Source organism: Toxotes jaculatrix, chromosome 22 (assembly GCF_017976425.1).
Source record: "Toxotes jaculatrix isolate fToxJac2 chromosome 22, fToxJac2.pri, whole genome shotgun sequence".
Taxonomy (NCBI): Eukaryota; Metazoa; Chordata; class Actinopteri; family Toxotidae; genus Toxotes; species Toxotes jaculatrix.
This window is the reverse complement of record NC_054415.1, coordinates 3,676,723-3,738,431: the sequence shown is the minus strand read 5'-3', so window position 1 is coordinate 3,738,431 and position 61,709 is coordinate 3,676,723. Positions and strand designations below refer to the sequence as shown.

The following is a 61,709-nucleotide window of genomic DNA, read 5'->3' as shown; positions in this document are numbered from 1 at the left end:
GTGTGTGTGTGTGTGTGTGTGTGTGTGTGTGTGTGTGTGTGTGTGTGTGTGTGTAATTTGAATTTGTTTCTGTTATAAGCTATAAACCAGTTTTATGTCTCTGACTCTTCTGTTTTCCTTATAAGGTGGACTGACCTGAGCATCAGGACCTGCCGTTGCTACGCTCCATCAGACCAGTAGATGGCACACAGCTTTGCAGAGTGCAGCATCATTTTACTGTGTTAAATACAACAATAATACCTGAAAATGAAATGTACAGAAAGAGGAGGGATGTAGAGATGCTGTAAGAGTCTTTATTGATCTGTTTATCAGTTGTAAAACACAAAGCTGAATATTTTGCTTTTACAACCTTAAACCAGCAGACCCTCTGAACCATTCTGCTTCTCCACCAACGACAGAAACTGTCTCTTGTCATGAAGACTGAGGTTCTACATCAGTATCAAACAGACGACTGTCCTCCCTTTCCAGCTCGTCAGGCTCCTGAATCTGCACTGCTTCACTTTTATCATGATTCCAGATGGCAACAAATAAAGTGCAGCCAAGAGTTAGATAACATGTACACACAATCGTAAAGTGACGGGGTATGAGAGCATTTGCTACAACTTCCACCCCCGAGTGAGACAGATTCCTCTTTATGTGATTTATGTGACAGCGATAGTTGAACTAACTTGACTGTGTGCTCTTGTTTTTGCCTGTACTGTCAGTATTAGCCTGCTGGGTGTGCCTTGCTTTCTCGGTCTAAGGTGAAGAGCTCCAAACTTGAGATAAAGCTTTCGGGATAAGCGGTGGTATCTGCTGTAATTGCCCAGAGACATGCAAAAGTGTCTGGCTTCTCCGTTTTCCATTGCCTCAGCGTGTGGTTAAGAAGCCTGGTTTGTGTCTTTACTGTGACATGGACATGCTCCCTCATCCGTCTCAAGCAGAATGTCTTCATCAGGACTATGACAGAGGATAATCGCTTTTAGACAGATTCCTGGCCTCAAGAAGTGACCCCATGTAATTATAGTGACAAATGGTTTGAATTAATGCTGCCTGGCTCAAAGGCTGCGAGGACAACATCAGGCTGTTAGCCTCTGTCATTACATCCAGCTTTTCCTCAGTGTCCACAGTCTGGTGTGTAACCTGCATTTTTACTTCACATCTGCTGCAGATGATGAATGTTCCTCCGAAGGTTTTTGTCTGGACTTCACTTTGAACCAGATTAATTTACTGTGGCTTCGCTGACCCGAGATGTCTGAGGAATAAACTTAATAACTTGCAGGATTGCTTTTTTTTTTTTTTTTTTTAATGCATGTCATAACCACAGCTGTGGATGAATCCTGCTCAGTATAAGACTGGAGACAAAAAGTCTGCAGCCATGCTAGCAGCTGTATGAGCCTGTGTTTCAGTACAGTGCTGGTGCTTTTGCCTAAATGCTAACAACGGCATGCATTAGCTGGCATGTTAACGTTAATAAATAAATAAATAAATAAGGGCATCATGGGAATCCATCCAGCGTCTGCTGGCCAGGGATGGATTACCTATAAATGGTCAGCAGTAAGTGGAATAAAATATTTCAAAATAAAAACACCTGTGTGGGCCTCTACCTGTCATGGTCAGAGCTTTGTTTGTTCGTATCTATCTGAGGCAGTAGAAATGTGGCAGTAAGTCTCAGCAGGAGCTTCAGAGATCTAAAAAAAAAAAAATCTTTTTATTCTCATGATTGCTGGCTGGTCCCTTTGATTCCTGACAGCAGCCTCGCCAGTGGATGACGTGCTGTGCTTTTCTAGGTTGGAAATCATCCATAAAGAAGGAATTAGATCTTGGCAACTGCTGTCACACACAGAGACACTCACACTCATCCTCTCTACTCATTTTATTTCCACCATGGCCTAATCTCCCTCTCCTCTCTACCGTAAAGTGCAGCAGCCCAAACAAACCTCCTCCCAATTGCAATTTTAAACCCCCAACACACACTGGACTTAGACACACTGGATGAGCAAAACCCCCTCAGCGCCGAGGACAAACAGCAGCGGGGTTTCTCTCCGATGACAAACAATGACAAATCGAGGTCTCCTGATGAAGTGACAGCTCGGCTCTGTCACTGAAACAAAGACAAACACACTCACTTGGAGGAAAGCGATTCAGAGCAGCGTGGATTGCTGTGGATGCATCTAGAAGAGGGGATATAGACGCGTCTCTCCCTCTTTGTCTGTGGTGTCACCAGCTGCATTTTTAGGACACTGCATTCAAACGTCCTGCTTGTTAAAACTGAACTGTTAGCTGCTCAGAAACAAGCAATTTGAAAACATTAACAAGGGCTCTGGGAACCTACAAGGGGTCTTTTTCATTAGGTTTTGTAATTTAATAGAGCAGTCAATCAGAGGTTCAGTAATGAAAATAATAACATTAGGAGAAGACCCTCCGATGAGGAGGTAATGGCTTGATATTGTTTGGGAGAATTTCTCAGTGGAAAGTACCAAGTACTACCTGCGCTTTGAGAGTCAAAGGAAGCTGTTTTTAAAAACTGATAAAAACTGGAAATGAATTTAAAGTCGATGCACCAAACAAGCAACCTAATTTATCTGACTGATTAATATAAAGCCGTGAATATAAGAGAACATAACAAACCATGTCTGATTGCTCTGATGACTGATGAACTATTGTCTGACTAATTACCCCTTTGTTCTGTGCTTTTTTTTATCCTGTGTTTTTTAAACTAAAACGTGATTTAAAAAAAAAAAAAAAAAAAAGTGAAACAAGGTAATGAGGTGCGTGGGAAGAGCCCAGGACATAAACATCATTTACAACATGTATTAACTGAACCAAACCCGCCTGCACTCAGAGGACTGAGCTGCAAAAAAAACCATATCTGTCCGGACAAGTCATGAATCCTGGGTTGAGTCTTAAAGGTACAGGTCATGATCTAAATGTAAACAAGTGTCAGGTTTTTATTTGTAATACATTTACAAACAGGAGTCAACAACTAAATCGAACTTTTCCTGCTGTTTAAGGTTTGTTTATGTAAATGTGTCTGTCTAACACAGAGGAGTTAAACAGCCTCATCTTCTGTATTTACACATTTAGCTTAAATGTATCAGGCCTGAAAAATAAGGAAACAGAACAGAACAAAATAAAACAAGTGGGAAAAATCTTCCATCAAGCTGCTTCCACTGCAGCTTCATGAAGAAAAGCATGTTCCTCTACTTAGAAGGAAAGGAAAGATTTCAGGATTCAGTCTGAATTTAGACGATGTGAAGATTTCTTTCGCAGCTTGTACAGCCGACTCAGCAACACAGCAAATGGGGAGAGGAGGCCGGCACTTTGACCCACCCAGTCACCCCACCATCACCCCATCATCAGCAACAGATGGCACGCTGCAGATGGCACTGGGAGCCATTGGTGGGGCACACAGGGGGACACACGTGAGCACCAATGGGAACATGAGGGCTGTTAGTTGGGCTTTTTGTGCAGGAAAGTACCACGTTCATCTTTCATCAAACCCAGAGAATTTTCTCTGTATTTTATCATCTACATGTGCCCTGTGTTTTATAGGAAGTGTGTCACCTAAAACTCTCTGTTGTCCCTCTGTTTCACTTCCTTCCTCCTGCTGAACACGTAGCAAAGCTCCACAAAGTGGTTTACACAGAGGAGGGTTACACCACAGCTGCCATGTGACAGGAAGTTCAAATCCAGGATCACAAGAGAAAATCAGGGCAGGGGAAGCGAACAAAACACTGCATGTGCTCTCCGTCCTCCACATCAAGCTCTTGAGCAAGGCTCTTAACCCCTGCAGTCCCAAACATGGCCGTGTCAAACTGAGCTGCTCCCAGAAAGTGATGGAGGCAAACGTATGAATGCACAGGTTTATTGACACAAATCACACGACTCAAGCAGAAGTCTGCTGACATGAAAACAGTGTTCTTTACATTAACAATTACTCAGGGGGAAGGGATGCACAAACATGACTTTAAATCACAGCATTCTAAAAGTTAAATGTCATAACCAGCTCAGACACCTGAGTTCTGCCTCTGTTCCTCCGAGCGACAGACGATAATCCTGTTATTTAGCTTCATACCCACCACATTCTGACTGACTGACTGACATGGTTGAAAACAGGATCCTCCGGCCTCTCTCTGCAGCAGAACTGCTGGCTTCACCTGACGTCTGTGCGCAGACCCAACATCTGGGAGGCCTGGGAGAAACATTTCTTGAATACTTACTTACTCTTGGATAAACAATTTCATGGGGGAGTGAGCTCGGTGGAGTCTTCTCGCCACAAAATTACCCATCTAATAGCTTCTGACTGAAACATTACTGTCAAATAAATGAAAATGTGTTAACGCAGGAGCGGCCATTACACAGTGTTATGTTTAATATACAATAAATTTCAGGTTACTGGCGATGCTCAGTTTGCAGCCTGGCTTTTCACTCTCTGCCACAATCGTGTCATGGGTTACAAAAACGCCTGATACAGCCATTCATTAAAAAGAAATACTACAGAGCTTTCACTGGGCTTTTCCAAACATTCATCATGGAGTCCACGCACACTCGCTTTAGGAACAGGTCGCTCAGATGTTTAATGGGATTTATTCAAAAGCAACACAGCAGCATTTGTGTTGGCATGGAAGGAAACACTCAGTGACAACCTTCATGCCCCCTCAGTCTTTTTTTTTTCCTACTCAAGAGGAGACGGAAATATGCTAAATATGCAGCACTGTGACCTGAGTCCATAGATCAGGGTTTATTTTTAGAGAGGCGCCTCACTCCCTTGCTCCACCCAAATTTTCTCATTATCTGTAACAGGACTGGCACATGGAGAGATAATGACTGAGCGCCTGGTCTCACGTTCAACAGTGTGATGTGGATGAGTGTCACATTTTTAGCCTTTTATGGGAAATAGCACGAGTCCACAAACGCACAGAACTGCCTCTTTTCAGATGCACATTTTGAAATTATCATATCAGTGATAAACTTCCCTGAAAGTCCCAGGGAGCGAGAAGGAATCTAACATACGGCTCATACCCTTCAGCGCAGTTAAGTCACAGTGCTATTATCCCAGCATGAAATTAGGTGTCTGACAGTAAAGCACCTATAGCAAGTTTAGGTAATGGCACAACGCACAGGGACTGAACATCGCTGGAATGCTGTGCAGCGTTAATACAATGGAGCTTTGCATGAACACGCAGCAGTGACTTGCCATATGTTAGATTAATTATATTTCCTCTAAGCTGGGATCACTGCACAGGAGAGCTCCGGAAGGGGGATGAAATCTTGATGCTGACTGTGTGACTGTGACTGTGTGTGTGATAATGTTCCTCAGTAGAAGGGTTTTGTACAGTTGTTGTTGGGATTGTAGACGTTAAAATTTCCTCTTTTTTTCTGTACACTTCCAAACTTCTCGTCATAAAATGTTGTCCAGGTCCTGACCAACCTTAATGGCTAAAATTATAATTAAATAAAAAATAATGCAATACTATGATACTATACATGACAGTATAACTCTCATTAGGTCCATTCATAGAGCAAGGTAAACCAAAGACATTAAACTGCACCAAATTTCAAATAAGCCATAAAATAAAGCCAGTTACAGCAATGAGCTGAGAAATTTCGTCTTTTCGCCTGAAGTTGCAAATGTTTCACAAAGAATTTGATGTGGACATAAAGGAAACACTCATCTGTCCTTTGTGACCTGGAGTATTAAGGTGTGCAGCAGATTGCAACATGCAGTCACTATGCACATTTCTCATTAACCACAGCGTTTTCGTGTGAAAAAAAAACGAAACTTGTTAGTCTTCCTAAATTGCCGTGGACCTGCCCTTTAGCTGGAACCAAGTGCATACATCAGCACTAAGACTCCAACCAGGAGGTTCTCCTCTGATCAGGGATGGTTGGATGAGTCATCCAGCGCCTAAGGGAGTCAGTCTGAGGGATCTGCGTGGGAGAGCTCAGTCGTCAGCGAACGCTCCTCTGCAGAAATGTTGCACTCACACTGTGCAATTATCAAAAGGCCTATTGAAGTCTAGGAACCAGTGGCGTTGCACTGTCTGTGTGAGACGGAGTCTTGGAGGTGGACAGAGGCGTTTATAAGCACACACCTGTGGCCGAGGGAATAAATTTACCACTGAACTCACTGCAGAAATTCTCTTCAACTTCTACCAAACTCCCCAAAAAAAGTTTCTTTGAGGAGGTAAAAAAAAATCAATTTCCAAAATATTTCTCTCTGACTTGGTGTGGATTAGAAATAAGAAGCAGGATAAATAAAAACTGTCAAGTGAAAGTACATCAAAACTTTTGTGAACTGCAGTACTTGTACTGTAAGAGTACTGAGTAACTGTAGTCTGTTACATTCCACCACTGATATCACTAAACAATATTCTAATCCTATAACTTTCTATTAGAGTAATACAGGAAAATAAAAATGAAATACAATTATACATTTTCGATGAACTCATTTTAAAGGACTATTACAGAGACTTTACATTCGGACTCAGATCCGTCTTTGTCTCGGCTTCAGTCGGAAGTGTTCGTGCGTTGTCGGACTCAGCCGGCGTGCCAGAGGGCAGTGCGAGCGCAGCGGCTCTCAGCGCCTGAGACGAGCACCATTCATCTGACCGAGGGCACACCTGGTCGGACCGAGGAGAGCAGTTTAGCCACCGAAGCAGCTCCACACAGGTGAGTTTCTACCTGGATTTCTACCTCCGCTCTTCTCTCGTCAACTTTTGCACACGTTGATCCTCTTTTTTTTTAGGAGAAAAAAAAAATCCTCAGAGACCAGAAAGTTGCAACTTTTACGCATTTAAGCCGCAAACATTTTAAACCTGGCAACTTTTGTTTATTTGACGTTTTGCGCGTAAATAACTTAAAGAAAAGTCTCTGGGTTTTGAAAAAGATCGAGAAAAGACAGTTTGAAGTTTTGTGTGTCGGGAGGCTGACTTTTATTTTCCGTCTACCTGTCAGCAGCACCCGGGTTAATCACTTGAGGAATGTGGTGCCATTAGGACGGGAGCCGAGAGCTGAAAGTTCATATCAACTTCAACTTTTAAGTTCATTTTCACCAGCTTGGCGTGTGAGGAGGGACTTATCAAGAAGGGATCATGGCCACAGGCGGATTTAAGTCAAACGCTACCACAGACTTTTTGGAGGAATGGAAGGCAAAACGGGAGAAAATGAGAGCCAAAATGCTGGGGGACATTGCCGCAGCGACCGGTGCTCCCCTGGGCTCCGGTAACACAAACAGCACCAGCAACAACAGCCGCCACAGTGCTCCGCCGGGCACCGACCTCACCAACAACGGAAACCCGGACCGAAGCGCCTCCTCTGGGAACTGCCTCCCCTCCTCCTACTCGGTGACTCGGTCCTCCTCCGGCTCTGCTCTGAAGAGACCCGAGGAGGAAACGCACCACCCTGCTCACCCTCCTGCGCCCGCGGCCACCCCGGTGAGCAACCTGAAGAAGGCCCCGCCTCAGACGGAGAAGGCTCAGTGCGCTTCCACGGACTCCAGCCCCATGGCTTTCAATGACAGCGACAAGGAAACTCCATCACCCAGCAAGGGCAAGGAGAAGAAGAGCAGTGGTCCCAGCGCCAGGAAGGGGAAAGGACAGATAGAGAAGAGGAAGCTGAGGGAAAAGAGGAGATCAACAGGTGTTGTCAGCATACCATCCAATGAGGTGAGTCAGCCCAGCTCCTGTTTAATGTGATGTGATGGCATTTTAAGCGAATCCCCTGCAGGGAGAGCGCATCTTCTCTTGGCTTTCGCCTCCACAGGAAAGTCAGAGGTCAGTTTCAGTACAGAGCAGATTCACCTAATGCTGTTCAGGGTTTTGAGTCAGGGCTCATTCACCCTGCTGCCACACTGTGGGACAATATGGAGGCCCATGCTGGGATGGAGAAGCCTGTCAGAACTAATGCAAAGAGCCGGTGAGGAGTTTTCTACCTCTGCTGCATGTAAAGTCTGAACACAGAGTCAAGAGTTATGACCAGGGTATGTGCTGAGAGGGGGCAAAGTGCAGTTAAAAAAATAATGTTACCACTGCAAAGAAACAGATATATATATATACATTTTTTTATTATTATTGATTAAATTTTCAATCATTTTTGATTAATGAATAAGATGTTTAGTCTTTATATTGTCACAAAAACAGGACAAAAGAACATCATAAATGTCCAGAGCCCATTGTGACGTCTTCAGGTTGCTTGTTTTGTCCAAACAGTGGTCTACAATCCAAATATTTTTATTTTATAACAAAGAAACCGAGAAAACAGAGAAAAACAGCAAATCCTCACACCTAGGAGGCTAAAACGAGTAAATCTTTGACTTTTTTCCTAATTACCAATCAAATATCAATATGTTCTGATGTAGAGCAGAATTAGCAGGCATGCACCTGAATAGATGTGGTCACAGATAACTGTGGTCTGTGATCAGCATGGCTGCAACACCACCACCAGTGTGCATTCGTTTAAAGTTAAGTAAACTGAGCAACCAAAGACTGGTCCTTTTGTCCGGTTCCTCTGCAGTGGGCCAACTTTCTATTAAATACCAAACTGTGTAAACGCAGAAGGAGCTGAAGAGGTCAGGTCAGTGGTTATCGCACAGAGTGGCAGGTTGTTTGTGAAGGGCTTCCTTTAGTTTGTTATTGTTGTGTTTCAGTGTCGTAGTTGATACGGATGTCTGTTTCTCCATTGTAACTTTATACCTTACATGTTCTCTGGCTGTTTTTCTTTCTAACATCTCGGACCCGTGTTGGAAGAGTGCTCTCACACACGTATTACCCCTCGTAGCTCTGAGTGTGTGTGTGTTGCAGATCCATAAATAATTCAAATCAAACAACGGCACTTGTTTTCCCCAAAGTGTCCAAATTCCTCCCATACATGTGTCTGGTTTAATCGACCCTGTGTGGCAATAGAAATGAAAGCAGCTCTTAGATGTTGGGGAGAAAAGGAGAGGGAGGGGGGCTAGAGGCTGGCGGTGGAGGGGGATGTGTGTGTGTGTGTGCGTGTGTGTGTGTGTGCGCGCGCGCTGGAAGGCGTTGTTGGGGCGTTCATTGTTATTGAATTTAAATCATGTCAGGCTCTTGCCTAATTCCTGTGGTTCAGACACATGCAGGAACTCTGATACGAAGCCGTGCCAGCCAAGTGCTGTGATTATGTGCACCCGCACTCACTTTCAAAAGCACTCAAATTATACAAAAAATGTGGGAATACGTTGTTTTTTTCCCATTAATGTGATGGTAGTGTGATGCCTTCAGAAGTGGTCCATAACCACCCTGTTTCCCGTATCCCCCGCTCTTATTTGATAGCCACCCGGAGCTCGGTGGCCTCGGGGCAGCACAACTTGGAGTTTGACCAGTTCGTCGGTTGGCGCTCCACATCCTGTTATTAGGTGCTCAGCAGTGCTAAGCAAAGCTGTTTGAAAACTGGTCACAAGCCAGGCTGTAATGCGGGGCTTCAGCACTCCGGGCTGTGCCAGATACGTTAGATCGGGCCCATAGGCCGCTGATTATGTAGTAAAGTGGGCGAATGCACTATTACACGGGGGGGAGGAGAGGTGGGAGGGAATCTGATGAAGTGGTGAGCTGGTTTGTGTGAGCGAGGCACAGAGAAGGAACTGGAAGTCTCTGCTCAGTACAGTTTGTAGAAATGCCCCCACACTCAGGGCATTATCTGTGACAAACACGTTAGCATACCTGTTTGTATCCTGGGTGTGATCAGGAGCCTGTGGACATTTCTACAACTGGGATCAGCCCTCGGAATGGTTTTAAGAAACCTGAATCTGCCAGAACACAATCATGTGTATCATGATATTATTAACCAGGTTTCTTTATTTTTCAAATGATCAAATCCAGGATAAGACTCATAATTAGGTGCATGTGAACACAGATTTCTGTCCATAAATAAGTTGGTTGTTGCAGCACTTTGATGCTTTGATTGTCCTCTGGGTGTCACGCTCCCAGAGGTCAGCGAGGTCATGTAGTTAGTAGCTGCTGTGATCTTTCATAACCTCGGTTTGGCAGCTTCGCCTCAATGCTGCAAATGCCTCAACGGGAAAGTGAAAGTCTCAGTGTTTTCGTATTTTGGCTGTGAATTCTGTTGGAGGACTACGTGGTATCTAACATCACTCAGTCACTCTCCTCTGCAAGCTGTTTATTTTTAATGATAGTTCTGTTTGTTTATTTTTTTCCCTCTCTTTTGTTTTTGAAATTCAGAGCTAAGAAAAGCTGATTCACACTCTATCAGTTAATTTGACGATTGATGGCTTCTTGTGATATTTTCAAAATAAAGGTGTTTTTCTGAAGGACTTTGACATTTACCCTTTGACAACAAGTAAAGTTTATCATTCTGTCACACAGAGGCTCTGGCTTCGGGGCCACTTGACCCCTTTGACCTCTGGGCCTGTGCCCACTTGGCCCCTGCAGTAGTAACTACATATATTTCATTTACAATGCTATAAATCTGAAAAAAAAAAAAAAACAGGAAGTACTCACATTTCAAAAAGCTGAAACCAGCAGATGTTTGGTATTAAATGATAAATATGTTAAAATGGTTCCGACCCTTGAGACAGAAGCTGGTGCTGTGAAAAACAGCTTCGTGCTTTTATTGAATGAATGTGATGTTTATTCTTCCTCCCGTTGCCGACGTGTGATCTGTGACCGATGACTCGTCGAGCCCCGAGATACTTCACTGTTTTGACAACACCTCACACTTTATCATTTTAAACTAGCCGACAGTAGCCGCTAACACTAATCCCACTTTTATAATGGAAGCTTTATTTCTCGGATCTCATGGCCTGAGATCCTGCGAGCCTCGGAAATCGTAGGAAAACGTAAAACATTCCGAAGCTGGCAGTGCAGCAGAAATGCTGTATATTCCTTTTGTCAGATTTTTCTCTTTCTCCTCCTGTTGCATACATAAAGGATCAAACTATGCAAATGAAGACTCCCTCACACAAGCTCCCTTTGTGACTTGAATATGAGTGGACAGGTGTGAATAGAGATTATCTCCCTGCTCGTTCTGTGCAGAATAATAGCCGTTGAGTGGGATTTCAGAGCATCTGGGGAACCCAATCTTCTGCCTGTTGAGGCTTATAATGGCCTGATAAAAGCTCCGTGCTTTACTGGAGAAAAGACACTTTTGCCCTGCATCAATCAATACAGCCTCCAGCGTTCCAGGAAGGTGTCTCCTTTCTCTCGCCCCGCTCGCTGCTTCAGACTGGAGGGCATTGTTGTTGATGCTGACCTTTGACCTGCTCACAACATGCTTATGCAACACAGGAATGTGGAAGTGAGGTTCAGATTCTGTCATCTGAAAATGTTTTGGGTTGTGATGTTAGCGTGTTCCCCGTTGGTCACGCCGTACGCGGCCTGCTGGTGATTCATGTCGCTCATTGTGCCGCGCTTTACGACCTTGGTGAGTTACGAGGCTGCAGGTCAGACACTCCGGCCCGGGCAGTGTGAACTCTGCCTCACGCGGATGGTTGGATCTGCCCCGCAGAGGCTTCTGCTGCTGGGGAGTGTGGAGCCCGCTCACCCCCTCCCCAAACACAGCTATTTGTCTGCAGCGTCACTGAAGAGGTCAACGGGTTGAACATGCGATACTGTGCCGAGCGCTCAGGCAGTTCACACTCTGTTGATAGGAGAACATGGCAGACAGGAGGGTCCTTGTTTAAACTGATCCTTTGCGACTCCAGGTGGTTGTTAATTATGTTTTATGTTTTAGAATATATCTTAACCTCTTCGACACCACTGTCCAAAAGACAGTTACACTGAAAACTGATATCTAACAATAGCATTGTAAATAAATATTCTAATATATATCTGCTAGATTAAAGCTTAATTTTGATTTGGAAATTTTACATACACGTTGCCCTGTTTCAGGCCAAAGTATCTAAATGTGTGTGTACAGCAATCTGTCTCATATCAAACAAGTCTCTATGCATCATTGAGTTTTGGCGTCGACTCTTCCATCTGCCCTTTTAAAAACTGACTGCAGTGACATTAATCAGCAAATGCCTTAAATTCAGACGCCCCTGCCTTGTTTATGCCCACAATTGTTTCTGCTCCATTTTGTTCTGTGGTGAAGTTTAGTGAAGGGTGAAGTTGTATGTTTGGATGCTGAGAGCAGAGTTTGGGGGACATTAAATCCACTTCTACCCCAAAGCAGTTTGAAATTTGAAGCAACAAAGTGAAAGTAGAAATTAAAGTCACATTTTCAGGTTCTCCTAAAATAAAGCTGGAAATCTGTCTCATAGCAACTCATGAGCTTTATGAATCACTGTGCTCCGAAATCCTGCAGACGTTTGTTAATCACAGGCTCTTAATTCATGGCCGTGCAAAAGAATGCAAGAATGTTAATTTACATGGGGTGGAGTGTGTTTCACTTGCTGTTGAAACCTTCTCCAAACAAGGTCACATCATCATCACAGTAAATACCACAGGGATTTTATCATGGACTTAGGTAAGCAAGGAGCTATTTAGGCAGGGTTTTTTGTTTCCTTCTTTTCACTTGTTGGTTGAACAACAGGAATGCTAAACTCTTTAATTAAAACATGTGTTTCTCAAAGTGAAGTTTCCCAAGCCAGAAGCACCAGCAGCGTTCCCAAGAACATTGTGTTTGGTTCACTCATTGGAATGAACTCGGGATTGTTTACGACGGCCGCTGTCACTGGAAATTTTTCAGAGGGGTGACTAATAGAAATAAAGTCCCAGAAGAGCTGTTCTGAGAAATTTGAGGGAATTCCAAAGGAGGAGGAAAGAGGGGAAGAAAGAGGAAGTGCTGCTCGTCTGCTTCTGCGATGAAGTCGTTACCAGCCTGGCCTCTTTCCATCGGGACACCTGGGGGTCTCTCAGCACCTCATAAAACACACAGCACCCTCGTAATGGGCCACGGCACGTGGTTCTGTTCAGTTTGTAGGGTTGTTACGTAAACTTCAGTTCCCATTAAAGTGACCCCTGACTAGGAGTCGTTACGCTGTCAGACGGCATCAGATCACCTGATTAGAGCTAAAGAGGCTGTGAGAAGCAAATATCAGCATCTAGAAAGTTGGCATGCAGGCCCTGTCAGATCTGAGGTCTCATTTGCTTATTATTTGGTTGTGTATTTTCTTATTTACCTAACAACTTTGCAAATTTTGGACAGTTTGATTTGTTGTTAGGCAAAATTTTACATTACATTACATCGTGATCTGAATCTAAATCTGCATAACCGCTGGCAGAATACACCGGGTTGTCTTGGTGTCAGTGGTATTGAATGAGCTTCTGTGTTGCAGCACCACTGGTCCTTTCAGTTTGATATTTACTGTTCGAGTTCTGTTATTTGCCCACAAAGATCAAAGTCTTTTTTTTTTATCTAGGTCACTGCTCTTTAGTTATGTCTGTTCAGGAACTTTGTGGAGCAGACTGTAGATTATTACTGAGGAACAGTGTGTGTGTCCCCCTCACACACACCCCGACCCCCCACGGCACAGCATGCACAGGAACGCACAATCATGCAAAACCTGCACAGTCCCCGAGCACCAGCGTCGAATGAACCCATCTCAAGAATAAGTGAGCCTGAGCCTGCGTGTTCGCCTGCAGCCTGACTTTCTCTCTCCTGCTCTCTGATCTCAGGGAGTTCTGTCCCAAAACTCTGGTCAACTGAGGGTAATACAGTCAACTTCAGGCTGGATGATCATGGAAACTCAGCTGCTTGTTAAGGCCGTTTCCTGACAGAGAAGCATCTGTGCTCTGACGTTACTCACTTCCCCGCCACTGCCTGAATGACACAATTGCTGCGTTTCTGGCTAATCTTTAACTCCCGAGTGTGTGTATACCCACGACACACACACACACGTTTGGCACCAGTGAAACTGTTATTGTATGGGTGACAACTTAAAATTCAGAAAAAAGGTCCTAAGTGGAGCAGAAATGATTGATCCTGTGGAATTTGCAGCCGTCGGCCTCGCTGAATAAACTGGTCAAACCCAGTGTGCAGCGTCACCCATGTAAATATTTAACCAAATCCACTTTGACTGTTTTCTCCGCAGGCGCAAAACATTGTCAGAGTGAATCGCCTCGTCCTTGTCTGACCCTGAATTCAGGCAAAGTCAAACCACCTTCGCTCTGTAATTTTACACCTTTTTATTTAAGTTCATTTGCACATTTTTCAGAGGCTCTGTCATAATTCTCCCTCTTGTTATTTCCCTCCTCATTAACAGCATTCACGCTGAGAACATTAACGCGATCTGGTGTGTGTTGCGGTAACTGACGGGCAGTTTATACAAATTTACTGTCTGGGATTTTTAATCCTAATAGTTTGTGGAGGCCTGCAGAGATAAGCGATAATCGGTTTCATGCTTCCGCTTTTTGGAAATAAGTCTCCTCCTGTTGTGCGGTTGTTGGGGAACTTTCTGTCCTTAGCTGCCGGGCGTCTTGCTGGTTTGACAGCACACAGACACACACACACAAACACACTCAGCAGGGAGGCGGTTAAGTAAGAGAGTCGTGGATTAGAGGAGTGGGTGAGAGTATGTTGAGATATTGTGTGCGTAGCCTCTTTGTTGGACATTCCTGTGTGTTTGCTGACGACTGTGGGGAATTTGTGAGTCAGCTCTAATCAGGCCACTCTGCATGATTAGGCATTTGGGAGCTTGTCTATTTGTATCCATTAAAGTAGAGTCACTTACAGACCCCAGTGTCCCTTTTCCCACTCTCCTCTATTTTAGATTCTGGTACAGATCTGGGGACACCTGTCTCCCGTCCCTTCTGAATGCTGCATTATAGATTATTTTGAGCTTACCATATGTTTAAGATTTTCTTTGGTTTTATTTTGTTTTGAAGTCACTGCATCTGCTACATCTGCAGACTATTGAAATTAATCATCAGTGTCACATCAGGAATTCAGTTACAAGATCTATCACTCCTCAATAAAAGAAAACAAAGAACTGCTGCTGTTGCTTTATGGCATTTAAAATTTTGAAAATATGATCTTTGACTATTGTGTCCCAGCTAAACCGGTCAGTGTATTTTATTTCAATGTTGATTTTTTCCAGCTGGGAATTTAGATGCAACCACACTCACCTCTACTGGATTTAAGACCAGTTAGAGTCATTGTCCCAGTAGGTTTAGTCCCAGTCTGAACCATCTGTCTCAAACATTTTGACTATTAAGCATCGTTCGATAAAAACCAGACCGGTTCTGTCTGAGCTCCGACCTGAGATTTCCTGTTTGATGCAGTCGCAGCTCTGCTCACTCTGCCGTTTTCTTGCATGAGGGACAATAAGCCTCAGTTATATTTGTATGAGTGAATGCACATTAACAGACTGATTCTGTCTGCAGTCCATCAGGTTTCACGCACTGCTTCTGTGTGTTATGTCACCATGGATTTAACTCAAACTGTGTCCTGATAAGCATCCCTGTTATCAGACAAGCTGGTTTTACACATGTAACCCAACCTGCGCTTTGAGGAGCGATGAACAAACACAATTTCCTCCCGTTTCAGCTCAGAGGGAAAGTGAGGGACTCAGACGGAGGAATGTTGGCTTCGCGGGATGATGTTTTTGAGTCTCGCCACTGTTTTGTTTGGCGATTTTACCTCTCATTTCTTACCACGGGCTTAATTTTCACAAACACAAAGTGAGCTGCAAAAAAAACAAAACAAAAGAAAAAACACCACACGTTTCAATGCCGAGCTTCAGTGGTGCTCTTGGCACATGTGTTACCCTTTAATGAAAACAAATAGGATTTATTAGAACAAGATATATGAGGATTTATGTGGTAATTTAGGCCGAAGTGAAAATATTTTCAACACCAGCGGATTGATTTAATTTTCCACTTTAGACAGACTTGCCTGAATATTTCATAGATATGGAGGATTTTTTCCCCCCATGGCTGTTTGAAAAATTGCACATAGGCCACAGAAAGTCGTACATCAAAAGGACACAGTATTGAAAACACAGCTCAGTGAGGCAGCCCAGGAATGCAGCTGAACCCCTGAAATCGAATAAATATGTGGCTCTAAACTGCCAAACGCACGAAGCCTTGATCTTTAAGCCTTTCTTCCCAACAAAGGAGCCTGAAACCTGCTGCAGTCGTGAGAAGGGCCTACCTGTTGTCGAGCTCATTCCTTGAAGCTCGAGTGTCTCTCTGTTTGTGCATGTACTCACACAAATGTGTGTGTGTGTGTCTGTGTGTTGTGTTGTGTTGCACACAATGCTGGAGGGAGCGATCTTACGCTGTGCCACCCACAAAGTGCCTCCCTTGTTTTCTCATTCTGGCTCTGTCTTGCTGGACTGGGGAAATTACTTGTGGCACTCTGTTTTGAGGCTCTGTTGTGCAGAACATGTGCATTCATTTCCTTCTGTGATACCACCTGTGCAGTTTTCACCATGTGGACAACACACAACGAACAAGGGAACAAAACAAAAGACATTTAAAGTGTGTATCTGGGCCATAAATGGTATTTAAGAGGCGAAGCTCCTGTTCATCTAGTTCATTAACTGATCTCAAAATGAAATGCCATTCTAATCTGTTGTACTCAGCAAGATGGAAGTAATCACATCCTACCTTTGCTTTGCTGTAATTAATCAAAACAGCAAATGATAATGTCAGGAAAAACAGAGAAGCACATTAGTTAGAATAAGTAATTTCTGTCATTTAGAAACATTTTTTTTTTTAAAGCATCGGAAACTGAAAAATCAAAGCTGTGGAAGCGTTGAGCAGACAGAGGGGATGCTGGACATAAACTCTAGGAAGTTCTGAAAGCACCTGTGTTTTCATATGCATTTTATAGCATTACATCATTTATATGGAGCAAAACCTGACAACCGTTAAATTCATGGGGAAGTCTGGGGGTAATAGATCCTGTTAAAGTATTTCCATTGCCAGCACCTGTGCTGGAACCTGCTGTTCGAGCTCCGTCCAGTTCAGTCCAGTTCCCTACATTTATGACGTAGGGACCAGTGTATAAGTGAACGTGATTTCAGACTCATCTTATCACTGAACTATATAAACAGTGTCATCATGACGCCATGAGACTGACCTCTCACATCGAGATATGAACACGCAGAGCAAACGCTGTTCTTTAGCAACATGCAGACAAATACAACAACAACAACCAGTTGCCAAGTTGTCAGTCTTGACATTGCTGGAAGGCACACCCTGTTGGTGGACGCTCACACACGTACAGTGCAAACACTGTCAGGACAATGGTGTGTTTTTCATCGCTGTGACTCTGTACGTCGGCACGCTGTAATTCAAATGAAACAATGACAGAGAGATAATATAGAGACTGGAGGACGTGTGACGTGCGTTCACATCCATGACAACGACCTTAAACACACACACAGATCGATCAAGTTTTCAATTGAAAGCCAGCTGAATGTATCTGCCCAGGTCTGACCTAAAACCAGCTGATTACAAGCAGAGCATCAGGAGGGAAGATGCAGAGTGTCTGCTCATGTTTGTGGGTTAGATGTTGTTCAGACTATTGTCGGCCAATTTTTAGAACTTTTCTTTTGAAGTTGTGAAAACTTTGTCAGATGTTCTGACACAGCAAACTCGTCCCGCCGTGTCAGGGTGACGGGTGTTAGACCTGTCCGGCAACAAACAAACGAGATCCGTGTCCCTTCTCGGCCTCTCCGCCTTCTTCGGATCACAGAGCACGGATCATTAGAGGTTCACTGTGTTTTTGAGAAAGCCTCGTCTGACTCGTTAACCTTTCCTGTGTTTGCTTTTCGCACTGCTTCAGATGTTGTTGTTGTTGTAGGTTGACACCACCTGATCTGTGGGTGTTAGCCTACAACAACAACACATCACCTTCATAATCAGGTCATCAGTGGTTATTGTCCCAGAAAGACATGGCGGCTGACAAACAGACTGATAATAAATAATATATCTTGTTTGTCTGCTTTTCTTTTTCAGAGTAAAACGTGTTGTCACTGTCAGATAGCTCTCTGTTATACAAGCTTTCTCTCTGCTGTTACACTAATGGCTCCTGACTCCAATAAATTATTTTAAGATGCTTGTCATGATCAGAAAGAAAGATCAAGAGAGCAGAAACTGGACACTTGGAGTTGTGTTTCTTCTGATCTCTGACCTGCACACATCGACCCCACCATCACCACTTCTTCGTCTGATTAGTTGTCGTGATGATTTGAAGACTCATAGATACTGAAGTGTTTGAAAAAGGAGAAAAATTCCAGCTTTTACCTTTTAAGGATCTGTATTTAAACTGCTTTACAAACTATCAGCAAATCTGCCTTGGCTTCCCGGTGCATTCTCAGTAATTGAAAAGAGGTGACACAAACACGAGGAGCTCGCAGGTTTGCAGCGTATCAGACGGGAACAACTTTTTTTTTTTTCGTTCAGTGATGTGCAGACAGAGCATGTAATTTTCTCCATGTTTGTCTCCTCGGGGGTCTGATCACTCAGCCCTTTTAATTTTGCATGTTCCACTGTCTGCACTGTGAACCGCCCACTGAGCTGATCACAGCAATGGAATATTCCAGACCCCAGGGCGACGTTTTGGGGATTTTTATACACTTTTTATTTGTTCTCTGAGTCTGTGTGCGTGTGCCGTTTTTCTAATTTCTCTTATCACTTCATACAAAAATGTTGCATAATTGATGTTTCCACTAATTGCTTTATTTTTTTTTTTTTTAAACTTGTTGCTGTGTGGCCATAAAAGCTGTGTCCAAATCTGCGAGTGAAAGTTGAATGGACAGATGTGGAGGCGTTTCAGTCACGCCTTCGTGTTTTTAGCGTAGCAGTGTCTCGTAGCCCTCTCTCCTCAGTGGGTATTAACCTTTGCCTGTGGCGCTGACGGCCTCTTAAAAGATTCATAGCCAATGAAACTTCTCAGTTCAGCGTGACAGATTGGATTTTCATCACAAGCCACCCTCAGTTGATTGTATGCTTTGCTTTTTACCGTACGTCATGAATCCCTCAGCTCTGTGTTTGTATTTTCGTCGTGTTCCTCTTTCTCTGTATTTCATCTCTCCTCTGGTTCAAGGCCTGTGGACACATATAGTTTTATTTTCCTTTTTGCATTTGCTCTCCGCTTCTCCAGCTCTAATAAAAATCCTGGCGTCCTCAGCTATCTCCTCAAACAGCTCATTAGTGAATCGGTCCTCGAGCCTGCATGCATCCAGTCATTTGTTTGCATCCAAAGATTTCAGGCTGAAAGCTCATAAGTAAACATGAGGTATAGCTACATGTGTGGCCTGTGTGCCTTCTCCTCTCTCTTTCTCCTCATCTTTTTTTCCTCCGTCCTCTCCTTTTTCGCCGTCGGTCGGTCCAGTAGGCAAATGCGGAGCTGTCCAGGGCACAATGAATGGGCCAGTGTCACCACCTGTGTCTGTCCACAGCACTGGATTTATCTTCCTCACGTCAGCCTGAAAGGTCACACAATCACGTGCAAACTGTCGTCGGGCCGCCATTATCTAGAGGACGGAGAGAGAGTGTCGCGTGTCCTCCTGGGAATTCTTTTGAGATGTTACCATAAGCGTAAACAGGTTTCTTCTGGAGAGCGACAATTTCATGACCGTCACAATGGACAACATATAATAGACACAGTGAGTGTTCACATCCAAATTCACCTTCTTTATCATTAGGTGGAGCTAAAGAACGAAGCATCACATGGAGGAGGCAGCACAGGCTGGGCCTTTACAGTCTCTGTGTGATTATTTTGACTCAGAGTGACTGAATTTTTAGTGACTTTTTCAACAAAACTCTGTTGGACACTGTGAAGACGTGACCAGTTTGTGGGTAAAGTAAAAGAGGTATTAGGTTTTGGTAGCCTGAAAAGGAAAGGCGACCTGTGAAGAAAAGTTATAGGGAAACAAAGCCGCTACCTCCTTAGTTACAAGGAAGTTTGTCTGTGGAGAGAGAGCGTACAGCTCAGTGCAGCATTAAATAATGCCTTTTTGCGGATAACTATTATATGACTAACACACTAGATCCTTATCCGTGACTCTAAAAGGACAAACAGTGGTTTTACCGTAAGAAGTAAACAGCCTCAAAATTCAGTGAATCGGTTCCTGTTGACTGGGACAAAGCACACGTCTCATGTGAAATTGAATTTCTTATTCGCGGTGCTGTTTGTCTCACAGTTGCATGGTCTTGGCAGGAGCACTATTTACATACTCCATGCTTTTGTACTGTGAACCAGTTTTTCATTTCCCAACTCATGTACTTGTGTCATATCTCGTGCTCGTCTTGGGTCGTGGCAGTCGGGTGTAGAGGCGAAGCGGGTTTGAATTTTGGGCTGATTCAAAGTCTGCGTGGTGAACAGGCTGTAATGTTTCCCAGCCTGTGCTGTGAGCTGCTGGTGCTGCTGGTGCTGCTGCTGCTGCTGGTGGGGAGTTCAGGCTGCGCTTAGCCTGACTCACGGTCTGGTTTGGTGTCTGCCAGCGGACCAACACAATGGCCTCTGTACACAATGGTCCTGCTTCTCTCTCAGTGGAATGCAAAACATGCTTTAACAGTTTCCGATACTGTATATCTGAGTATTGTGTTACACGGCAAGGTGCACTCAGCCACACAACCCCAACGTCCAAACAAACAGAACAGCTATGATCCACTGTTCTATCGTTATTAAGAATAATGGCACAGAGTTGAATATTATAGTGGTTTATTTGGAAACTATTGGAATAACCAGTCAGCTGGTATTAAAGTTGTAAAGTTTAGTTGCTTTTGCACATTTTCATATAATTAAATAGGCATCACTTCCTGATAAAGCACCCATTAGAGATTATAAGTTGTAGCTAATGACTTTATTAGTGGTTAATAAATCCTTTCAGACTGTCAACACTGTTTGCCCGGATCAGCTCTGAGGCTGGTGTTTATCATCCTCGTCACAGGACACTTCATTTGTCTTTTTAGCTCTTTAGTTTATCAGGCTGCTTCAATAGACCGTTTGACCTCTGACCCTCTGGAAAATGCCTTCAACCATCTTGAGTTATGGCTCACGACTGAACAAGGAAAGAAAAGTGTCCTGAATTTTTTTTTTGCCATTATCAAAACTAAAATGTCACAACTTCCTGTGTAACAGATCTTATTAAAATATCATTCATTTGAAGTTTCTTCAAACAGGAAGTGTAAACGTGAGCGAGCAGAGCTTCAGAACTCGGTGCCTGGAAGTCGAGCTCCTCTGGGACCTGTGGCACATTCAGGACCATTAGCGTCATTATTGTGGCGGCACAGTCTGGAGAAACAACGGAGGCTTATCCTCCTGTTCTCTCCATCTCTGTCAGGGATGCTGCTGCCTGCTGCAAAAAAATTCTGAGAAAATCACGACGGCCTCGGCGGAGAATGATTTACGATCGGGATCGATTTGCCCGTGGACATCAGTTACGTAATGTTACAGTACATGTGCCGTTATGCAACTTGCACAGGAGCCATGCTGATGCACCTCTGCCAGTCACTTTCATCAGAGAGATGATTTTGGATTTTCAAATGTGAGTCACTAGCTGTGTTATTTAAAGTCTGGATTATTATTTCCAGCAGGAATCGGAGACGTTGATGGACGCGTGAGCTTGGTGCCTGAGCGTTGGTCCAGGACCTGCTGCGTGCCGTTCTGGAGCGAGGTGCTTTCCATTAATCTGGCTGTGTTTTCCAGCCGGTGTCCTCATTTGCATGCAAAGCTCTTCCTCTCTCTCTCTTTCTCTCTCTCTCTCTCTCTCTCTCGCTTCAGGCTTACAATTCTCTCCTCGAGTGACGCTTCAGAGAACAGATAAAGAGCTTTAGTCTTGAAAAATTAAGAGGGTACAATCAGCTGTCTGTGGTTGTATATTATGTGGCAGGCGTCGTAACCGAATATCTGTGTTGTGTCACTAAGGAGGCATTGGCTTTCACTTTTTCAAACCAGAGTGTGAAAGTTCTTTGCGCCGGGTAACAAGGCATAACGATGCAGCAGCTTTATAACATCGAAAGTAAGCGTCCAGGATAGATAAAAGGAAATTTGGCTCTTTCACAATCTGTTTTTGCAATTAAGTTTAGGCTCAACGAGCTCGGGTTTGGCCTCAAGACATGCCTGAGTGCACATTCTTTTGCTTTGCACTCTTTGTCTTCATCCCTTTCTCTTCCTCCCTGCATATTTTCCCCCCCATGCCCTGATGAGTGGTTGGGCTTCTTCCAAGGATATCCATTATCGAAATACTGAACTAATTCCCCCCCCCACTCAATCTCCTGCTTTCCTTCTTTTCCCTCTACCTCCTCCTCCTCTCACATGCTCACCAAATCCAGCCCTGTTCCTTTTTTTTTTCCCCTCTTTATTCTGCTAAGCAAGATAAGCCTCAGCAGGGCGCAGGGTCGTGGAAGACTGTGGATTGATGGCAGCCATTTCTGTCCAGTGCCGGAGAGAAGCAGTTCATTTGTCCAGACCCGCGGTATAATTTTCCCAGAGTCTCACGAGGAGAGCCGGCGTTCTCATGAATAACAAACAGAGCTTTGCTCAGGGGAGGGAGTTCACACTGGCTCTCTCCCTCTCTGCTTCCTCACCTTAGACCTTCAGGCTGCTTCTGAAAGCCCCACAGAGTTTATTGCAAATTTCTGGGTGATCCTCTGCGGGCCGGACTTAAGCAAAGGCAGCGGCGTGGTGAGCATGCAGTAAATCTGCCTGCTACAGCAGAGCAACAAACACAACAGAGATGATTCTTGCTAGGGGGCAGTGTAGATGAGTCCTGATTTATGATTCTCACAGGAGTGACATGATAAGCGGATGTTGCATACACAAACCTTTATTTAAAAGACGATTATCCCCCTGCCGCTGTCATCACACACCTGTATGCTCCAAAGCAGAGCGCTGCTGGCTGCTGTCCGAAGTCCACGGTTACATTTGTCATTCATATCATCTTTGTGTTCCCGTGTCCAGGATAAAGGAGGCTCTAGAGCTTGAATAGCCCTCGGCAAACCAGGTAGCTTTCCTAATCTGACACCCTCACAGACTTTTTGGGGAGAAAAAAAGGTGAAAAACTGGTAAATACCCGCTGACATGCAGGCACGCGGAGGGTGGCAGGCAGCGATAACTATCCACATCCTCTCTCTTATTTGTATGTAAATACAAGGATTCAGCGACGCGTTGAATCATTCATTTAGAGAGAACTGGAAGGGAATGGAAAAGGGAATTTTTGTTGTTGCTCTGGGCCTGTCCACTGACTTTGTCTGCGCTGTTGCACCGGGTGGGGTGGAGTGGTGAGGAATGCACTAATCATGCAGCCGTGCTGCCCTGCCCCTGCCAGCTGCCTCGCCTTTTGTCTGCACTTGGAAACCAAAACAAAAAAGCTGCCCGGGCTTCGACGCGTTCTCTCTTTCTATACGGCGCACGGTGACGTGAAGAGAGAAGGAGTCTGTGGGAGTGGGAAATGTTTGTTGTCTTGGTCTTCCAGGAAGAGCCGAAGCCCCCTGCCAACCCCCCAACTTCCCATTCCTGTCTTCTTCTCTTGCTATGACGGGAATGTTTGTGACACAATCAGCAATCCAGGCCGGACTGTACCACAGAGAACAATAGGTTGCATTCACAGTGTCTTCTCTCCACTTTATCTCGGCCTCCGAACTCATCACCTGTCCTAAATTTTGTGAAACATCTTCAGATAACGTCGTCGTTTCTAACGTTTAGGTTCAGTTAGGACATTAATAACTTTCCTCCTGCAAACAGAAGCAGGGTATTTTGTAAGTCCTCTGTGTTTACTTAAAAAAAAGTACTTTAAGAGATAATAAAGTCCACAGCTAAACTCAGCCAAAAACCTTCCACACAGGAGCTGCATGCTTTACATAGCAGAGAGATTTATTCAGAGCAGAAGCATAAAACTTATTGTTTCCTAGAGCATGCTGTGCTCTGTGTTCCTGCTGTAAAACTATACTGCGGCTCTGGTGTTCTGATGTAATATTGAAACCAGTCGCATTTTTACAAAAATAAATCTTGGACTGCTCATGGTTTGATGGTTTGGCCAGAAGCTCGGTACATTTTTCATTAGGCTTATGTTATTTCCCTCCAGTGTATTTTTCAGATTATTTTCCATTTGGAAATCAGTGATTGACAGCAAAGAGCAGACAGCAGAGTTTCTGAGAGAGTTTCTGAATTCCTCGCTCAAGGCACAGTCATCAAATTGAATTACAGCTTTTTTCCCTTTTTTTGTGCAATAAGTTAATTATATTTGTTTCGCAATTTTTTTTTTTCATGACAAAGTGAATCAACCTCTGATGAATTTTACATATTCATTCTTATCACTGGCTCTTCTAATTTTCCAGTATGTTGTGAAGGTTTCTGGGGGGTTTTTGTTGTTCACAGAGGGTTTGATGGAATTAGACATTAAAGCCACGATCTGCCGTTCATCTTTAAACAGAGGTGCAAACAGTTCTGCCAAAATTCAAAGTACAGACCTGTCACTCCCACGTTGAATGACTGTTCACAGACTAATAGAAGGTGACAACAAGTGTTTTAATGCTGTTAAAGATTTGTTAACGTCAGCCCTGTGTGTGATAACACAGGAATATAATTGAACCTTATTTTTCTTCCTTTTGGTCTGTCTTTTTTGTTTTTGGAAGATGAGGATCTTCTCTGTCACTACAGCTAAACTTCTGTCGACAGCACATGTGCAGAATAGCGATTCTCCGTCTCTCTCTACCCAAAATTTATACCTGTTGTGCTTTCATAAGAGCTTTTTCTGAGTCAGATAACAACTCCTATCGGTCAAACAACCAATTATCGCTGCCATCAAAGAGTTACTGCGCTCTCCTCCCTCACTTTCTTCTTCTAGTTTTCCTCCCATCATGCTTCACATCTACCAGACAAACCTCGCCGCCGAAAATAATTCAGTCAAAGTGTCGAGGGGATAAGGAGATGTCGTGTTTGGAGAAAACACCAGTCAAAACACAAAAGCCCTCAGATTGTTCCAAATGTCAAACTGACAGCGTCTGCGCCGCTCGCATGATGATCAAAGCTCCATGTGTCACATGCTGCTCTGGGTCCAGTTCCCTGTCCTCCCTGTCCTCAGACCGCGAAGAAGATGTTTTATATTACAGCTCGGAAAGTGTCGGGTATTCAGTTTTGCCTCGGCCCTGATTGGATGCACTGAGGGGATTAAAAGTTCTGCTGTTCCTAAGAAAGATTCCGATTATTCCTGAATTTTTGGAGTGAAACTGTGTTTAGCATCTGTGTCTTGACCATTTAGAAAGTGCTGGAGGTGAAGATATAATTTTAATAATCTGCTGGCTGCACAAATGTTTGAGTCGTTTAACTCAGTTGTTATAATTTCTAACAGCTCTGGTGGATGATCAGCAGCTCGTTTGTTTTTCCTCTCAGTTTATCTCCTCTTTTCCTGTTAGCTGAATATTTTCTTTGGTGTCTTTGGCACAAAACTGACCTTATTTTCTTTATTTTCTTGCGACAGGCAGCACAATAATATATGTTGTGCTGCTGCCATCAAAGCAGCTGGGAGGTCAGACGACGTAAGAAATAGCTGAAAACTTTATTTCCAGATTCATCCCTGGGGTCTAATTAAAAATAATCCATTTGTTTTATTATCTTGGCCGAGTAATTTTAACACTGAAAGCAAATAAGCAGCCAGTTTACAGCAGTGGGTCCATTGGACAGGGAAGGGTTAACGGGTATTTAACGGGAGTTCTGTAACACTCACATGTTGGTGCAAATGTTTGTCTTTCCTCTTCCCTGCAGAGCTTGCCATCATGGCCTGTTACAGGACCAATTTAATCTGTTTTTTACTGCTTCTATAAATACACGGAGCCAATCACAGAGTATAATTATGTAATACAGAATGCAGCCACACGAAACACAAGGAGCAAAGTACAAGAGGCAGAATAGCATGTTAGAGAAACAAAACCCTGTGTTACCTACCAAACTTTCCCCAGTTTATCCAGCGTCATAAACTTTAGACCAAAAACGTCTCCAAAGACAACATCGTTAGCAAAAAATGGTCAAACCTTTGGGCAGGCCGACTCCAAGTGGGATTTCCCTGCTGGGTTTGGCTGGTGTGCAGTGGGTCCTGCAGGAGAGGAATTAAAAAGACAGTAAACTATTACTGTTCTAATTATAGCTCTAACCTTTACCCTGTTATCTCAGAATACATTGTAGTGTATTCGAGGTTTACTTTGATTACGTGCTTTGCTGCGTGTGAACGCACATTATCAGATCGCTTTTACTTGGAACTTTGTGTAAACAATTCATCTGGAGTCTTCATTTGAAAGTAATTCATTTCAAATTCCTGAAGCCATTTGATTTATTTTCGCATCCACTGATTCATTCGCTTGTTTTTGTAGCACTCCTGCTGGGATATGTAGTCGACTTAAACCCAGACTCGAGGCTTGTTTCAGTTTTTACAGTCCGAATTCCATTTTGTCCGCTGGGAAATCCATTTAACCACTGTTTTATGGTTGAAATTGCAGCGCTGATTGCTCCGGAGAGTTTGCCTTGAGGAGAGCAGATGGTAGCTCGTAGTTCTCTCTCAGTGTGTTCTTTGCCCTTAAGGGATGAGGAAAGAGGACAAAGTCACCCTGCATGGGAAAACAGACCCCTGCCCCAAAAAGATAAGGGCCCGTTTTGACCCCATTAATGCCGGGAAGGATGTAATCGGTGTGGTGAGAGGGCCGCTGGCATGCAGCAGCAGCAGCAAGAGGCAAATCTTTGTTACCTCCAGTGGAAATTACATAACATAATCACAGGCTGCAGCTTCACACACAAACACGCACACACACACACATAATGTAGGCTTCCCCATCTAGCCTCTTCTGCCTTTATCAAAGCCCCCCACTCATTGTTGAAGATCTTCCAGTAACTCTGTGCCACATGTTTATTTTGGGCAGGAAGTTTTTTTTTTTTGCTGTGTCCAAGTTCCTGAACTTCATATGGATTTAAAGCAGGTTTCGAGTTTACAAAATTGAAATTTACTGAGAGATGTCAGTGTTCAAATGAAAGTCACTAAATTTTTATGCAACAGGAAGAGCTACTGCTGGACAAACTTAAAATAAATTGTGGGGAATGGTGAGAGCGCTCCAGGAAACATCTGAGAGAGCAAAAGAATAAAGAACAAACTTTGGAATAACATTTAGGCTTCTCCCTTTTATGTTTAAATGATCGTAGTTTTCCAAAACATCTGTGCACATGTTGCATTTTCTGTTTGTATAAAACTGGAAAATCGATTAGTTCCTTCATACTGAGCTGTTCTTCTTTGTTTGCTTGTTTGTTTGGTTTTTTTTTTTTTGGTCTTAAGTTTAAAATAAATAAAAACAGAAATGTGTGCAGGTGCAGGAGTTTTTATCAACCTGCATTTAGTTCTAGAATCCAACTGGCTGTCAGGTCAAGTCAGTTTTATTCATCTAGCCCCAAACTACAAATCACAAATTTGTTTAGAAGGAGTTTACAAACTGTGCAGGACACAAGAGCCTCCTTACTTAGACCCTCAAAACCTCAGAAAGAGAAACAGAGGGTTCCCTGTTCCAGGGCACAGACATGTAATCGATGTTGTGTTTATGGAGCAGACAGAAATAACAAAGGCAAAGTTACAGAACGACAATATGAGCTAAACAAAGTGCAGAAACCTATAAGAAGAACACGGATCAGAGCAGAGCAGCTTCCAGGTTCTGCCAAGCACTGATAGGACCTGGACCACAAAACCACCCCCCTCTGTACCACAGAGACCTGGAAAGAGAGAGAGAGAGAGAGATGCTAAGAAAGGATTAAGTAGATAATAGCAGACAGTGTGTTATGTAACAACAGTCACGAAGCCAACCCTTTGGAAGTCAATCCTAAAAACTGCAAAAACAGTATACCACGAAGAACAATACGCACTGTACATAATCTGTTAGTATGTAGTTTGGAGTTTAGACAGATTTTTTAATGGACCCCATCTGCGCTGCCTCAGGGGCCGATTTTATCAGCCATTCAATCCCCCATAACTAACAGGAGAGCATCAGAACACAGCGAGCAGACAACCAGTTAAGAAGAGGAGCGAACGTGTTTGTCTTGTGCTTATATGCAAAGTTGGTTAAATGCCAGTCTTGGCAAAGCATCCTTTGTTTGTCCTGAGCCTGAGGGTATGGCATGCAGAGCAAGCCCACCAGAGCACAGGCGGAGCAACTCACTTTCATCGTCTGCGCTGCGTCTTTGTTGTCTCGTGTTTTGATACGTGTCTGTCGAAGGAAGATAAGACTGTACCTGCCAGTGACATGAGACTGGTGTCTAAGTCTTTTTATTGTGAGGCCTTGCAGATACTGTCTCTTCACTTATTGAACACGGGTTCTGTTCAGGGACCAGCAGTCTGTCTTGTCATATTAATCTCACACTGTGTGTTCCTCTCTGTACAAACTCAGCACCGCAGTATCGTCTCGGTTTGGATCCCCTGGCCTAGAAGCCAAGTCCTTTATTTTTTTTTTACTCTACGTACACGGACATCTGCAACGGGATAGAAAGCCTGGATTGGCCGGAGCGGTCAGCGGCCACACAGGTTTAATCATTCCACCAGATGTAATTTCCATGTTCGGCAGCTGCACAGGGGCGAAAAGAGGTTATTTCCCTAAGTGTCTGCTACTCATCTCTGCTGGCGAGAGGAGCCGACTCTGGAGAGAATGTGGTGGAACTTGCCAAAGCAAACCCACAGAAACTTGATGAGAGTCCCACTGCCGTGGCTCTGGGGATCAACTCGCAGTTCATTCAAATTCCTCTGATATTGGAACCTTGCTCGCCGCTAACTGCTTGGCCGTTTTTCAGACCGATTACTCCTTCCTTCAGAGCTACGGGCTCGCGCTCGCATGCACCGTCGCTACTGTGGCTTCATTCTCATATTGATTCATATAGAAAAAACAAACTTTAGCCACTCTCCCTGGTTCTTACTTCTCATTTCTTTTTTTCTAGGTTTTCTCCTGCAAACGATTACTCCTCACTCACGGAAATACAGTCACAGTCATGTGGCTCCGTGTGCTGGTTATTGAGCTGTCAGAGCTTATTCTGCTGGTTCACTGAGACATGAACTCAAGTAACCTTGTTCTTCCTCAGCTTTCTTCACTGATCTTTCTGATGTAAATGAGAACGAGGTTTTCTTTATCACGTAAGGGAAGAAAAAAGTTAATGTAATGAGATTCTGAGGAGAGAGAAAGTATTAGTTCGAATCAAGTGAAAGTACAGAAGTACCTCTGGCAACATGTGCTTGTGAGTATCAAAAGTGAAGGTACTCATGATGGAAAATGTGTATTTTTAGACAGTTCACACTGTGCACAACATTCATCTGTGACTTTAAACTTTAAACCACTCTACACCTTCTTTAAATGCTTTACTTTACTCTGTTTTTTTTCTATATATGTTAAACGAGGTCAAGCCGTTCTACCGTTTCCCCAATATGCTCGAGTCAGACTCCACCATATGGCACCTGCGTCCAGCCCGTGTAGACACCACCCTTTTTTTTTTTTTACAAGCAGGGTAAATCAGCCGAGTCTTTGTGAAGAGTCTGTAATTGTCTTGGTTTACAAAGGGAAGACAGACATGCACAAGTGCAAACAATGCATACTTCTGGTCTTAAATGGTACCAAATGGCTTGGTAATGTGTTGATGAAGTGATGTAATCGCTCGTCTTGTGGCTTCGCAACATGTGTGCGGACGCTGAGAGAGGCATCCCTCTTCAGCATCTTTTTTCACCGCTCATGCCATTCATGAATAAGAAACAGGGTGTCACTCCTCTCTTTTTTTTTTTTTTTGATTGTAAATGATTTTTTGGTTTATCCTTCATCCTGCTTTCCTCCCTGTCACCTGGAATGGTGCCTCTCTCTCGACAGGAGTCATGAATAGAAATGAAAAGGGGGAACGGTGTTGCATGGAGAATAGGCTGGCAGACGTGGGCTTTAAATAGAAGTGTTCCCTGTGTTTTCCACTCAGTGTTTTTCTTTCTAAGCTGCGTCAATCATAGCTACAGTCGTCCCAGAGGCCCCTCTCCTGCTGTGCTGTGCGGTAGGTAGATGGTACTTGTTTGGAAGGGCCTGCTCCTATGGGCTATAACTGGGCTCAACTGTGAATTCCACATATGGGCTCAAGCGCGCAGGTTGTCATGCAACGAGAGGCACGAGTGGGAACTGAGGACCTGATATTAAGAACCACTTAAAATCTTAATGTCAAGCAAATTTTCGGTTTGTCACTTTTTGGATTTAATATCAGCGTGTGGGCTTACGGCATGTGGATACGGCGTCTGTACTCCTACCACAGATGCACCTGCTAGTGATGAACCGAGGCCATGTTCAGACCAACGTTAGCACTGCAGCACACAGAAACTCATGCAGTTTAGAAGGGAAGAGCTTAACCCCGGTTACTCTTTGTAGCTACAATCTACAGATGTCCACTAAATACCTGGCATGCAGGTGTGCAGGTATCGGTGGATGCCAGAAAACTCAGACAGGTGTGTGGCCAAAAATTCGTTTGGCAAGAGTGAAATCAGGCGTTGTGATGTAATGTTTACCTGAGTTGAAACGGAGTGATTTTTATCTGCCTGGGTGGATCCTAATCTAACCAGCCAAGAGGAGCCTATGTAGGGGAAACGTTGTCTCCATTGGCGAGATGACAGATAAAATGGTTGTTGGTGTGTTTTGGCGTCTGATAAGCCCTCACACTCACGCGTAAAACCGGAATTTCTGCTTGATATTTCATCCCGCCACCTGTACCACTAGCAACACACCAACGGCAGCACTGGCACAGATTCTCAACAGGTTAAAAAGGCATTGGTTGTTTTGCAGATGGGGTTAATTATAAAGAGCTTGCAAATTCATTTTTCCTCCTGTGTAGAATAGTGTGAGGTCTTTACAAACGTGAAGGCGCCTTATTTTTGTGTCATTCTTCGGTCAAAATTATTAGTCCTTTTTTTTTTTTGATTACAAGGGGATTTGGGAGCTTTATTTTTTTCTTTAAAAGAAAGGAAATGCATCTGGTGGAAAATACAAAATGTGCCAGACCTAACGAGACAAAGAAGACAATTTATTGCCTGTAAAGCGGCCTAATCCCATTGGTAGATTTGATTTTTAAGACACGGCCGTTGCCTAGCGAGATGCTCCGTCTAACAATTGAATTGTGACCTCCTCTGAAGTTGCAGTGTACACTGCTTGCCAGAGGTGTTTGTTTTGTTTCTATAAGACATTATCTCCTTAATTAAGCTGTGATTTAGGCTTAGAAATTCCTCTCCAACAGGCCAGGCTCTTCAAAACGACAATGAGGAAATAATCTCAGGAGGAAATCTTTGCTTTCCAAGCCATTCTTCACTAATTACTGGATCAAGGCTTTTAGCAACCTCCAATACCCAAATGCTCTGGCATCTTGAGCGGACCACAGTGTTTTTGTGTAGTATTTGATTGAAAGCTAAATTTATCTAGCCTCTGAAAGAGACAGCATTCCCCTCTGCCTCAAGTATGTACCTCTACAGGAATATTTTTTACTGGCAAATTTGTTTTAAATTGGTGCCAAACATTTCTCGAACATGAGAAATAAGTTAAAAATAACGGAGACAGCCTCGGAAATGATCAGTTTAATGTTTGTGTAAATGAAAGCACGAACTTACAGAGACTAATCCACTTATCGTTCATTAAACTGCCTAATAAATTCAGTCATCAAGGTTAATTTTGGCTTGATCCCGTGTGACAATGCCACCAAATCCTGTATTATACCCAGGATTGAGGCTGCTCTGAGGGGGGGCAGAGGTGAGTATATTTTTCAGGTGATGTAACAGAACATCTAGCTGCTGATAGAAAACCATAGTCTCTGATTGTCTAACCATTTACAGCTGTTAGCTCGTTAGCCAGCTAAAACAGCAATAATTACGAATCTTACAATTTTATAAAATGAAAGATCAAGACATAAAATTAGAAAAGCGGCATAGCACCATAGACTGTATAAGACATAGCACCAGTGTTTTGCAGGCCACTTTTTGATCTCTCTCCTGTGAGACTCCATGATGTCGGCAGCTGTGTTTGCCAGGACATGTGACACAACCACAGAACCTTTTCATTGCCAGGTGTGTTGTTCAGGTGGTGGTCGGGGAAACAGCATGGTTAAGCACTGCCATCAGGTGCCCTCAGGCTGTTACTGCTCTCCAGCTGCCCAGCAGTCCCTCAACAAATGCACACACACACACACACTGAGGGTTAGACTGACTTACCACTTCTCCTCACAACAGCTGTCTTCATAATCAATCACTCAGCAGGTACAGTCCGTCTCAGCTGTAGTCTTCTGTGCTGTGCACAAGAGTCTGTCATTATTCCACGCAGGCCTGCTGTAGACATCGTCATGTTGTTGTTGTAATTGGTTTCACATCTGGGGCTGAGCGTTGTTTTCATAAGGATTTTATTGCATCGGATGCAGATTCGGCCCGTTGATTTCAGGGTTAGGGTTGATGCACTACCATCAGCTGATTGTTTGACATTTCCCTCAGTCTGGTCAACCTGCAAAAAAAATGCAGATATGTCTCACTCTCTATAAAATTTATTCCACTTTTTTAAATGAGAGTGTTGCTGTTTCCTCAATACTATCAATACTGATGGAAACAAGCCCATATAAAAAAAAAAGACATAGAATGATAATCAAAACTTAGCTAAGTCGTGCTGATAAACAAGAAAAAGCAGCACAGATTTACAGCAGGACACACGTGCAGAAAATCAGGAGGCAATCATTCTGCCTGTAGGAATTCACCATAGTAAGACATTAAGGTGCAAAAGCGTAACATAAATTTAATCGACTGGAATTAGTCCAGTGATGTTCATTTGTTTTTTTTCTTTTTTCCTGAGGGTGAGTCACTCGTTTATGGTAAAATCTATTTAATCCAAACCTGTTTGTGTCTGAAACATGGAGAGAGCAAACCTTTGAAATGCGTGCACTTACATAAAATGGTCCATTTTAATCCATTCTTGATAAAATGTTTTGAATACTGGGATATGCAGCGTAATTACACAGGACCATTATCGCTCCAGGTTTAAAAATCAGGCTGATGGCTTCGCTGCCAGCTTAGCACCCGGTTCTAAAACATGCTGTCGAGCTCTGAACGTGGCTGTGGATTGTGCTGCTGTGCCCGGGATAGTTTTGTTATTTTGCTTGTAAAAATCTGTTGTTTGGTCACTTTCCATGTTTTAGAGGAAGCTGGGCAGTGGTATCATCGAGCAGCCCCACAATGTGTGAAAGCCATTTACACTGTGGTGGCTGCTGCCACTTTTGTAGCTTCCTGGATGCTGTGGACCTGGCTTCACTCCTGCCCAGCATGTCTGTGGTTCTTTTGATAGGTCTATGAAACCTGAATAGTCCCAGAGTTGTTGGGGCCCTGAATGAGCGCGAGCCGTCGGCCAAGAAAATCGAGCGTGGACGGCCAAAAAACACGATGGCCTAACTGAAAGGCAGCGAGGACTGAATGGCACTTGGCTCTCTGACCGCCTCCTTCTCATTAGATAAACCCAGTCAGCAGAGAGGCAGGACAGATTCCTGCTCCTCAAGTGTCAGACCTCCACAATGGCCCAAGACATCTCTTCTCTTTGTGAGGTGTCCGTCGTGAGAAGGGTCTCCTGACACAATACCTCTCTCTGTCTAAAGGCTGGGCTTCTTCCTCCTCTGCCAAATGGATGAGCTCGGTCTGTGCCAGGTTGCAAGATAGACCAGGGCCAGCACGCTCAGGAGGCTTTGTGTGGTAGGATAGAAGAATGGCCTGGGATACCAGATGTTAAACAACCCATTTGGCATGGTACACGTGAGGAGATACCAGACATTCCAAGAAAAGAAGTTTGTGGAGAAGTGGAGACTGTCGGCCACAGCTCGGGGTCAGGGATCACGTCGTAGTCTTCTGATAAAATGCCCCAACAGATAAGCCTTTATTAGCTCTAAGTTAGAGACAAGACATCCCTCCTATCCATCCATGGCGCTGCTGTCATGGTTCTCTGCACATACTTACAGTCAGATGCACAGTATGCGCTCAGGTGAATCCAGAATGGCTCACTGTTATCATCAAATATGTTGTTTGCCACGATTTGTGAAGCAACTTCCATTATGTTTGTAAGAACTGTGAGATGTGGATAAAAGCTCCAGAATAAGTAAATTTAATGCATGAAACTTGAGCTAAGACTCTTTTTATTGTCTATTTCTTAAAATATGAATATTTTCTAAGATGGACAGCATCTTAAAAAAACAAACAGCAGATGAAGGATAAGAGGATGAAGTATAAAATGCAAAAGCAGCAGGATGTTGGATGCTCCCTTTCTGCCCTTTTCTCTTCTCGTCTGCCTCCTCTCTTCTTCCTTTGTATGATTGTTAGCTGCTCGTGTGGTTTTCTAAATCCTCCCCGCTTTTGGACGATGGGATGTAAGATAGAAAACAACAGGGTAACTCGGCGGTTCCGTTCTGCCACGAGTGCTGCAAGAAACACATGTCCAGGAAAAGTGTTGGAACGCCGCTGTCATGCTGCAGCCTGGTAGGACTGGACGGTTTGTGCTTTGTGCCGCGCTGTGCAAAAAAAAAAACCATCAGGACAGGAAGGAAGAAGTACTACGCATGCCAGCACTGGGGCGAAAACAAGATTAGGGGTTAGACAAAACACAGGGCCACTTCCCCCCGCAGCCTCCGTACAGCACACAGCAGGCACCCCGTTATTACTGCTGGTTTGCAGGAACAGGATTCATTATGGGGACGCAGGAAACAGGAGAGGCTGCTGGGATAAACGCTCTAGCAGCCATCACCACCAGCCTGCCGTTCCTCTCTGGCTTGAATTACAGCCGTCCTGGTCTGTGGTCGGGACACACAGATGTTAAAACTATCTTACCTCTCCCAAGACAGCCCTAAGCTCCTGTCCTAACTGAGGGAGAGAGCAGTTATTACTCAATGTCATGTGTTATTGGGGTGAGTGTCAGTATGGTCATATCAGGACAGCTGAACATGTGTGACGCTCAGGGGATAACAACCGTATTCATCAAACGTCCCTTCTTATAGATGCTGATTTAACTTCAGTGAACATTTTATTTATTTCAAACTTTTTAAACGAATAAAGCAACTGATGCCTCGAACAGCGCAAGAAAAATATCAGAATTTCTAAAAGACGAGATGAAAGTAGTCATTCGATGAAAGTGTCTCAGAAGGCTGTGCCTCGATCTCTGACACGCACGAATCATGGTCGGTTTGTGTATCATCTCTTGCCCGGTCAAACGCTAGAGAAAACAAACAGCTGACCTGCTAATGGGGCTGTAACCACGAGCTGGATCTCCTACGTTCAGACGCGGGTCAGCAGTGTTTGTGAGGACGAGGCTTAAGCAAATACACAAAAAGATAACGACCTCCTGCACGAGACGACAGGAGAGTTCAGCCTGAACTCTGTTTCCTGGGAAGACGGTGTTTATACCTGGAGGAAACAGAATGGAAAACACAAAAACAGACACTGGTCAGATTTTATGAAGCAAGAGGAAATGTGTTTGACTCCCAGGAGCTCACACACTGGTAAACTGTCTTCATTTAGATCTTTATTTTGTAGGTTTTTGCCTCACTCAGGTATCATGGATGCAAGGCTAAGATTCAAGTACATGAAGCACTTGATAACATGTTTTAAACCCTCTGGTTCTGGCAGCAGTGGAGGTGATGAGAGGCATAAATGGCATCTTAAGTCATTAGAAAAGCAAAACAGATCTGGCATTTTCTCTGCAGTTATGTAAAAACCAATCTGTCGTGCATAAATTCAACCAATAGCTAATTATTTATCAGAGATCTGAGGCAAAACCATGTAATTACACAATTTTCCATGATCTTGAACAGTTTCATGGCATTAAACATAATCAGTTAATGTCATCCATTAGCAGTGTTTTACAGTTTTACACTTCCTGTCATGTAACCCTTCGTTTCTCTGTTTGACTCATTAAGTGTCGCTTACCTGCAACTCTCAATTTCACCTGCCTTTTGAGTTTAATGCTTTCAATAAGCACTTAAGGAACCATCCACTGCTGGATGCTGGTTCGATAATGATTGATATTGACTGATAATGATTGTTTTGCACCTGAGGTTGACAGGTAAAACACGGCTGTGTTTCAGATTGATTCGCCGATTCACTGGATTAATATTCAGCTAGTCCGAGCTCACACTCTGCCAGTGGTGCTGAGAAAAGCTTGGTAGTTATTCTCAAAGCCTGTCAGTTTGCAGAGGGGTCACGGCCGCAAGACTGCCATGGTCCGCTGGGGGTCAGAGGCACAGCACGGGGCTGCAGTAAGCCTATTTAAAGCTGAAGAAGACGGTTATTTAAGGACTTCCACTGGTCTCTTATACACTTCGATGTGTTGCAATCCATGTTCAAGAGCTCTTCTGGGTATAGAGCGAGCTGTTTGAAGGCGTAGCAGGAAAGACAGTTACTGATGTTTCTTCTCTGAGCGTGCAGTCGCCATAGCCACCATAGCATTGTAATCACATGTCAGGGCTACAGCGGCTAGAGAGACACCACATGGAGACCAAAAGAGCGGTGAAATGGTCAGCAAAGGCTAAGTAATCCTCTCCTTTTCAGTAACACACATCTAACAGACACACTCCTCGCTCTCTGACACAGTAAATGAAAGGCTAAGTACGTGTGCACTTTATATCCAACTATAAACTACAAATTAAAACTTCCTCTTCCATCTATGCTGTTAACCCCCTGCGTCAAGTATAAACCCAGTTTTAGAGTCTAAACCAATACAGGATTACAGAGGCCAATAGCAACATCAGTACGTGAGAATGTTAAAAATTAGAGCCAGACTCTGTAACACTATGCTGATGTTTTACACTGGAAATGAGAAATATACGTACAAACGCTGCCAATGAAGCATTTTCTTTTTGCACGTCTGCCAACATAATATGCAGACACCGACACCTCTGTGATAGGCTGCTATCGGCCCGCTGACGTACCGGCCAGCTCCGGTTTCCATCTTCTCGCCGAGTCTGACATCGCTGAGCAGAGGGCTAAAAAGGGGCCATGTGGTTTTCTGTGGAGGTCTGTGGTGTTGGAGTGTAAAGTCCCATTTATACAGAGTGAACCCCCCTGAAGCTCCAAATACTCCACTGTCCTCTCAGCCCTGCACACACACACACACACACACACAGCCCGACTCTTTACAAGTCCAGTCAAAACCGCTGCTCTGCTCCAACCTACTGTGGAGGTTATAGACCAGAGAACAAGTTTGGCAAACTTAAAATACGATGAGAGCTGTTTCCCACAGATGTATTAAAGCTCTTCCAGACAGCCGGAGATCTCTGCCCAGCCCCGCTGAGCCCGACTGGCCTGCCCTCAGGCCTTAGCTCCATCTGACACATCCAGAGGAATGCTGATGCTGCTATCTCTGGGTCAACAATCACAGTCAGACCCCTGTTGTTTGTTTGCCGAAAGCTCTTTTCTCTTTTTTCTTTTTTTTGCGGCACCCACCCCCCCGGTGTAAAGCGAACTCACTTTGAGGTCTGGCTGAGTTCTGATTAAAATATTATAGTCTCACTTGGAGTGAAAATGAGAGTCAAGCAGACTTAAAGTTCAAAGCCAAAAAGTGCAAGGCTTTCACTTGATAAACACACAATTTTAAAGAAAGCAACCCAGGGCTTTGTGGCCAATACAAGCTTTGACTCTTGAGAATGTCTTGTACGCTGTTTGACTCGACTCTGTCCCCAAACAACCTTCTCACAAAAAAAAACCCTGTTGTGCAATTTTGGGATTTAAATCAAATGAAAAGGCACCAGATTTTGGGAAGGGTGATTATAACCAGACTGGGATTCCAGGTTGTAATAAATCCTGACTGGAATGGTGGTAAATCTTAAAAATGTTCACCTGTGCTTTTTAATATATTTTTCTGTTTAAAACTTTTCTGTTTTCCTTCCTTTGTAACTCTTCTTCCCTCGGTGGATGTTGGTCTGTGTGATGTAATTAGGCTGCCATTTTTGCCTCGGCGTGAAGAAGAGATTTTGCTCTCGACAGAGCTCGCCGGTTAAATAAAGGTCAAGTGAAAATCTAAGTTTGTCGAGAAAAGCAGAGACACACACAAGTACCTTCCACTTCTAAGCCTTTTACTCAAACACACCAAATAAAGAGTGTTTTATCTTTCGGACGAAGGTCACTGCAGGTCACAGAAAATATAAGTTTTTCCCTACAGGATTAAATGTAATATTCTTGCCACAGGTCAGTGGAGATCCAGTCACACCTTTTTGAGGCTGTCAAATGATGTCTCACTCCTGCTCCGAGCTGGCTGCACCTCTCCTGGGCCTAACACTGACCTTGGCAGTGTGTGGTGTCACATTAATCAGCCAGCAGCTCCGGGCTGGATGTCCTCTCTTTGATCTCTGCCATACCTGAGCGCGGCGCTGTGCCTGTCTGAGCTGACGGCTGGTCCTGATTGAAAGACAGTGGACATCGGTGTGCCAGTGTCCTTTTTCCCTAATAGATCATCTTAATGAAATCACTGTGCTGCGGAGAGTGGCAGGTGATTAATACACACAAGTCATTAAGCCTGCTGAATAAGGTTGTGCCTCCGGCGGAGGTGCCCTTTGCTTGTTTAGAAATAAATCTGAGGACTAAGTGGACAGGGCACTGGCAGGGTGACAAGGCAGCATGTTCACCAATCAGCCACAACATTAAGACCAGTCACGGGTTTTAATGCTGTGGCCGATCGGTGTGCACATTATGCAAGAACACTGTGTCTTATGTAAAGACATTTGACCTCTGCGAGTGAAATGTTTGGGAAGATTATTGCAAAATGTGCCCCGTCATTGCTCTGAAGAACTCTGTGTACTCTGTTCACCTTGTCAGAGCTTGTGTCAGAGTAATAAAAATCACATTTAACACACCTCTTACTTAATACTTTTAAAACTCGGTTACTATTTCACGTCTTTTTCAAATATTCACATAAAAAAAAAATTACCAGTACACCATCTGTAATATTCTTGCTGCTGAACATTTGGATGACATCAGGGTTTTGGCAGCCCGTCACTTCTTAACTTTTCTATATTTATTCTGTCTAATGCTGCAGGTTTACTGCCACCACAAAATGTACTCAGCCATCACACAGCATCACTTTGACAGGCACATAAAAGGTAAATGCCAGAGCAGGGTTATAAAGAATCACATGCATTCAGATTCTTGCTGCCATAGACGGAGCTGCAGCATAGACGACTGATCGTTTTCCTCCCCAAAGAGACTTTCCAACCACAACAGACATTCCAGTAGACTGTGAAGCTCCGCTCCAGATGTAGCTTCTTTCATTCTTTTTGTGCAGAGTGACGGACATGGGTACTGAGGCTGGAGCAGACCAGGATATGTGCTTTACTTGTTTTAGTTAAGTAAACACTCTTGTGAGGCCCTGACACTCGGTCCTGCTGTAAACAGGAAGCAGAGACGATTCAGGAAATCTGGCTGCTTCTTTTCAGCTCACACTCAGGTTTTTAATCTCTTTGACTTCACGTGTCACGGGAGTTAATGTTGTAATGTGTAGTTATGTGAATTCTCTTTTGGCTGCAATTTGCTATGTTACCTAAGTTATGACTCGGTTGGAAACCATTTTTAAAATGATCATATATCAGGATTTTACATAATTTTCCAGAGCTACCAATCACATAGTTCAGCATTATTGAAATGTTTCGTGTGTTTTTAATTAATCTAAAAGTCCTGGAGGTAATATGAAAAGTATTTCCATCATGCATTCTGTAATCAGTTGCGTCTGGGCTGCATGCACCCGTCTGACCTGAACAGAGGTAAGATTGAGAGTAGGAGATTTTAAAATGACCATTTTGGGGAAAAAAACCAAACTGTGTCAGCGCTCTTCCTCTGGATTGTTTCTCAGCTAAAAACCTGATCCAGATGAGCCAACTTTATCCCAGTCGAACAGGTGCAAAATAACCATGCAAAATATTAAATATACACTAGAGAATATTATTGTTTTCAACACAGCAATGTGAAGTGTTCAGTCAGAATATGTAAATAATATATTAGTCAACGTTAGCTACTATGTGCTCTGAGTACGAGCTGTTCTTTCATTTATAAACTTTAGGAAAATGATCTATTTAAAATCACTTCTAACCGTCTATTTGTTCTTCAGAAGAAATGGTTTTGTTTTTAGTAACTCTTAGTTTTGGATCCTTCCCAGTGTTGAAATGTGAACACGTTGCTCATAACAATCAAAGTCGAACCATCAGTCAAACCGCACTCGTTCCACACATTATCTGCTGGTTTCCACAGTCCAAGGTAAGAAACTAGCCCCCCCACGAAAAAAAATACACAGACTCATGTTGATGATGTCAGGAGCAGAAACTCCCCTTATATGGTTGCACAGAGATCCCACTTTCCCTTTATTTGGAATAGAAGAAAATGCACAGCAGTTTGGAATACTAGAGGGCAAAACGGGCTGCATCTCTATCCAAAATAAACTTTGACATTCCCAGTTCCACATTTCAGGCAAGTTTGTGCATAGCCGAGTGGTTAGTCACTGCACAATACGCTATGTGTTAACACAGACGGACTTCTGTTTAATGTCTTTTTTTTTCTTTTGACTCAGAGCTTCTACCCTTTTATTTCCCAATTATTGTTTCATCCAAAACCTGAAATGACGCCCTGTCAAGTTGGCACTTCAGAAATTGCTGCAGGAAGACAAAGTGCAATTCAATGCAAAAAATACCACAAACTGTGTGAAATCAAAACCTCTTGCAGGGCACGCATGTTAGAGATGAAGAAACGACCGGTGTGCACAGAGTTACATCAGGAGACAGAGGAGAGTGCCAGCATTAGGCACTGAGTGAGAGTCAAAAAAAAACAAAGGAGCTGGTGTTTTCCCTAGGGATGACTGATAAACCGTTTGGCAGGAAAGGCCTTGCAAATGACTGCATTCCTTGTTAACCTTGTGATTCTATTTTTACCACTTAAGGGCCTGTTGAGTGGGCACCTTTTGTTCGCCCTGTAGCGCGAAACAGGAAAGACTGGTTTGCATTGTGCCCCTCTGGGAGCTTGGCCCTGATCTCTGTCCCTCGTCACGATCCAACCATCCATCCTAATGTCGAGTTCTGTTTACGCAATGGATCTTCGATGCTCCCAGACAGTTGAACCCAGCGACTCTGCGGCACTGTTCACTGTAAAGTAATGCAAATAGGAAGCTGAGGCCGTGCAAATATTTCATGATGAAGCTAAGAATCCAGATTGCGAGGAGTAAAGTTGGAGGTTTTCCCAGGCAATGTGCAAGATCTCTGCCTAAATAATGAAAGCAAACTCCCCACTCCTCTGTGAAAGGGATGTTTGCTCCCTGTATGTTTATACATGTCTTTTATTGTGTTTTCAAGGGACATTCCACTGGTCAAAAATCCCCTCTGACTGTCCTCAGGAGGTGAAAGGCCCCTCAAACAGGCCGTCATCCTGTTGGCCTGACTGGAGTCTATCTAGTGTTTGGTTAGTGTTTGAGCTGCAGCTCCTCAGGGATTCCTGGAAGTGAATGTGATCATGTCTTAAGAGGATTAAGAAGAGACCCTGGCTGTGCTGGAGCAGAGGTCAACATCGCTGTTATGGTGGGAATGACCTCACTTGTCACCGTGCATCCGTCAGAGCATTTACGTGCACCGAAGTGACTGAGTCACTCTCGACTTTATGCAGGGACATGATATACTTCATCTGGTTTCTTGCGTGCATGTAGACATAGTCTGAGCAACTGTGCTGTCTCTACCCCAGGCTGTTCTAATGATTTTTCTTTTTGTCTCTTTTCATTTACCGACCTCTCCTTCTCTCAGAGCCTGGATGAGCTGGACGACGATGACGCGGGGGAGAAGGACAGGAGGGAGGAGGAGGAGCTGGTTCAGGCCAACACTTTCCAGAACGAGGCCATGACAGCTGACCCTGCCACCGACCACTTAATGGTAAGACGCAGCATGACAGGAAGGAGGAGGAGGAGGGAGCAGATGATATCCACGGAGTGTTTCACAGTCTGTATTGTCTGTATTTGATGTTTTACTTTTCCTCCACACTTCACCTGAGCAGAATAGTGCACAGGCTGATCCTTCCACGCTGCCAAATAGAGACACTGTTGCTCATGGAGACACCAGCTGAGCTCAGGAGCCGAGTTTGTGTGGAAAAACTGCAGTGATGCAAAAGTCAGATGTGTCTCTGAATTTCATCATCGCTGCGAAATAAGTTAAAAGCACAAAGAAACACCCTACAAGCTGTTACAGCTACTCGATGATATAAAACCTCACGAGGCAGGAGCTTCTGGTTTTGGGTGATGTAATTTGCTTATTGCTAAAAGGTTTTGGTAGTAACAAAGCAGTGTCATCCCTTCACACACCACTTAGCGTGGCTGTGTGGGCTCAGGTCCTCGAAATGAAGAGCGGCGACCAGCGTTAGGATCTGTTTTTGTGTAGAAGGCTTCTGCATCTTAACAATGTGAATCAGAGACTGTTGATGTCAAAATGAGTTTTTTAATTTCGGTGAGCAATATTGTGTTTACTCAATAAAAGTGAAGCCGTGCGGAAAAAGAGATGCTGCTCTTCCTCCAAATAAGTCCGGGAGGTATTCTGTAGAGTGAAGCCGTAAATGATTGAGTGAAACTGAAGCCAAATGAGAAGCGACATCCTCAGAGTCTTTGATTTTTGATGAGAAGTTCGTTCATTCAGTAGTGTAGTATATGTAATTTCAACTTTAAGTACACGCCGTGATTTTCAATAAGACATTGAGCACACAGAGATTATGAAAAGCATCCAGCTGTGTAACTACCACTGAATCCTCCGCTCTGTTTGTATTTCTGTAAAAAAAACAAAAACACATCCAGCCAATATGAAAATTGCCATTTGAAAGAAAATAAAAATATATGAGTCAAATGGCTCTGCTGCTGAGTGACAACTCTTGCGGATGTAGCTAAGAGTCGCGTTCCAGATGGATCAGCTGTTATGCATCAGCGGGCTTATTTTGTTTTGGGCTGGAACCGTCTGAGGCTGTTTACACAAAACGAAGGCTTGTGTATGAAATATGTACACAAACACCACACTAACAGGAAGGTTGTGACAGCACCTGCTGAGATGCGGTCCAGAGAAAAAAGAAAAAGAAAAAGAAAAGGATTTAACTGTTTACACAAAGTAGCCTGCGCCTAAACAAACAACAAGCAATTCAGTAGAATGGGTTCTCTGCAGGTTGGAGGGAGACATCCGCAGTCCATCATTTGAAACAGAATATGCCCATTCATATCTGCTGCGTCTCTTCTTACCAACACAACATGAGGCCTAACACGGAGCAGATGTAGCTATGCAGAAACTAACCATTAGACGTCTCACTGTCACTTACATAAAACTGACATTCGTATTCTGCTGGAGGTCCTGTGCCAGCTCGTGGTCAGTGGATTTACTACAGAGCTGTCAGTTAGACATCTGTAAAGACGGAGCATCCCAAAAATGTGCTGTTCCTCTCGGGCCCCATTTATCACAGCGAGACAAGCAATTGCCATGTCAGGCCCGATGTGATGTAGAGCATCCAGTCGGGGGCCTCGGAACGCGGGCAAGAAGTTTTCAAAAAGAAGCTCAGTTCTGCTTCTTTTCAGAGCCGCGCAGCTGCTAACGCTGTCCCCAGGTCTCAGTGCAGTTCGCAACCAAAACAAGCTGTAACTCTTCTGTGTTTGCTGCTGAAAACATGATGGAAACTCCAGAAAAGGATCTTGGATACGAAACAGTTTATCAGATGTTTTAAATTCTGTAGTGATGTCCATTTTTTCCATGTGTTTTTTGGGGACCTGGGATACATGTAAATTAGTTTGATATGTGCTGTCTTTATGCATATTTGTGCACAGACATGCATCTCTTGTCCATGTGACAGGACACATGTATCTGATATGTGTGGGCTCAGTGCTGGCCTCAGTGTACATGTGGTCCTGGTTATCAAGGCTTACCTCCCTCTGGTGTACGAGTCGTACACGGAAACCTGTTCCAGTGATCCAGAAGCCAGAAGCATATGGAACATTCCTCGGGATCATCTGCTTTTAATGTGGCACCAGGTCCACAGCAGAGCGGTGCAGGTCTCTTACTGCTTCTCTCACATGGAAAGAACACATACAGCTGACGATCTCCACCTAGCACTTTTAACAAGCCTCATTTGCATTTTTAATTAGCACCTTTCAGCCGCCCCAAACAAAAATGGTGCTGATGCAGAGCATCTTGTCTGAACAGCAGGGAAATGTTCACTGCCCCATCGCATGGCATTTCTAACCAGGAGCAGCAGCCCCTGTGCTAGCAGCAGACTGATTTTGAATCATTTTGTTGCCTGAAATAATATTTGATCTCTTTCACACCTCTGTTGATTCAAAATTTTAAGGATTACTATAATGTAAGCCAACTAAACCATACCAATATTTATCTTTGACAGGATCGCTACCAGCAAAAACACTTCAGGCTTTTCAAAGCAAACCAGAAACACTGCGGCATAAAAAAAAAAAAAGAAAGGACAGTTGCAAATTAATCAGCCTGAATTTTTTTCTAGTACATTTAAGAATCTTGGGGAAATACAAGAATACCTTTGATTTGCACATGAAATAGGCACACTGGACACAAAAAGGTGGAGAGGTTAATAAAACTTTCTCCAGCTGTTTACAGTGGTTAGTCTTGTTTTCATCTTCAGCCTCTGATTTAAGTTGCAGGTTTGGCATTTTGACATCTATTTCCTCAGCCGGCACTGAAGACTCAGACAGCCAGGTGAGGTTAGCATCTTAATTATAACGGTGTGTGAGAGAACTGCAAAGCATCTCGGCCTTACCCATAGAGCAGTAAGGTGCAGCAGGTACAAGTTTAGCCTGTAATTATCATGACACGTACACACACATCTAAACACGGAGACGTCACAAATGAATTGCTGCTATTAGCGATGGAATGTGAATACACACAGTACTCGCCACTGATCTTTCCCAGGATTCTTTCTGAACGAGCTTTACTGGTTTATGTCTCTGACGTGCCCGCTTCATCCTTCTTCTAAATGCCAGTAAAAATTTGTGATCTTTATCAGCTTTGCACGAAGCAATATTAGGAGCTCTGTGCAGTTTGGCAGCTGGATGGAAAGCCAAAGATCACCTTTACCCACATGGAGATTTTTAAAAGCTGTAAATGTCCAAGCAAGACTTTTGACTGTGTTTTATCACACATTCAGTTTGGTGAGGAGAGTCAGAGAAAGGTGCAGGTGCACAAACACACAAGTAGTAATCGTCTGCGGTTTGATGATGAAGTACTTGTTTTATTGTTGATATTTGTCTCTGTTTATTCTTAGCAGCTCTCAGCTCTGCAGTGGGGCTTATGGGAGCTGTCAGCACAGCTCAAGCATGATAAATAAAGTTGCACAGGCTCGCATTGTGTGCGGTGAAGTAGTCGTACATGAATTACACTGACCTTGTCTCGCAGATTCATATCCCAGACAAGAGGCGCACACTGTGAAATCTGGGATGCTTTCTGTAAACACAATATAATTTTTGACGACTGATTTTTCTATTGTTGTGTGGATTGAAGACTTGAGGAAGATTCTTTGAAAAAAAAAATGTGTAGGCAGAACCCAGTTTGACACATAAATAGCATTTTCTGTTTATTTATGTGCATTAGGATGGAAAATGAGTTACATGATTCTGTCAAAGTGCAAGTGATTAAAAATAGATGAGACATAATAATAACTTTATTTGTTCCTTTCAGTCAACAGCGCAACTCAGAGTGCTTCACAAAACAGGATTAAAACGACGTTAGGCCAAAAAGAGAAATGAAAATGCACGAAAACAATAATTAAAACTACTAGAGATAAAAAAGTGAGAGCTGACAAGGTTGGATTATCTGAAATTTTAAAATTATCCTTTAATTTATTGAAGTCAATTAAGCTTAACATTGACAAAAGTCTAAGGCCAAGAGTCATTTTAAGCCCCTTTAGTGTCAATGCAGTTCTGAGCAGTCACTTCCAAACACCAGGGTTTTATCTTTACATTCATTTACTGCCAGAAAGATTAGAAAGGATCTCTCTGGCATGTGTCTACACTCAGTATCATATCATCCTTGCTCTTTTGTTTTGACTGTGCACATCACAATATGCAAATGACGACTGGCACAGCTTCACAACATCTCTTGACCGCTGTGACCTTTCTTTATATTGTTGTTTTGACTCATATTTCAACCCTTTTTCACCTCAGAAAATAATCAATCCACTCCACTGACCCCTGTCTGTCAGCCAGTGGACTTGGAATATGAAACGTAGGCTCATGCAGGATATTACAAAATAGATGTATTGAATTTTCGGCGGAAATGTGAGTGCAAATAATTATTTTCTGCATACTCAGGTTTCCACTGGACACGAGCAGACTGGTCTTCCAGAATCTTCTCCAGAATCCTGTTGGCTTATACAAGTTATACTGGACTGTGAAAGCAATAGAGTAACCACATTTACATTTAGACAGCATTTTTTTTATTTCTATAGTGTGATCTGTAGTGACTGTGAGCTCTTTTAGGAGCAACCTGCCTACTCTTTACATCACTCATTTGGTTCTCCCTTATCTGTTTATTTATTTATTTATTTCTAACTATTATTTTTGTGACTGATTTTGGATTTTTGCACAACCTGGTTCTAATTTTCTCAAAGTCTCTAAAAAAACCCCCCAAAAACTCTGTGGTTCAAGCCGTAATGTTTTTCTTTTTTTAAGCTTAATAGTTTCAGGCCCAGACTGAACATGGAGTACAGTTCACTTGATAAGTAGCACCATCTATCTGCCTCAGACTAGATTCCTGATAAGGCAGCTTGTGGAGAAGGATTGAGGTGCTTAGAACTGGCCTCTCAAGTGCAGGTTGGGCAGCTGCTGGATCACACGAAATCCTAGAAAATGTCAGTTTCTAAAACAAGATTCATCAAATTGCTCTTAAATCCGAGTGTTGCTTGAACCAGGCCTAATGCTCAGATGAGGACCTGCTGCTGCTGCAGACTACCCTCTCACTGTCCTCCGTCTTAGTAAATCTATCTAGGCCTGAGCTGGGAAAAGATGAGGGTCAGGATTTCACCCACAGGTAATGGATGAGGTGTCACTGGGACAGAAAGGCTGGTGCATGCTAAGAGTCGGGCACTGGTTGTTTCCCTTCACCCGCTGAAGCCGAGCTCGCACTGATAGATTGTAGCAGAGCCGAGGCTCCTCAATCAAACCCGGGACCCTTCAGTGCACAAGACCTCAGGAAAGACGAGATGCGTATTCATCTCACAGCGTCCGTGACACAAACCTCATTTTTTGCGGAAGTGCTATTTTACCGAAGGTGATTTTATTGGAGCATCACTGCTGTATACATCTAAACAACCTTTGGATCATACCATAATGGGAAAAGAAGATAAACATGCACCTCCATGTTGCAAAACAAGATTGCCTTTCACAACTTGAGGCTATAGGGCTCTGGCTGAACTATTAAATGCAACAAAGCTCATCTATATATCAGCTCAGCAGCTACGATTCCTAAAAACTCATACACAACCTGAAGGCTTTCTATAAATGCTGCTCCTGATAAATTTCTCTTATCCTGTAGATGGAATTTTGTGGGGGGTTTTTTTCCTCTTTGGTAAACTAACACAACCCAAGGCACAGCAACACAACACATGAAACCTAAAACCTCTCTTTGATATCTACCGTTTTTAAGAAATGGCTATTTGAAGTCAAAGACTTAACAGAACTACTCTGAAAATATAAATCTCACAAAGCATTTATGATTTGTTTTTCATTCCTTTTTCTCTTTTTGTTTTCCAGGATACCCCGAGATGCAGCCGGCACAAGAGGTGAGACTCATTTTATTATCCTGACGCTAAGAGCAGAGTTTATCAGCCTCAGCATCACTAGTAATATGTCAAGAGAAGGAACCGAGGCAGGGATGAGAAACAGAAGTTTGAGTCATTAATTATGAGAGCAGATTTCTGCTGAAATGGTCCGAGGGCCTTTTCCTGTCACTGTTGTTTCTTGTCGCGTCACTGTTGATTTTTTTTTTTTTTTTTTTTTTTTTTTCAGTTCTGCTCTTTTCAGGTTTTTGTGGTTCAGAAAGGATGATGGTTGTTGACTGTTTTGAACAATAGCTGACAGGACAGCATCTGGACCCTGGACACTCTGTTCAGACCATCACTTTACTGCAGTGGCTGGCAGGGAGTGTTGGAAGTAAATTATTTGCTTTGAAAGGTTTGAAGTCTAAAATGTGTGTTTCAGTTCAGTCAATATTGCTTTGGCATTTGATGAGGGGCTTTCAAACTTTTTCTTATTTTTTCCACACAAATTTCTAAAAGATTGATTTTGGGGACCAGCACCTTTTTCTGGGCTATTTTTTTTTTTTTGCTTTTTGTTTCATACAATTTAATGTGATTTTTGCCAGAGACTCAACATTGTGGTTTGTTTATCTGCTTGCAATTTTCCGCAACAGTGAATAAGAACAATCGTCAGAATTTGTAGAATTTCTTCACAATTTCTTTTATAGTCTCTTGAAGAGAATGCATTTTTTCCCTTTTTTGAACACTTTTGATTTTACATGATCACGAAGTATATGGAAGCAAATTGTTCAACTTGTTCAATGAACGATTTGTTTGTGGTGAAGTCCTTTGAGAAACCTCTGCGTGTGTCCACCGTGCTTTTATTCTGCTTTATTTGCAACCAAATTGAGAAGTTGTGGCCAACGCCAACAGCCAAGTTCGCCAGCTGACATTCAATCTGGCCGCGTAATTATGGCTGCTGCTCTCATCAGCTGGCCTGGCTACACTTGGACGCTCTGCAGTTCTGCAACGGATAACCCGCCAGGTGGGCTGGGCAGCACAAGATGGCTGAAAGAGCAACTTTATACATAAGTGTCTCTCTGATTTCCTCCATCTCCCTCCTACATCAGTCACTTCGTCTGTTTTTTTTTTCTCCAGATTCAAGCCATTCTTCTGCACAGTTTGTCTGTGCTCTCCTTAAAAACTGGCCCTGATACATGATTTTCCATCTTACATGGGAAAGTCACACCAAATTCCAGTCAAATATCTAGCTTTTTAATATCACCTGGCTTTTCGACAATTGAACGTGCCCAACAAAACTCACCTCAAGACATTTTACAGCAGCACTTCATTTAAGTAATATCCCAGCTGCTATGTGGTTCACATTCCTTGCCACTGCCCTCCACTTCACTGTGTATTTTGGCTGGATATAGATTTGGGAATACAATGCAGAGCTGTTTCTAAAAGTAGAATTTCACTGTGCTAAAAGCAGCAGTATTCAGCTTTTTGTTTCAAAGCATGGAGTATATTTTCAATCCTATCCTCCTGCTCCTAAGTTTGTCAAGTTCTAATTGTAGCACTTGTCAGTCATTATGATAAGCTGCCCACTTGTAGCAGGCTTGTGTAACGCCAACACTCAAAAAAAAAAAAAAAAAAAGGTAAAAGCTGGTATTTTTGTCCTGTTTGCCTCTCATCTTCCCTTCGATAGCTTCCTCTTTGTGTGGATGTCTGTGCTTTCTGGCTGCTAACTTCACCTTTATAGCCTCAGCCCAGAAGAGAACAAGAAGAGAGATTGAGGCAACCAGTAGCAACGTATGTGCCTTATTAGCTTGTACCCCCATCATCTAAAACCACATACTTAGCTGATCTTGGATAATTTAAGGGGTCTGGTAGGTTGTAGCTTTCAAAACCAAAGCACAGGCAAGCCAGCTCTACCTGTTTAGAAAGCTTGAAAAGCAGCCAAAAAAAGAAAGGAGAGACTGGCATCGATCAGCTGGAGCAGAAAGCCTCCACCCATAAATTGTGGTCATTTGGTGCAAAGGAAGAGAGAGAAATTACTCGTCACATCCTCAAACTACCACCTCAGAACGACTCCGAATGGAGTTCGTCCTCATGTTTCCTCTCTGTTTGGAGGAATGACATGTATCAGAGCCAGGCGGGGTGTTAATCAGATGGTTGAGTACCGTGTGTTGTGGTTTCCAGTGCAGTTTTGACTTATTCAACATTGACACTTGAGTTTGTGAGAGAGACGTTGTTATACCTCTGGCTGCTGCTGTTATTGGCTCTCCTGTCTGTGCTTTCTCCTTCCCACCTGCTGAGGCTCCCAGGAGTGTGTGATTGGCTCAGCCTCTCTCTCCCCCAGACCTCATCCTGCGGGGTGCTAATGGGCCACGGTGTGATATTTAGTATTGAGGCCATGGATGTTTAGGCTTGGCTTCATCACCTGCTGTGCACTCTAGAGTACCCGTGTGTGTGTGTGTATGTGTATGTGTGTGTGTGGGTGCAACAGTGGATATGTCTCTTGAAACAAGGTGGCATGCATAGACACACACAGCACGCAAGGCATGTCGTTGTTTTGATTTTGGCTCTTTTTAGTGCAACCTGGTGAAGGGATGTCACGCTTTATAATGTATACCTGTGTGTGTGCGCTCATGCGCAGGCATTTTGCATGTGTGCTCGTGTGTGTACTCATGCAGATAAAGGAAGAGTAGCCTTGGAGAGCCACAGTGAGAGAGACAAATGAAATGCATTTTATCTTGGTGTAGGCGAGCACGGGGGAGAGCGTTTCAAGGACTCCTTCTTGATCAAAAGCGATGTCCGCTCTCTGTGAGAATGAGCAAAAATAAGCTGTTGGTTCTGTAAATGTCAGGGTACAGAAAAATACTACTTCTGCATGTGTATGAGACATGGCTTTCGAATTGAATACACGAAAAGTGTATGTTTACATCATGGGGCTCGTGTTTTTAGTTTGTGGTTATTCTTAAAAATTCATGTTAAATAGGATTAATGTGGAAAACAGAAATGCACATTTTGGTGTTTGAAATCTCTCCCCTAATAAACATAAATCAGGAGTCTCAGGGAATACTAAGCAAAACCAGCCACCCAGGATTTTCATAACTTTAAAATGTACTCTCATGTACAATGTAGTACATTTCCCACTTTAATTATGCACCTCCAGCATAAATTATTCTTCTTTCTATCTATGTAGTATGTTGAGTAAATCACATATTCATCACATTCTGCTAAAATCTTCAACTTTGCTGCATCTCGCGCTCCTCTCTTTCCTCTCTTGTGTTTCCTGTCACACTCTCAGCTATCCAGTAAAAGCTAACAATACCAAAATAAAGACATTTTCTTTGTTGTGACAGTTCACATTCATATTGCCCACTACTGCCTCTCCAATCACAGAGTTAAAAGTATTTGGTAAAGGAGTCTAATAATGGGAACATCATATTTGGCAGATCCTGAAAGGAGTGCAGATGGTACAAAGGAGTTATATTTGTCCTTTGTCTTGCCAGCAGCTTTCCTGTCTGTTTCAGTGGTGGAAAAATGCTGACAGCCTCCTTCAGACAATTCAGCCTCCCCAAAACTTTGATTCCCAGGGAGGTTTTATAAATCTGGCACCGTCTGTTCCTGCTGGGGGAGTGGGGAGTTGTTGCAGTTGGTCGTGGTGGTTGGGGGGCGGGGGGTTACAGAGCTAGCAAGTCATTCCAAGTTTCCACTTCAATAATTATTGAAATAAGATCAGTAAGAAAATAAACTGCGTATTAATATTCCTTCCTAGTTTCCCCAGAATCCATCTTTAAGTTGCAAGGAAGTGAACAGGAGATAAGGTTAATGTTCTGTAAAATTCAAGCTGCATACAAAAACTTTTAAAACCATGTTTTTTTCTCTCTCTGGCTTAAGAACAGTGACGCACAAGTTGCCGCTGCCATTCTTGAGCCTATTTGAAGTTTAATATGTAAATTGTTTCTTAATCAGAATCTTTTTGTGCACCAAAGTTTTAGACCCTTGACAGCCTTTTCTCCCTTAATGGAATAAAAGGCGGAGGGGTGTTAATAATGCATGCCTAATTGAAAGGGAAAGCACACAGAAGACATTCCCACCTGTTCTTTTGGTGATGGATGTGTCTTCCCATTGAAGTTTAATAATGTGGGTATGATTCATACCTTCAAACAGCCTCAGAGTGAACACAGAACAGGACACTTTCAATAGTTGAAATCGAACATAAATACCTCTCTGAAGTTACTTTTCCTGTGAAGAATTCAAAGTGGAAAAGAAAAAGTTTGCTCCACTTGTACACGGTGTGAAAACAGTGTGTTTGTAACAGCGCTGCAGGACCAGGATCTGAGGAGGAGGTGGGCGGGAATAGCAGGCAACGACACAACCGTCATGGCAGAGATGGAGGAGCTGCAGCACAGGGAAGTCTGGAGAAAAGGATGGAGGAGCTGGAGAGGGTAAGTCTAGTGACCTGATTGTTCACGTCTGCAATAAAATCATCCAAAAAACAAATACCAGTTACATTTTGTTTTAAAGGAATATTTTGCAGACCTGAGAATATGTTGAGCTTCTCATTTAACTCTCGGTAAGACAGGGAGGAATTTCCCAAGATGTCAGATTATCCCTTTAATGGCACGCCTGTTGTTATATAACTAACTCACATGAGTTTGTTTACCACATAAAGGTTAATTAAGAGAAATATGAGCCTTAAAACATACATACATTTTCATTTTTGCTGATGAAGAGCTGAGTAAATGTAGACATGTGCTCTGAGACCGGACTGATTCTTTTCATTGTCCAGATGAGTTCGAGTTCACATGTTGGCAGGTTTTATCGCCTCCCCGCTGTGAAAAGGTCAGAGCCTGTTGTTCCTGCATATGAGGCGAGACTCAGAAGTCATGATGGAACATCTTGCCGCTTGTGCCACCCTGGCCAGTGAAATCATTATATCACTAATGATTCTTCCCGCTGCTTCTTTAAATTAGGTTCGTCACTGCGATGAAATAAGGACCGAATGAAGCAATTTTTTAGATTCTGTTCAGTTTTTTTTTTTCACTATCTACTCACTCATCTTCCTGTTACACCCCGGGAATAGGACGTGAATTAGTCAGGAAGAACAATTCCTTATCTGTGGGTTTTCCCTCTACTTCCCTCTAAATTGACCTCAGCTCACCATGGAAACGTAAAGTCACGGAGGAAGCATCAGCGCTTTGATTGACATCTGCTATCACTAGCAAATCCTATCAACATTTCTGTGCTCGCTGAGTTTCATAAGCTCTTTTGTAAACTCTCTTGGCCCCGCTGAAAGCGTCTATCAGCAGCACTTTGTTCAGATGAATTCCCACTTTTAGTCCTTTGAGCGGCAGCCCAGGTTCTGATTTTCTGGCTGGAAACTGCGGCTCAGCGCTGGCAGAAATTCTCCTCGGTGTTGTTGAAGAGATGACCTTTTACGGCGCAGATATGTCTTTTCCTCCTACACCGCTCCTATCAGACACTCAACCTCACACTGCTGCCACTGTAGAAGCTCAACTCGGAGTCAAATGTCACTCGGACGGCTTTCGAAAACTGGTTTTTAAAGTAAGTATCGCTTTGACCTCGGTGACTTCAGTGAGAGGTGTTTCTCTGGGTCCAGTGACCAGAAACGCTTTTGAAATCATGTTTCACGCACTTATTTCTGTGCACATTGTTTATTTCACTTTCATACAGGTGGAGGTTTGTATGACACAGGAGTGCTGGCAGGTAAATGTCTGAGACCCCTCTACTGTACCTCCCCAGTTTGTTTCTATAGAAACACCTTTGTGTTTGTCTGCAACAGAAATCTTCTTCTGCATCATAAACAAGCAGCAGTTTCAGCGTTTGTGCATGTTAACCTTCTGTATTGAGAGCATTCACACAATTTCTCTGTGTCTCTCGTCAAGAAACAATGTCCACTTACTTCATTATAGTTATTAGGAGGCGGAGAGGAACTTGTTGGCTTTTAACCAAGTGCCATAAAAAAACACTATAGAAATAGAGCTGTGTTGATTTTCTGATTGCAGATTGGTTATTTTGAAGAATACGTTGAATTAGGAAATAAAAAAAATCACATGCTTGATTAAAACTGTCGCGTCATAAAAAGTGAATGTTTTTCATTGACCGTGTCTTTTAAAACCAGATGTTTTCGGCAGGAATAATTCAATAAAGTCGTGGCAACAGATTAATACACAGGCCTGAATTATTCTCAGCTGTTGAATTCAGCTGAGATATTTGAACTCCTTTGCTTAGGGCAACAGCTGACCCATCCTAACTCCACCCCCCCTGATGTATTTAACCTTTTTAAAAGTTAATTTTGAGTTGCTCTTTTCAGGCAGCAGTGCTCCAGCGCAGGTGCTTTGGATACCATTTCTCATAAATACAGCATGTGAAACTAATCATGTTGGCGATTTTGTGTGTGCGATTGTAGGAGCTGGCCAGAGAGCGTCAGGAGAACGCCAGGTTGCTGAAGGCCCACCAGGACAAAGACGACCTCATTGGGAAGCTGAAGGAAGAAATTGACTTGCTGAACAGAGTGAGTCCAGCCTACATAATGTTCTGCTCTGATGTCTGATATTTTGAGCGGTCCTTTGTGTTTTCGTGTGTGGGTGGCTTGTGGGGGTTGTAAATCATAATCTGGCATTTTAATGGAGTTTTGTATAATAGCTATGTGTTTCTCCACAGCCATTTTCTTGCAGTCCATTAGAATTTGGACATCAACAAACCTTTGCTTTTGGATTTACACACATGTTACAAGTTAATGATATATATTTTGCTCACAGGCACAGTAAGTGCAATTTGCATTTTAAACCGCATACAAAAACTCACCAGTGGTTTGGTGACATTTGAGCCTCAGACGTTACTGGTCAGTGTGGAAGGTGACATTTATGTCGTATTGATTGGATAAGAACGTGATCGTATGTCTCAAGCAAATTGGCAAAGACTGTTTTTGAGTTTTTGTCAGATTAAATTTTTCTACAAACATTTAAAGAACTGGAGTCCTGTTGTGGTCCTCATCTTAGAAGGTTTGGGCAAATAGTTTAATAGTATAGAGCAAAAACAAAGAGATCAATAAGAAATAAATTGTGCAGTGGCAACTGAAAGCAGAAGAAATGCCTTAATCAACTTTTAAACACCCTGTTTCTTTCTTTTTTATATATTTCAGTGTGTTTCAGCAAGGTTAAATCTCTCACTCCACATTTTGACTTACTCTCAGGAAGTATGGAGACTGAGTACAAGTTAACAATGGTCTGAGTGCAGCCTTCAAGAAGAGTTCAAAAACCTCCAATTAAAATGCTCAAAGTGAATTCGAACATCATACTTACTGCCTCATTTCACATTCAGTGAAGGAGAACCTCAGGCCAAACTAAATGATCACCAAATTACAAGCCTGCCATCTTCAGCCAATCAGTGTGGTATTGTCAGTCTACCCCTGGTGTAAGGAAAAGATTGCCATCAGCCACCATTTAGAAGAATGGCTTTATTTTGAAGTTGGGCTCCTCCAAAAAATGTGTTTTGAAGTTCATCGTGCGCACATGGATTGAGCCTGTTGATTACAGATTGATCTTTATGATTGAATTAATCCACAATCAGGCTAAATGTTTTCTTCAGCTGTGGCCTGATGTGTTTCACTGCTGTACTCCAAAGGTCATACTTTAATGTTTCCACACTCCAATTGTTGTTATGCAATTATTTATTATGACTGAATTTTTAGTCTGTAAGCGATGCTTTGTGCATGATTGGTGGAGTTGCCCGTCATGTAAATGGACAGAACTGTTGATTATAAGCCTTGCACCACCGGTAAAGGTCACGTCTGCTCTCTACCTGGCTTCTCCGTAATTGAGAATTCTCACTTGCCATGTTATTTTACCGTAACAATTTTCTGCCCATGACAGGACACGCTGCCGCAATCTCCCACAAAGCAGTGTGGCCAATTTTCAGCATCAGTTTACTTTATTTAAATTTATTTAATTGTTTCAGTCCAGGTATATGCACTCTGGTGCAAGTACATTTAATAAATTTTAGTGCTCAAATTGTAAATCCCTATTACTTTTTCCAGTCAGTTTCCGAGTGTGAAGACAGTATATGCTCAGAATGGGCAGAATTAGTATGTAGTGTGGAAATGGGACAGATATTGTAATTGGTGCTGCCTCCTGTTAATGCCTGAAAACCTTTGGAAACCTGTCATGGAGGTCAGTATATGTAGTGTCAAACTGAGTGAGTTCTGTTGTGACAAGAAAAATGTCTCCCTGAAGAGGAGAACTCTCAAGAAAATCAGTTAAGATGTGATAATGTCTGCATGAGTGATGATAACCCTTACCTGCCTCACTTTATAATTATCATCAGCAGTGCTTTTGAGAAATCTTGTAGCCATCACACTCTGAGTGTTTTACACTGACATGAACCCACTAGCAGGGTTCATGTGTGTTTTTAAGTTTGGTTTGGCCTCGCTGGTCCGGGTCCTGTTTCCTCCTCACACTGCGGTCAGGGTTGAGAGGTCGGGGGACACTCAGGTTAGCTGACATCTCTTTATATTCAGCAGCTGGAGTGAAACCTCCCCGAACCCTCTGAACCCTCGTCTCCTTTTCAGCCCAGACTGTCAACAATCCCTCCTCAACTCGCAGCCATTGCCCGCGTTTTCTGGGTCACCGAGGCTGGTGGTAAAATACATCTCTGTTTTTTTGGCATCTGTGAAGGGAAACACAGCGGGTAGGGATAGATCTGAAAGACTTTGATGTCTCAAATATTCAGAAAAAACAGATCTTAGCTCTCCCCTGCAGAGCCAATAAAATCTAAACAAGAGATAAAGCTCTGCCAACAAATACAGCGGTCAGTGATGTGTACATTTTTAGCAACAAGTCGAATGAATGTTACTTGGTTATTATCTGGACACTGTTGTCATCATGATACACACTCCACAACCCATCCGCAAACACAAAGAGTGCAATATTGCAGGAGGCATCATGCTGATAGCATCACATGGACAGGAAGCTGGTCATAAGAGAACGGCTTTATGTAAGGACGGGCGACGTGTTGATAGCCATCAGAAATGTCCCTGAGAGAGGCTTCCGCAAGGCCTGATGGGAAAGTAGGAGATAACAGCTGATCCAGTCTGGCGTCTCTGCAGAGGATGATTGAACGTTCAGTCACTGTAGAAGTTTATTTGGGAGAGAAAGAAAAGATAAAGCTCAACTCTCGATACGCTTTGAAGAGAGAAATCCTGTGTTGTAAAGAGATCCCTGAAAGCGCATGCAGCTGTGCCGTACATGCTGATGAGATCTTCCATCTAAGGAAACAGCAAGTTGTAGATTTAGGCATTTTCAAAGGTTAAATCGGTATTAACTGATTTTTTTGAGGGCAACGGAAATGAGACGATAACTTCAGTGTTGATATGCCGAACTTGTTCACAAGAAGTTATTTACACATCCCGCAGACATGGACCAATGTGAAGTTACAAATCGTGACCTAATATTCACTTTCTTATATCTCTGGCTTTGGTCACCAACTCCTGGGGGAAATCTCTGGCTCTTTAGATGCTAAATGCTCCACTATGTTCAGCGGCCATGAACTCTGTCTCTCTGTCATTTGGTGTGGAGCAGGTGGCGTTCAGACGTTATGCAACAGACACTAAGAAAAAATTGTTGAAACTTTGAGATTTGGGTGATACGTCTCTGTTGGTTTGTCACTGTGAGCCTCTTTCACATTATCACAGTTTTCACATTGTTATTAGAAGAATATCGAGCATATACACGACTTAAAGAAACAAGAGTTTCTCTGCAGCAAAGACAACATGCTGGATAGAAACTTGCAACCTCCTTAGTTTGACTTTCCTCACAGTGCGATAAGGTTTATTCCCAACGCCAATGCAATCATGACCAGTGATGGAAGAAACAGAAAATGAGGGGTGCCGCTTTAATGAGACAGCACTGAGCAACTGAGGGCCTCTCTCATTTCAACTAATTGAAGCTGTTAATGTCTAATTTGTTGCTATCAAGGCAGTCTGGCACTGAGGGGGAAAGCTGGCAGCAAGTAATGCTTGCTTTAACTCTCAGACTAACACTTCACAACCTGACCAGGCCCCTCAAAGGTATAGAAGTACCATGTTGAATATTCATGTAGTAAAGTTTGTCCAGAAAGTGATAACCGCAGTGACGTGTGTTTTGCCCTCCTGCAGGACCTGGATGACATTGAGGATGAGAATGAGCAACTCAAACAGGAGAACAAGACTCTGCTGAAGGTGGTGGGTCAGCTGACGAGGTAGAACCGCTCTGCACGGCACGGACCCGGCACAAACAATCCAGCCTCCCCCCTGACGAGTGGACCCTCTCTCAGTTCTCTCCCTTCTCCCAACCTCCTGCCCTGGGTCAAGTCCACCAGTGTGGCCTTTTATCTGTTTGATTCTGTCTCTTTGTCTGTCAGAGGTGAAACTATAAAGTAGTCGTCCTCAGAGCTTCACAGCCTTAAAATACATCCCAGAGGAGGATTTATTCCATTTGGTGTGAAAGCTGAGTGAACTAGGGGCTAACGTTCTCCTGTCCTGACAGCACTGTGGGAGTTGTCTGTCACCGTATACATATTTAATGTAAATGTCTTGTATATAGGCCATTTAGATCTGTTCATTATTTTGATTTTTGATAAGATCTTAAAAAGCAAAAGTAAAATGAATGTATGTGCTGCAAAAACAAAGGCACACAGTCTTTTCAAACTTTAGAGGCTAAAATAAAAAAAAAAAAAAGTCTCATTTTAGACTTTTCCACATCTGTGCACACAGCAGTCACCCAGGTAAATTTAATAAGATCTCCAGTGTTTGCAGTGTTTGAATTGTGTCTGAGGTCAGTGCAGAGCAACTGTCCAGTAACACTTGGACCAAATTCGACATAATTACTGCTACAGTACCATCAGCCAAAGTGGGCATAGTGCCTTGCAATGCATGTGAGATTTCTTTTGTTAATTCTTTGAAAAAATAGTGAAAGCCTGGTGCTTTTTTTTTTTTTTTTTAATGAACACTAGTGCCAGATTTACCTTCTTCCAATAATTTGTTGGTACATTTGAATCCCACTGGGGCATCTACAAACCTGAATGAAGAAAATCATGTATAAAATATTTCCATTTTAAGTGATAAAGTTGGCACGAGCAGGACTTTATATCAGTTATATGCTTTACGCATTTTAATGTTAGCATCTGAGTATTATACCTGTCAGTGATGAAATGTTTTAGGGTGAAGCCCTTTTCTAGTATATATGTGGACTCTTTTTTTTTTTTTTTTTTTTAAAGCATTTTGCTCTTGTTTACAAGTTATGGTCTTTGCAATATTTGATAGTTTAGCTGCTCGGTCAGTGGCATCTAAGATGTGTGGAGTGAGCTACAGTGCATTTTTTGTATGACAACCAAATGAACTGAAGGAACATACTATTTGAAATGCATCTCTTTTGTTTACTCAAGGGAACAGGTTTTGCTGGTAGAGGCATTTTGCTTTCTGTATTTAGATCATTTTATTCCACTGAGGAGCTGCTCAGTGAGCTCCTGCACTGTGGCAAATAATCCGTAGGTTTTAGACAAGTCAATAGACGACTCTGCTTCCACATACACTCACAGATTTTGGGGTAAAGATCATCCCTCTCCCTCGCAGACGGAACATCACAGACCCGACTCTCTTTCCATTACATTATGCATGTACAGAAGATTAAGTCATTTAATAAAGTTTGATTATCTCTCTCCTTAGTCAACTCGCTTGTGTTCATTAAGACTAATTTGATGTGATGATACCATGCCACTGAGTCAGTAATGCATTGTGACGGTGGCGGGGGGTTCGGTTCCTCCGCCCATCTCTCACCACACATGCACACACATTCATGATGATTCAACACGCCGATCACTGCGACCGGGACATGAAACCTCCATTCAGCCTACAGAACTTCCATTATACAGTTGAAACGCATTAATTCCCTCACCTAGTGACAAGACTGAGGAAGGAAGCATCTATATAAGAATTATATCAGGACCAATGGGATCTAAATTTCCAGATAATAGCCTCTTTCAGTTGATCGAAAGTGCTGGAGGCCGTCTCCATAATCCCTATTAGCATTTTTATGGAAAGTTGTAGGGTTTGTCATTTGAAATAGTCACAGAGGGCAACAACATTTCATATCTGCCACCACTGAAGTTCAGAAAATATCAGAATCATTTCTGTCGTATCATCACGCAGTAAATTAGAGGTTTTGCTGCATGTGAACATAGTTTATCCGCAACAATCTTTGTACGGGTTCAATCACAGTTTTTGATTTGAAGCTTTGCACCAAATTTTCATCGTGTCTACAACCTTTTGAGATAAGTGACAGGCCACGTCATCTTGTGAAGCGAAAAACAACTATTATATGTTGTGTTATGTTGGAGGTTAACATACTAAAAGAGAAATATGTACATTATATATAGGACTGACAAAATGTTAGTGTAGGGTTGTAGCAACTACTGAGGACACTAAAGTCATGGTCGTTTGGGGGTTTTAGTAAGCTGGAGCAAGTGGATTTACATTTTGCATGACAGTATATTTAAATTCGACAATTTTAGGGCCACAAAAATACACAGATAAATTTAGTAATTCTCCTGAAAATGATAATTTAATATAGTACCACATTAATCTGAGACAAAGTTTTGAGACAGCTATTTTAACTTTCAGCTTTTAGTTTTAGTTAAATAAAACAGTAGTATAAGTTCTTTAAAAAGCTTTTTGATCTTAAATACAACAGAAAATATAACTGGATTTCTAGCTAAATTGTAATGATGTGCAGGTGTCCACTTTGGTTTGTTTGTATGTACGGCTGTGAATAGATATAACCTCTTCCACAAAGTGTATTAGATCCTGAGAGGCTGATAGTCAGGACAGAGATGAGAAGCAGGTCTTATCTTGTTGTTGAAGAAAACCTGCCATATTTCATTATCAGCTGGTTTCATGCTCTTGGTTCTCTAGCCAATCTCTTCAATCTCCAGGGTCTCTGGTGCAAGGAGGCACTCATCCACACAGAAGATAGCAGGGGTCAGGATGCCAGAAAGAGTGAGAAGGGATGGATAGAATGATACTGGACATATTTGTGCAATTTCCTCAGCCTGTTCCTTCTGGTCCACTTTATCACAGCAGCCCATTTTCTCAGCCACCAGTCTGAAAATGACTTGTGCCTACCCATGCACCTTTTATACCTCATTATCTCAAAGCTAAGTGATGTGTGAGGTGGCACTTTAAAGCCAGTATTCAAATTGAGGTGTCCTTGGTGATGGGAAATTACTGCATTCAGACCTTCTTGCCTCACCTAATGTCACACTGTACTTCCAGCAGAAGGAACAATCTCTCACTGTCTCTTTCAAGTTGGTGAGATTTCTTGGTCGTGCCACCATGAAAGTGCTTTTTGAAGTCACACTGCATGGCCAGTCCTTCCCTGAAGACAAACAGCACCATGTTGGAGCTGGAAAACTGCAATAACAAGACTTCAGACGCCTCGCATGCACTTCCCTCAACACCTGGACCACATGTGGAGATGCCCTTTGTTGAAATGCCCTGTAAAAGTCAACGGGATGCTAACAGAGTTCACAAACAGAGAGGAATTAACTAATGACAGTCCAAAGGCACGACATTTACCGAATGGCATGGTTTAACTCCTTTGGCTCAGAGTAATAGCAAAAGTTTGGATGGAAATATTAAGTAGAGTGGACAAATGTGTGGAGTCACCGTAACAGATCCCGGTGGTTTTAGCACCAAGAAGCAGCAAGAAATGAAACAGCATTACCAAACTGTTGTAAAATATCCTATTAAAGATATTTTAGAAATCTAAATAAATGATAATAACAATGTCAATAAATGTAAAATTTTAATGTTATGCTGATAATACTATTTTATCACCCAGGAATTAATAGATTAAAAAACTATCTTCGGTTTTCAACAAGTGATAACTACTTTGTTCCAGCAGCTATTACATTATCAGCTGCTATAAAGCATATCCCAACATTTTCTACCCATTCCATTTGGCCTATTTTATCACTGCAGATGTCACCTAAATCACTCTCTTGC

The 61,709-nt window shown here is 43.0% G+C and overlaps 1 protein-coding gene across 2 annotated transcripts; it reads left to right on the top strand.

Annotated features, from left to right (window-relative positions):
* Positions 1-6,553: 6,553 nt before the first annotated feature.
* On the top strand, positions 6,554-58,416 carry pawr (PRKC, apoptosis, WT1, regulator). Of its 2 annotated transcripts, none has more exons than XM_041030081.1 (7): positions 6,554-6,654; positions 6,943-7,649; positions 41,665-41,790; positions 47,655-47,683; positions 51,969-52,095; positions 54,081-54,185; positions 57,825-58,416. In XM_041030081.1, exons 2-7 carry the CDS (start codon positions 7,077-7,079, stop codon positions 57,909-57,911), a joined length of 1,047 nt encoding a protein of 348 aa, XP_040886015.1. In that variant the 5' UTR covers positions 6,554-6,654; positions 6,943-7,076; the 3' UTR covers positions 57,912-58,416. The 2 variants fall into 2 exon arrangements, with proteins under 2 accessions (XP_040886015.1, XP_040886016.1); XM_041030082.1 differs by having other exon boundaries at positions 6,569-6,654; positions 6,940-7,649.
* Positions 58,417-61,709: the final 3,293 nt, after the last annotated feature.

Coding starts and splice junctions, on each gene's coding strand:
- pawr (XM_041030081.1), top strand. CDS start 7,077: ATGGCCACAGGCGGATTTAAGTCAAACGCTACCACAGACTTTTTGGAG. Junction 41,791..47,654: donor CTGCCACCGACCACTTAATG/GTAAGACGCAGC, acceptor TTTGTTTTCCAG/GATACCCCGAGATGCAGCCG. Junction 54,186..57,824: donor AAATTGACTTGCTGAACAGA/GTGAGTCCAGCC, acceptor GCCCTCCTGCAG/GACCTGGATGACATTGAGGA.